The sequence below is a fragment of the Melozone crissalis genome, unplaced genomic scaffold (genome assembly GCF_028551555.1).
Source record: "Melozone crissalis strain CALT ecotype California unplaced genomic scaffold, PUWL_Pcris_2 ptg000004l_1, whole genome shotgun sequence".
NCBI classification, from domain to species: domain Eukaryota; kingdom Metazoa; phylum Chordata; class Aves; order Passeriformes; family Passerellidae; genus Melozone; species Melozone crissalis.
Window position 1 is genome coordinate 36,758,423 of NW_026535782.1, and position 71,645 is coordinate 36,830,067.

Here is a 71,645-nt window from a genome sequence, read left to right on the forward strand (position 1 = left end):
AAAAGTGGATCCCTTAACAGGAATCTCAATTTTTTTGAGTTTTGTGATGCTTAATATAATTGACCAATTGGCCATTTCCTTAACGGTAAGAGAAAGGATGAGTCAGTAATCTTTATGGCTTATTATTAAAATAGGGTTTAATCAGTGAGTGGCAGGGAGAAAATTGCAGTGGAAGCAGTGCTTAGCAGCTTGTGAGCCAGTAGGATAAACCCAGGGTGAGGGCTGTAGCACCTCTGGCTCCCAAGATGTGACCCTTACTGGCTCCCAGATGTCTGCATGCTCAGTGAGGGATCCCCCCTGCCCCAAGCCTACAAGAAGTGGACTTTGGTGGGCTCCAAAGCCACACTTTATGTTTTGTGACAGTTTTATGTGTGCTGGAAAACAGAATCACACAATAGTTTGGGGTTAGGAGGGACCTTAAGGATCATTTGGTTGCAGCCCCCCTGCCACGAGCAGGGAAACATCTCACTACACCAGACTGCTCTCAGTACCATCCACCTCGGCCTGGAACACTTCCAGGGATGTCAGGGTGGGTCGATACAAACCACAGAGTTTGAAGTGCCATGTACTGCTGGTTCTCAGCAGGCTTGCTCCATGGCAGCTGAGCTGTCACCAGCAGGCTGTGAGCTCGCACGTGTTCCCTGGCTCTGGGGTTCCTGCAGCCAGGCAGCGCCTTCTGCCTCCACCCTGTGGCATCTGCTGCTTGACAGTGGCCTGCTGGTGGAGGGGACGGGCTGCAAAGCCTCTGTTGGGACTGTGGAAAGTGGGAGGTGTGGTGGTCTTACCATGGGAGCATTGCCAGCCATGAAGGCCCAGCTCCACACTGCTCCCAAGTAATGCCAGGGAAGGAAAACATAATCCTCCAGAAAAGACAAAGGACACAACTCTTCTCCCCCAGAACTGGTCTCCCTGGAGCCCTCAGACACTGCAGTCTTTTGGGAGAAAACTTCTTTGGACAGCACTTAGTATAACCCAGCACCAGCATCCACCAACAGAGCGCAATTCTGCACCAGCTTGGGAGGGGAATTGGGAAGACATGTATCTCCATGAGCTACAGATCATTAAAAAGAAAATGTTTCTTCAGTTTATTGAAGAAACATTCATAACATTACAGAAATTGTACTAAAGTGATGGTAACACACATATTCCTTTGACAGCAAAGCAATAGGCTCTCTTTGCTACAATTCACTCAGAAAAAATCCTTCCTTAACATAACATGGAAGCAAAATCCTTGCTTCCCCAGGTGGGGGAAACTTGAGATTACCCATGTAGGTCTATTTTTCAGGATGCCTTCAGATAAGCTGTTCCTCAGAATAATCTGCACTGCTAACACACGGCAAGAAAAATAACAGTGCATGAAGTGTAACATGAAGCAAGAAGTTATCACAGTTGTGGGTTTGAGTTTGAAGCTGGCATCCAGCTGGCAGAGACCGGCTGACTATTAAATATGTCAACAGCCCCAGATGAATGCCAGGATAGCCTTGTGAACAGGAACTCCTGATGGTGTTTTTTCTTGTACCGTTGCTATTTTAGTTCTCTTTGATTTCTCTCTATTTTGGATGTTACATAGAGGATAAAAAAAGACTCTGCTAGAGAAATCAGAGTCCTGGAAGGAAAAGAATGACCAGCTGGTCACTCCTCCTTTGCCTCTGGCTAGTATAACTGCAGTGTATTTGATTTTTTCAAGTCACAGAGGGTTTAAATGACAGGTATAGTACGGCCTCAGTGTATGTCATCATCTGCTGAGTATTCAAGGATTTCTAAGGATTTAAGCTTGCCTGTTGTTTGAATACAGGATGAGCAGTGATTTCTGTTCTCTGGCATGTGTTGTGTTTCCCTGAGGGTGGAAAGGGAGACTGGAATTTAAAGCGATTCTCATTTACTTAGTATTTCCCTGTACAAAGCAGGGAGTTTTCCAAAGCTGACTGGAGTGCAGTCATTTGTGGAGAACAACCCGTGGCTGCTACCTGGGTTACGTCGGCATGTAACAATACCTGTCTGCCCCATGAATGTCAGACAAAGCTGTCATAAATCTTGAAGGTCAGGCAGTAAAATTAATAGGAATTACAGAGAGCAGGACCTTGTCAGCTTCATAATAGTGCTGTGGGTGGAAAAAAAAAAATCTCATGGTTTCCTTCAGGCTTTCGGCAACGCACCTACCGATGCTCAGTGGCCATTATCCAATTATAAATGCTTTTGGCTCAGAAGAATTCAGTGGTTACTGCTTTAACTGTGTGAAATAGGCACCGGCATGGAGCAGACCCCGCACGGATGGTGCCCTCCTGTTGCCGTCGGTGTGGAAGCTCCTTGCAGCACCGCTCCAATTGTGTCATTTGCAGTAATGCTTTGTCATTTCAGAGGTGACCGGGGCGCCGCGGGGCCCGGCCTCTTCCCTCTCCTGCCTTGTCCAGCTGATCGCTATCTGCCAGAGGTGGGGCGTCCTGTTTATGTCCCCGAGCAGGACCGGGAGTGCTGGCCCGTCCCACGGGCACCGCCACTGTCCCTGGTCCCTGGAGCGCTGCCGCCGGGGCTGCTCCTCGGGGCCGGGGCCGGGCTCTGTGCGGGCCGCCGGGCATTGTATTCACTGCGCCTTTCGGGGTTTCTGCCGGTCACCCGCCGCGACCAGGGAAATATTTTTATTCCCCCTCTGCTGCATAACTTGGCTTCTGTTTTCTTGTTGTTGTTTTTTTCCTCCTGCCTTTGTAGATGTTGGCGGCGGCTAAGGCCAAGTCACGGGGCAGGATGTGCTGCCTCTGCGGAGGTACAGGCATGGGAATAAATGACACAGTTCTCTGGAAATTCTCTGGGCACTGCAAGGTGAGAATCTGTACCCCAGAGTTGTCAGCTTGGCTCTTGGCACAGCTCTGCACCACTCCATCCTCTCCTGACCCCCCGGCCTGGGGGCTGCCCAGGGGCAGCATCCCTCCCAAAATGTCTGTGTCAGAGGTGTTTGATGGCAGAGACAGGGGTTTGCTGCACTGCAGAGTGGCTCTGGGCACGTTTATTTTGCACACACAGCTCCACATGAGCATTTTCAACCCCCTTAGGCAACTGCAGGCTGCATGTGTGGCCATGACCAGGTTAGACTCCCTTGAGTCAGCTTCCCTGTTCCAGTCACACCAGCAGCTCTGGGGGCCTTTTTGAGGACCTGCTCTGCAGGTCAAGGAATGGCTTCTTCTTGTAGCACTGTAATGTAAGAGACTGATCAGATCCAGGGAGCCATGTCCTGGCAGGGGGACAAGGGACAAGGCAGGGGGAAATGCTGAGGCTTCCTTGTCTCCTGTGGCTGGGGTCCCTTGTCACTGTATGTACCCACAGCTGCAGAGGTGACAGTGTCCCGGCTTGCACCTCTGTTCTGTTTAACTCCCCTTAAGCATTAGTTTAATCCTCTGCTTCTACGCCAAGAGCATCTTGCTGATGCTCCTTGAGTTGCACAAGAACCTGTGCATCTTCCTGCCCCTTCACCTGCCCCTGTGGGGCAGATGGGCAGCTCTAATACCCCTCAGGGTGCTCCTGGGTCTCTTCTGCAACCCTGGGGGGGCTGGGGGATCCTGTCCTGACCGCCATCTGCCACCAGCACCGCACGTTAGGTGAGGTGAATCTCTCCTTGGTTGTGTATCTGAAATAATGTTTTCTGATCTCTGAGTAACAGGTGTTACTCAGATAAAGCCCAAGCAGAGATTATGCAGCAGATGTGACCACACAGAGGCTTCACAAGTGCTCGAGGTCAAATGTGAGTTGCACCTGATGCAAATCAAGGAAAGCTCTGATAAACAGCAGAGACAGAGAGCAAACCTATTTTTAAATGTATAAATCTTAAGGTAATAATGTGAGAAATATCTCCTACTGATCCAGGCAGAGATCATGTGTGAATCTGCCACAGGAACTGCAGTGAGGAATGCCCTTTCCTCCAGGTTGATGCCGGCTGAATGGGTGGTTGTTTGGTTTTGATCTTTTTTCACCTGTTGGTGTACCTCAGGCATGTGTCCTGAGCCTAGAGCTGGGCTGCATTTTGCACCTGCTAGAAGGGGTGCATATCCATGTCCTCAGCAAATCAGTTGGGGGAAATTTCACTAATGTTTGCTTTAGGAAGCAACTTTATTCTTTTCAGCAATTTTCATACAGATCTGAGGGTCTTTCGCCAGCTCTCATTTCCAGATGTCTTAAAAGCCATGTCCTGTGCTAAATAACTCTATTTAATTTCCATGTATAAATCTGAGACAAGAGGCCAAAGAAAGAAATGCAGTCAGTATGAACAACCTGCCTGGTCAGGGGGAGCTCAGAGACATGAGCAGAGTAAACACCATCTGGGAAATGAAGTGAGCATGGGGATGCACATATGCACACCTTCATCCAGGCCCACAATCCCCCATGACCTTTAGTGGCCTGGGAAACTTCTTTTACATGTCTTCTACAGCTGAAAAAGTGTCCAGGTAGTACTTGGAGATATGTAGAACTGCACATGGCATTGCAACAAAGCTTGGGCATGATGACATTTTTCTGGGCTACAGGACTTGGCTGGGCTTAAGTGCCCACATGAGTGCATCACACCAGTGATACATCACCAAACAACCCAGCATTATTTTTGCTCAAAGGACCCCTAAGAGTGGTGGAGAAGTGAGGAGATGAGCAAGACACAGAGAGTGGCTCTCCCAATGCCTGCTGCAGCACTTTGGCCTCTTGGCCATGCTAACATTTTCAATATGCCTACAAGTTTCCCATATATAGTGTATTTCCCAGCCTTTGAGGTTTGCTGAGGCATCACTGCCTTCCCTTGAAGCAATACAAGGCATTCATGAAGTTTCTGTGCTGAACTGTGGGAAAAGAGCAGCAAGAAACTGTGACCCCTGGGTAAGAGCATGCTTTGGAAACACCATCATCAAAAAATCAACACATCAGCCTAGAAGGCCCACAGACAGCTGATCCCCGCCAGCCTTATCAGAGAGAGAGCTCCTGTGGATGCTGAGGCAGTAGCCACCGGACATTTTTGAGATGTTTATTCTATCCTGTGTTGATATTGAAGTCAATACAATAACTAAAAATAAAGATTAAAAAAAAAAGTACACTGCAGCTATTTGTTCCTGAATTGTTATGTTTACCCATACCAGCCCAGATTTCCATTTAGGCAGGCCTGTAGTCCCAGATGTTCAGGCATTTTCAGCAACATGGTCATATCCCAGAAGATTTGGCCTGCTGGAGCAACTATATAAAACATGCCTGTAATTTTCCATTGTGACTGGGAGATTGCATTCCTCAGGGGCGAGCAGTCACTGGCTGGGTGGCCCTATGCACATGCAGGCAGCACAACCCTGAGTCCTCTGCAGCTTCTCACCATGGCAGGGGGGCAGAGCACTTCTGTAGCCCAACAGGGCCTGGTCTGGCATGAGGAAGCTCCCATCAGTGGCACTTCCTAGGGGAGGGGGCCATGCTGCTGGGAGCCATGGCCAGCTGCTGCTGCAGGGATGGATGGATGGATGTGGCTGGGCCTGCAGGGGGCTGCTCTGCTGGCCCTCCTTGCACTCAGAGCCTGTGGGCATGGTTAGTGTCTGTTGAGGTGATCCAAAGAGAAAAATGGTCTTTAACTGAGTGAAAGAAGATGCTTCACTAATCACCTCCTGCTTCCTGATGAATGGGCAGAGGTACCCATCACAAAGGCCCTGCACAGCTGGGGAGACTCACCCTGCTTCCAGGTACTGGTGTAAGGCCACCTCTCAGGGAGGCTGTGGGATGTCTCTGAGTACAGCCTCCTCCAAAAACCCAGCTTCAGGTTAGGGAAAACCAATGGGCAGATCTGTGTGACTTACTCTGCTTTCTTCCACAGGTAGCAGTGGTGGCAGAGGACAGTGGAGAAAGACACAGTGGCTTAGTGCCAATTCCTGATAATTCTTTTGGCACAGGATTTGCCTCAGAGAGTGCAAGGAGGCATTGAAAACTTGCTGGAGCCAGCTGTTTCCTTCTCTGTGCCTCTCTGCTGGGAGCTCATGTGCCAGAGAGTGGAGTGCTCATGTCCTCCAAAAGAGTGGAAGAGGTGTCTTGTGAGTGCCTTGAAGGAGGACAGGTTTGGGTCAGGTGCTGGAGGGGCTGCATAGCTGTGGACAGCCAGGCTCAGTGCTGTGGTGGCAGCTGGCTCCAGCACACCTTACCTTGCCTTACCTCCTCCAGCAAGCCCAGGGTACCAACACCACTCACTCCTGCAGTGCTGACAGACAGCCAGGAGCACGGGGCTCTGGCAGGCAGCCCCAGCCCCCATCACTGATCCCTGGCCACTGCTGACATCTGGCCTCCAGCCTTGCAAAAAGGAGACTCCACCATGCTTCCCTCAGCAGCAGGGAGGTCCTTGTTCTTTAGGGGCAGGTGAGGCATAAGGACAGCATGAGGATGCCCTAGGGAGAACTGTGGCAATTCCCATCTCTGATTCCTGAAAATCCAGCACTCACCCCTTGACAGAAGCAGCACAATCCAGAAAGGGCAGCCTGGCCTCAGCTGCCAGCTTTGCCCGCGTCGGTGGGGCAGTTCTGGAAGAAAAGACCCTTCTGTGGGTGCTGTTGCCAACTTTGATTATGACTGGGTTGGTTTTCCTGCCACTGATTTTTGTCACACAGAAGGACTGGACAAGGCAATGCTATTCCTGGAATCATCAAACAACAGATCTAGTCTTCAGGTGGGCAGAGACAGACATCCTCTTCTCATACACATGACAGAGGGAAGTAATCAGATAAACCAGGCAGGCTGCTTCCATTAACTCACTGAGCTGCAAAGACAGTGTCCAAAGAAGCTTTTCTTGCTAAGGAGGGCCTGGTTGGCCATTTTGTGATGTCACATGAAAAGAGGGATAGAGTGAGGAGTGGCTGAGGGAGCTCGGCCTAGAGAGAAGGATGCTCAGGGGAGACCTCTCTCTCTACAACCACCTGCAAGGAGACAAGACAAGAGGACACAGTCCCAGGCTGTGCCAGGGGAGGTTCAGGTTGGACATCAGGAAGAATTCTTTCACAGGAAGGATGTTAAACACTGTAATGGGCAGCTCAGAGACCTGGTGGAGTCACCATCCCGGGAGGTGTTCAAAAAACATCTGGACATGGCACTTAGTGCCATGGTCTAGCTGAGCAGGTGGTGATTGGTCAAAGCTTGAATTCAATGATATCAGAGGTCTTTTCCAACCCAACTGATTCAGTGATTCTTTGATATCCAGCTCATCTGCTCCTTGCAATGGGACACTTCTTGCAGCCAAAATCCCCTGACAGAAATTTCTCAAGGGCAGATTTACCCCTCAGAAGTTAACCCCTTTCCTCCATAAAACCATCAGTGTCCAAGGCTAGGAGAGGAGTCAGACAAGATGCTGTAAGCAGCACTGCCAACAAAGCCATCCTGGTTTCCTACAGTGCTTGAGCTGGCTGGGACAGTGGGATCACACCTCCAGCTTTCACAAGGCCACATCAAATATATTTGAATCAACTGGTCACTGCAAATATATTTTCTGTGGCATTAAAATAAAATTAAGCTAACAATGCGTGAAGCAGGTAAACTCACAGTTTTAAATCAAAACAGAGCTATTGGAGGCTCTTGGTCTCTGAGTGCCTGTACAGGGAGCCTGTCCCTGCACTCTCCTGCAGCAGGGAGATGGGTGCTGCTGCAGTCACTGATTAACCACCCACCTGGGGAGCTGCTGCCCACACTGCGGATTATGGCTTGACCCCCTGGCCACTAATTTCTGATGCTTGACTTCACTCTGCAGTGTTTTTGTAGACCTTTTGCCACAGCACTTGTTTCCCACAGCCTTTTGTTTCCCCTTAGTAGTTTCAAATGTAGGGAACAAACCTTATTTCTGCCATCCTCAACTTGCTTCTTATAAGTACTTGCTCTGCAGCTCAGCCTTCAAGACTGTGTGGGGCCAAGGATCTGGCCAGCTTTGAAAATATTTAGGTACAATTCCCCTTCTTATGAGAAGAGCTTATAAACCTCCCAAAAACAAGAGGTGAAATGAGATTTTTGTGAGCCATCCATGCTGCTTTGCTTTCTACCATGTGTTGCATTTTACCCCCCAGCCAGAGAGGAAAATATCTCCTATGGTAGCCTCTCCTCACCCAGTGCAATCTTTGCTTGAGCTCTTTTGTGCAGGCATGCAGATCCTGCTGCCATTGGCATAAACAGTAACAGAAGAAGATGTTGAAATCATATTATATTTATTACATACATGAGATACAAAAACAAATTACCAAAATAGCATCTTTTTTCTGTGAGTCCACAGGACCTTGAAAGAAAAATACATACGTAAAGTGGATTGGTAGACAAGTGACTTTTCTGGTGTTGTATGTCTTCTTTCCCCTCACACTCATAAACAACATACACTCTATGCAATGTGGTTTAAGGATGCTTTACAGAAAGGATATATTTTAGTGCTGAAAACTGCAGTAAACTGTGCTGTATTTCATAATGGTGTTAATGAGGGAGTATAATGGCTGTATATATTGCAAACAATAACACAAACAGAAGAAAAAAATAAAGTGTTCAGTTTTAAATACTAACATAAAAATAAAATAAACTCCAGGCCCACCATGAATTGCTGGGTTGTGATATGTAAATGCAAGTCCTTTCTGTTCTCTACATCCACTCCTTTTCCTGCAGTCGGAGTTTTTCTCCTCCTGCAATTGCATTTTTATCTCAAAGTCTCTTCTCCCCACTCTGTTTGCAAAGTCTTGCTGGAGTCCTGCCCACGTGGTCCAAGTGCTGGTCTGAAGCTGGGACTTCAGTGCAAATACTTTATCTTTCAGATTGCATCCTCAGATACTCTGAGTGGCCAGTGCCAGGCTGGCCATTCCCTTTATACTGTTAATGCTGTCCAACTGGGGGGTCCTCAGGAGTGCTTCTGTTTCTGGGAGTTTTTTCTCATGTGCCACCTTCAAATTCTTCTTTCCCCAACACAATTAGACTCCCCACACCGTGAAGCGGCAGGTAGTAAAGTGCTTTATACAATGAAATATTTACACTAGGGCTAGGTTCATCTTTTAACACTTCAAGGACAAAAGCTCAGAGACACTGCACCCTCTGCAGCTGGCTCTTCTCTGCAGCCATGCAGTGGGTGGAGAGCTGGCCTCTGCCCTGCAACACGCCTGTGCCAAGGCAGAGGGGTTCAATTCACTCCAGCAGCTCTCTCCTCAGCAGCATCAGCAGAGAATCTAGCCCCTGAAACCTTCAGCAGGGCAAACAGGCTAAAAGCAAGTGGCATCCCATTCTCTTTGATGGGTGCCATGTCCTAACCTGTAAGGGGGTGTTTCTAAGGAGTGATTCTCATTGCCACGTGGGTGGCAGCACCTACCCATTGCCTTCCCCACAGCATCCTCTGGGAGCCCTGGAAGTCACTCAGGATGCACACAAGTGGCACTGGCAGTGTTTGCTTCTCAGCAGTAGCTCTTTGAGGGTGGCAGTTTAGTCTTGGGTGATCAGTGGCTTCATGGGAGTTGCTCCAACAGCACACTGGAGCGAGACAAGCATCCACCACCCTTCCTTTTTTTTCCCCTCAACATAACAATGAGCAGAGCTCAGGGTGAGGCCCTGACAAGGAAGCTATAGGCAAGTGAAAGAACATCGGCCAGAAAGGGTTAAATTAGACAGTGCCTACAACTCTGAATGCCTCACTACATGTTTTGGCACTATTTTCTTACATTCCAGTTTTCATGCTAGAGGTCTTCTCTTTGTGGAGGCTGTTGCATTTTGTGCATAAAGAAATGCCCCAGGCAGTTGCACACCTCTAGTTGCAGTCTCTTTTCAAAATCTCCAAGACCTTTCTTCCAAGAGCCGACTTCCACTGATGGACAAAACTTTTCATGTTGACAATGAGTCTGCCTGTTCGGACGTCCTCGTGTCCTGCCACAAGATACTCCAAGCCTGCAAAGCAGCAGAGCGGTCAGGGACTGCACAGTACCATGCTCAAGAGGCCTATTGAGCTGCAAAGTCAGCCTGGATATCTAGTCCCGTGCAAAAAAGCACTTACACAAAGAAATATTTATATATATTGGCTCTCATATATATCTGTATATCTATAGCTCTATCTGTGTCTTTGGCAAAATGACTCCTGTGGCTACCTGTCAGAGAGATGCAGCACACAAAATGTGACTTTGTGAGCTTCTAAATATAAACAAAAGATGGATGAACTCTGGGGGTGGCACAGCAAGTTTTTACACCTTTTCTGGGAACTGCTATTACCTTCATTTGGCAGCCATCTGCCTCACTTCTCCCTGAATAAATCTGGGCCTGGAGATCAGTTCAGCGAATTCAAGGAATGGAACAGTGCAGGACAGTCCAGTGCTCGGTATCTTGCTCGGAGTTGCCAGTGGCCCCTTGGAGACAAAGGCATGCCACACCCCAGTGAGAGGCAACACTAAATGTGCAGGAACCAGTACCCTAGAAGAGCCTGAAGGAGTGGCTGTCACACTGAAAAGAACTAATTTCTGCCTCTGCCAGATGTTTTAGAGACATGACAGCAGGATCTGACAAAGCTTCAGCTGGTTGTTCAGAACAGATAGAAAGGGCTGGAGTGTGTCCCTGTCGTGCCCTGCTGCAGGGCTTTCCTCAGGCATCCAGGTCTGTGCTTGGCTTTCAGGACACGACTCAAAAGACTGCTTGGAACCAGGTAACAGCTGCTAAACAGGAGGATAGAGCAAAGCCTTTGGCTTGAATTAGCTAAAGAAACACTGCCACAGATCCAAACAGCCTAAATGGGCCACAAATGTGCCATAAATGGGGATAATAATGAGTATAATCCCTTTCATGGCAGGAGGAGCTCCCTGCCAGGGTCAGCATGCCACTGCAGCACATTTAGGGTACAGCTAGCATTAGACCCCTCCTGTACCCACTGCTTCTTGCACCAGTCTGGGGAACACTGGTGCAACCCAGGTACGGGAGATGGGCCTTCCCTGGGTGCTCTCAGCCATCCCACTCCATCCTGGCTGCAGCTTGTGTTGTTTTGGGCTTCCATTTTGCAGTCCAGAATAAAGGGAGGATGCCTCCCAAGTTAAAGGTCAAGCAATACAATTTGTTTTCTACTTAATTTGAGTTTTTGGGCACACACATTCTCTCTTCTGACAAGTAAACACAGGATAGGTGTGTGGCAGCATACCCTTCAAAAGACATTCATTTTGGCCAAGTCAATCTTGCTGTTAAAAATATCACTTTTCAAGGGTTCCTAGATTTATTTCCCTTGAGAGAGAAATGTGGTATGCATACTCAGAGAGCAAGCAAATGTTGCCATCGTTGCTGACTGTGTAGGGCTTTCTAGATTTTCAACCTGATGCTACAGAACAGTAAAATTAAAATGAGTCAAATGACTGAGATGCCACTTGAGGCTGTGCAGTTTGTCCTGGCAAGCTGCTCTCTGCCTCTCTGCCTGTGCTTGGCAGAGCCAGGGAAGAGATGGGCTCCTGTTACCTTGCAAACAGGTGAGACCTTTAAATCTTTCAGCTCAGTGTCCCCCAGAAGCAGAATCTGCCTGTGTGTGTGTGTGTGTGTGGAGCAGAAGGTGTGCAAGGGTGGTGAAAGGGTTCCCCTTGTATGAACTTAAGCACATTCTTCATCTGAAAATAGCCCTCACAGATCTGATAAATGTTTGCAGGTTTTTTTGCCTTGTCAGAGCCTTTAAGTGCTTACTCTCCTTTTGGCATCCCTTTTCTTCTGTAAAATGGTATAAAAACACATCTGTCTTACTTTTACATTTATCTTTGATCTCCTCGAAGTTTTTGAAGATGTGATTTCCATTATAGCTGTATGTCAGAAAATTGTTTTATGTCAGCTTGACTTTTCATCCAGCTGGTTTTGGTTTATTCACCTGTAGGCCATAAGCTCTTACTGTGACAGAGGATTGAATCTGCTAATATTGCACTGCAAGCCACTCAGAAATGAATGTGGTAGCTAAAGAAAATAATGAATTAAAAAAAAATCAGGAATCTTTTTTTCCCTCTTCGACATCACTGAATCTTAAAGATTCACTCAACAGATGTTTTCAAGTTTCCTATTAGCAACAAACTTCTTTTCAACATGAAGGCAGAGATTAATTTATACTCATGGGACCAGCAGCTGCATTTCAAAACAATACCAAGCTTTGCAGTGTAAATCATGAGAGCTGGCAAGGAAGTAACAAGGGATTAACACCTGATGTGTCAGACACCTGGACTGTCACTAAGGACAGTTGCATCTCCCCCTTTCTGCTGTTTTCTAAGAGATCTCCACTGATTCTGTGATTAATGCTGTCTTTTCATCTGTTGGGGAAAATCAGTGAAGCTCTTCTGAAGTCAGTCGAGTGGCAAAGCTGGGTGTTAGGTGTGGAGCTGCCCTGCAGGCTCAGTTTTGGACAGCTTCCATTGCATTCCTTCAGGTTCATATTAAGGCAGCTGCATCTGGGCTTTCTTGCTTGAGTTTTCATTGCATATGGAAAAATACACCAGCTATGGCTATTTGATTAGTGATTTATGGTGTTCCAGCAATATCCAAAGTCTTACTGCACTTAAACAGTAGAGCCCTATCTAATGCTGCTGATTCCTCTGACCTTTGCAGCTGACAAGTCCTAGCTACAGCTGTGCTATCACAGCAGCTTGCCTTCAAAACCAGACAGTCACTGCTGAGGACATGAAAGAAGGCTGCAAACACCTCATCAGTGAATGACCTTTCTGCACAGCCCAGCCCCACAGACAGCCCTGTAGCCCCTAGTTCCTAGTGCTGCACATGAAAGGGATGTCTCAGCACCTACATCAATGCTTCCATTGCCAATTTCCCAGTGGTGTATACATCCCATGGAAAGAAAGCCCTTCATTTGAATTAGTTGGTAACTGCTCATTTATCTTGGAGCTGTAAAGAGAGGTATGTCAGCTGGAGAGGTATGTTAGCTTTGCTCTGTGGAAGAAACCCCTGTGCCTGCATGTCCTTATCCATACTGGAGACTGCATGCATTGTTTAGCCACCGTTGCTTATACTCCATTTCAGTGAAAGATGGGAAAAAACTGTGGAGCTCTTCCCTCACTGCATAAAAAAATGTCTTCCAAATCTTGTAGATCTAAATTTGTGTTACTTTCAAACAGAAATCTTCCCTTGAGTTTAGATTAGAACTTCAGTGCAGTATCCCAATTCAAATCAGATTTACATATGTTTTTATAGATTCAAATTAGCTTTAGCTTTGAAAGATGTATCATGCTATTGGGGCGTGATATGCACCTCCCTCCCTCTGGGAACAGAGACTGGTACAGCTGAAAGCCTGTTGCTATGCTATGTAAAGAGAACTGTGTGTTTCAAAGCCTATAGGATGAACCAAGTTTTTCTCTATGAAATTTCAATTTGATGGAGATTGCTGTTGGAATCCAAGTGATGTAACAGACAATAAGTTTTAATTAGCACTGGGCTGCAATCCCAGTTGGTATGCTCGTTGGTATGAGGAGACAGAGGGGCTGCAATGAAATCTGTGTATATATGTGGTGGGGATGTACTGTTCAGGGAGTCAAACTTACCAGGATTGAGGATGGGACAAGTGCAGCCTCTGTTAGTCCACGATTCAGGGTAGAGTGTCCTCTTGCCCCGGAGGATCTTCAGCTTTGTGGACTTCAAGACTTTCTTGATCTTCACACTGACTTCTGCATGGGAGCCTTTGTCATGAGCTGACAAGATCTTTGTCTTGATTACTGGGAACACAGGAATTTAAAACCAGGAATATACAAATTACTTACAGGGGTCTTTTTTTTATCTTGGTCTAGTGCTGGTGTCTGGGTGAAGCAGTGAGGACAAGTGCTTTGTTACAGGAGTTAGCCCAGTGCTCCTTGCTGGGGAGCCCAGGATCAGAGCAGCTGCTGGGAAGCATGTACATCCCCACACCCATGGGCAGAAATGATGCCAGTTGCTTTGGCCATGGCCTCTGGAACTGCCAGGAGAGTGTGAGGTCCCATTTTCCCCTGGAGTTCAACAAACCCTTTGTGTTGCTTATCTCTTTTGGAAATCAGTTGGATTTAGGGATGGACCTGGAGGCTTTGCTGGCCTCAGCCTCATCCCACCCAGTGCCAGTCCTGCTGCTTTGCAGAGCTGCCAAATCCAAATTCAGTGGAGGAGAGCGAGCCATTGGTGGGCACTGGGGCAAATCAGGGAGTGTTTTGAGCTCACTCATTTCTTCCACCTGGCATTCCACTGCTGAGCCCCTGTGTGGTGGAGGCTCAGGGCTCAGCTCCTCCCCTGACCTATACTGGTAGGTATCCCCATTTGCTGGTGCTTTTTTCAGCACCCACACTGGGAAGCCCAGGGGAGCCTCTCTCAGTGAGACCTCCTGGAGCTCATGATGAGCCCCATAATTCATGTCTCTCTAGTGTAGCTGACACATTCACATGTTGACTGATGAAAGTGGGGGCAGCCTGAGTGCACTTTAGATAAGATTTATGAACTTGGAGGTTTTGTGGCTTTCTTTTTTTTCCAGTTTCTTATCTTTTGCAAGACTAAACACAGTTACTATCGTGGCTGGGAAGCAAAACAGAGCAGAATCAAATTTTTTCCTAATATCACAAATCCAGGGCTACATCTCAACAACTGGCAACCCCTTGAACTCCACTTTGGGGGTTGCTCTGCAGCTTGCAGAGGTATGGGCTATCTCTCTGTGCATTTTCAACTTCAGTGTGAGATGAAACAGGTGCAGGAGACCCCTGCAAGAGATTCCTTGTGAAGGAAGGGAGTGCTGTACAGAACATTCCTTGCTCTGCCACAGTATGAAGGAGGCAGTTCATTGGCACACACCAGGGAGGTCTTGGGAAACAAAGAGCCTCTTCTCATTCATTTAAATCCAAGAGACACATAGACAATATATATCATCCCCTTGCAACAGCTGAACTTTGTTGACAGTGGGAGTTCTCAGTAGCTGCTGGAATTGTTTTATCCATGGAGTGGTGATCACAGTCCCTCCTTACATTCAGTATCATTCAGAAACAGTAACTTCTAGACTCTGATTAGGGCACCTTGTCTACAGACACTGTTTCAGTGACCCATTTTGGGTAACAGTGGTTTATAGTGTCTCTTGGACCTAGACAACCTCCCAGGGACATTTCCAGCTCTCGTCCTCCCATGATTTTTGTACAAGGGTGTTTTGATAGCAAGAGAGATGGGTAACAGAACAAGATGCTTCACCCTCCTTGACTTGGAAACATGATACCTGTACATTTTCGCTGAAGTTCTGCCTTTAGACTATGTATCCCGTGGGTTTGCCAGCATGGAGTGGTGCACACACAGCAACTCTCATGCTCTGTATACATTTTTGCACTGCCTTGCAGACCTCCCTTTGCAGTCCCCTCACCCACAACTCACCATAAGTGTACTTCATCCCGCAGAAGACCTTGGGATTCCCTAAAACTTGCTCTTTACATTCGCATTTACCTGGGGAAAAAGAAGGAGGCAAATGGTGGTGAATTGTGCTTAAAAGGCAGAAATATTGGCAGGCAGAGCCCAGGAAGAGCCAGAGGTTTTTCAAGTGGGCCACAAGACCTCAAAAAAAAAAAAAGGAATTTGCAAACTGTTTTCAGATTGAGAGTGAATACAGACTCTTGGTCCAAGGGCAATTACTCCTTGTTTACAATTAGAAAAGAAGGAAAACAAAGGCCTTATTATTTTGCCTTGGGATGCAAATAACATGCGTATCTTTCCCTGTGGTATTTTCCACACCGTAATGTACCAGACAAAATTTTAAAAGGAAATGTTGCAGAGGTTAAGGCAGATTAATGACTTCCGTGATCTTAGAACAAAGAACAACACGATATACTTATTTACGTTTAAAATGAAGTGGCCTAGACAAATGATGGAGCTTTCCCCTCAATTAACTCAATTACTGTATCTTCGAGATGTTATCAAGCCCCTCTCTGAAAACGGAGGAAATGACGCTTGCCTGCTTGCATGCAGCAGCTGCAAGGGAGGAGAGCCTGATGCTGCCCCACAGGGCCAGCCTGCCCTGCACCCACCTTCATGCAGCACCCACCTCCCCCAGGCTGAGAACACTGGAGGGAAATAACTTCTCCAGCTGCATGCTAGACCATCTCAAATCGCATCACAAGCTACAAGCGATGCCAAAATTGTTGTGGGTATCGGGGAAATAAATTCTGAGTTAGAAATTCCCTACCTGCCTGCCAGTGAAGTGGCAAACCCCACCCTTTAAATAAAGTTGCTGGTTTGTTGAGTTTGAGGGGATATAAGGATACTTTTAAAATGTGATGGTCAAGTAAAATATGAGGGCACTCAGCCTTGAAATTCAGAGCTAGGACTGCAAATTCTTACCTTACAACAGCTAAATGCTAGGAACAGGCATTCAGCATGGAGCATCTGTCTAATGGGTTTGCACATCCTTGCATTGATGGGATGAACCATAAGGCCTCTGAGGCTCTGGCTCTCAGAGGGGAAGGAGGTGGCCACAAGGACATTCCTCCACATGTTAGTGCAGGAATGTCCATTTCCCCCTGCAACTGCCAGGGAGCTAACTAAAAGTCAGCGCAGCAGACTAGGTCTGCAGTGGCTGCTGGTGGGAGGGATTGGGTGGGTGGAACACACGTAAAGCTGCAGTCCTACCAGAGTGCCGGAGTGCTGAGAAGCCCTGCTCATCCTCCCAGCCCCAGGTGGGCTCGCTCTCGTTGAGCACTGCCTGGAAAGGAGGGGCTTCATTGTGCCAGGGAACTTCTGAGCTGTTGAGAGAAAAGGGAGATGATCAACCTTCTTCCAAGGGCCATTGGAAAGCAGGGCCACTACCAGCCCATCCTCCAGACATAGCGTGACTGTGCGTCTTGATGGTGGTAAATGCAAGAGGCAGTTTTGGAAGGTGAACAGGTTGAGTGTTGTCAGAGAAGATCATGGATCCACTTTGCGTTTAAAATACGTTATAGAGATTTATACACCACAAATATTTTCAGTCTGGTAAAGAAAACAACCTGTCAGATTTAGAGAGTGGGGCATTATTAAAATGTGCTGTTTTCTAAAAGTCAGAGCTTGACTCCAAACCCCAGTCAATATAAGCTGAGTTAAAACAGCAAAATTAAGCCTTTGGTCTCCTCTCACTCAGATGTCCCTGAGGTCCACATTTTACACATTGTGGAGAGAAAACAACTGTGAAGGTTATGGAAAACACCTGGTACATTAACACCAGCACTGAGAGCAAAAACTCCAACATTGCTGGTGCCCTGCCATGGCGTGCCAGGCTCCCAAGGGATCCACAGTCTCAGCTCCCACTCTATCCCCACTTCTTGGCCATACCAAACCCATACCAAACTCCAAGTATTTGACACAATGGACACTTTCAGCCTGCTTGCCATGTGCAAACAGAGCCCTCCTGGGGGTGAGATCACAGAGTGAGACCCCCCAGCTCACCTGTGGCAGTCACCGGTGTGGGGGTCGCAGCTGCGGGCGCAGTCGCAGGGCCGGCAGCCGTAGGGCCCGAAGCCCCAGTAGCCGGGCAGGCAGTGGTCACAGCGGGGCCCTGCCACGCCGGGCTTGCAGGGACAGTCCCCGGTGCTGGGGTCACAGAAGGTGCCAGGGCCCAGGGGCAGCACGGCCGATCCCACGGGGTGGCAGGAGCAAGCTGCAGGGGAGGGACACCGTGAGGGACAGAGCATGTGTGAGTGCACAGCCTCTGCATCACAGAGGTGCAGGAGATGCCTGCAAAACCACCTCTCTGCCGAGGGACACCTCCGGGGCTTCTGGGCTTTTTTATCCCTCACCCAAACAAATCTGAGCAGAGACTCCCTTTGGAATCTGTAGAATTTTAAGTTTTGTGAGCTAGTTTTTAATTAGTCAGCCTAGCGTGGTGCTGTGTTATGTTTTGCCAAACAGGCCTTTATTACTTTCCTTGCAGCATCTGGATTCTAATCCGGCCGAGTACCCAGGGATGTGCTTGCCTCACTTGATGTTTGAGCAGCTGCGGGTGCTTCATTGAAAAATGAATCAGAGTATAATTGCCTTTTGAAATAATAACTACTGCCATGCATCCAGGAGGTTAAAAAACCCCTCTGAACAGTCATTTTAATCAAAGTGAAGGCTGACCAAAAAGTACCCCTCTGTCTCTGTCTCATTTTTAAAACCATCAATTAAAAACATTAGGAAAAAAGAATGAGGGAACTGACAGCTCAGAGATAGGGTTTTGCATATTCTCCAGGACACGGGTTTGCAGAGTGCACATCAGAAATGTCAGCTGCTCTCTTTTCTCCCTCACAGCTTCTTGCATTAGAACAATGCACTAGAACTGTGCTGGGACATACTGGGTTCTCAGAAAATATGCCCTAAAATAGGTGATGTGAAGTTTTCCTTATCTACTCCTTAGAGGGGTTTTTTTACATAAACATAATTTATGTCTGTTACAAAGCTACTTTCCCCCAAAGATGTTAATGTTTTCAAAGAACAGAAATGCAGCTATCAAAAGCATGAGCCAAACCTCTGACCATGTGGTCAGGTCAGCAGGTGATGCTGTGGCCTGCAGGACCAGCAACTGAGTGACTTGTGCTCTTCTTGCCTCAGTGTTTGTACCAGGACATGGTATGGTCAGCCTTACACTTTATGGCAAAAAATTCCCGCTGAAACACCTTTGCCCAAAGTGTCATTTACATAAAATTGAGTTTCCTGAGAAAATGATACCTGTAGGGAATATTTTCATTAAATTCTAATACCAATCTTTCTATTTTGCAACTCTGAAGGCAACAGAGCTGGAAAGCCATTACAGGCAACATATTTTTTTCTCTTAAAATACTTATTGCTGCACACATACATTTAATTTTGCTCTGACATTTTTGTGGTTTCAGGAATCTGACATACCTGGAGTATAGTTTCAGAATATTAAAAGATAGATTAATATTGGCAGTTAACTTAGAGGCGACTATGATTCCAACATCTTTGCCAAAGTAATCCCCAAATTTCCCCCACCCTTTCCACTCGCAAACAAATATAATTATATAAAATTAAAAGATTAGAAAGGCTCTCCACAAAATGTGTAAGTAGCTGCAGGCAGTGAACTCTGGTACCTTTAATAGCATAGTTTTCAACAGCGCCCACTGCGACTTGCATACCTTTCTCCTGAAGTCTGTGAAGTGTTTTACACCTGATACACACAGCCAAATGCTCTATTTTCCTACTAGATGAGGAGGGTATTTCTGGCATTCCTCAGGCCCTTCAGGGGAAATATCAGGCACTTAAGGCTCTTCTATTCTCCTCCAGTTAATGAGATAAACCCACTGCTCAGCCAGAGATTTGGTCCTGTTTTGGTCAGGTTTCAGCTGAATTTTACATACAACCCCATTGGGGTTGGAGCTTTTATGTTTTAGACAATTCTTTTACACACGTTTTTTTTTTTTTCCTAATATAAAATATAACATCAGTGGCAACACTAAAACATTACAGTGAAGCAAGAATATTAAATTTACAAAAGCTATTATGAAAAAGAGCAGCAAACTCATAAGTAATTAAAAAGACAACTAAAAATGAGAATGTAATTGGCTACACTTTTTAATAAAAGCCAGAAAGAGATGTGTGTGAAGGCTGGTAATTTCTAACAGGCCTGCATATCCACTTCCATGGATCTCATCCTTCCTGGCTACTCCTCCATGAGCCACCAAGGTAGCAGCTGGCAAATTGAAGGTTTTTGCTCTTGGATTGTGGATGAAGGCCCAAGATGACACTAAAGGGCATTAATTGGAATGGTTTGGAGGGCAAATTTTCAACCCAGTAAATGTTTGTGAAGGGCTGCAGCAGGAACTTGCTGAGCAATGCAGACATAAAGTGAAGCCCATCGCTATGCACCAAGCACAGAAATTAGGCTCTAGAGCTCAGATGTGGGAGTGTTATACCACATTTAAAAGAAATGCATGGAAAAATGATGGAGTATTTCCTTATTATGGCAAGGGCAGGAAGGAAAAGGTTGCAGGACTGATGCAGGATTTATACAATGTTTGAAATCTGGAGCTGTTGGTTCCTCATGGGCAGCCGTGCTGTGTTGGTTTTAGACCACATTTTCCTCTTTCCACACAATCTGCACCTCACTGTAGCACAGGTAATAGGAGTGCCCCATCCAGGAAGGTGAGAGGAGCAGCTGAGCAGCAGAGAAAGTAGCCACAGGCAGTGTTGGATGGCATTTCATTGTAGATACACAGGTACAGAGTGTAAGACTCTCAGGCTGAGGCTTCTGCACCGTGCCTGTCTCATGTGCCGTGGCCGCTTCACCAGAGGGGCTGGGAGTCTCCACAGCCAAGGGAGCTCCTGTGAGAGAAGGAATGGCTGGGCCCTAGCTTTGGATCAAGAGAAACTTTCCATAAGCTTGATCCTTTTCCTTTCTTTTTGATTTGTAAGCAGCATTGCTAAAAATCATGGCCATTTTACCAGCCAGAACTACATAGCAGTATTCTGCATGTGACTTCCATGCACAGATGAATTAACAGCTGCTTGTCCTGGCATTGCATGTGCTGACTGGGATGGAAAATCAGTAAGTGGGATGCCAGCAGAACTGGATTTCCCTGCCCTGGATTGGTGATACTGTTGTGGTTTCCTTGGAAACCAGCTAACCTTTGGAAATGACAAATATTTACCCTCAAAACCCTACAGTTGAAAAGCAAAATGAACTTCGCAATTATAAAACTCGATTTTATTGCCTGCAATTGTACTGTAGCTGAGGCTTAAAAACTCATGAGGATGGAAAGAAAAGAACTCATAGGTATGACAGGGGGAAAGAGTCATCAGATTGGTGTTTTAAACATCAGAATGTTTCATTTTATCAGGTACACTCCTACTCCTGAGCAAATATTATATACACTCTTTGCCTACAAGAATCTCTAAAGTATCCTTAAAGATTATGGCTTAACAACTCCTTTATTTACTTAGACCTAGGTATTTTTAAATTTTCAATGGTTGAACAATAATGGTGTCTTGGGCCAGAAACAAGCAGGCAGTGCCATGGCCTTCCCACGAAAGAATAATAGGGCTCCACGCATATCCCTTGTTATTGCAGACCATGGCATGGTGCCTGGAAATGTTCCAGGCATAGGCTGTAATTGATCTTATATAATTTAATTTAACAGTCATTAGTCATTTTCTACGGCCCTGCAGCTGCCATCTCCCCTGTGAGATGCTGAGTCCCTGGGTGCAGGGAGCATTCCTGGCAGCAGGAGACCAGAAGTGAAGAGGTGAAGGGGTCTTAGGGAGGAGTGCTTTTTTGAGGGTTTGAAAAGCCCAGAGAGAAATCATCTGGGAGTTTGTAGTAACAGGGTCTCTGAAAAGAAAGCATTCAGATAATCTCTATATTTGCGGAATTCAGTTCGTGCTAGGAAAAGTTGTCTTCCTCAGATACTTGAGGGACTATCATGCTCTGCAATTCATAAATGCAGGAAAAAAAAAAGTGATGAAGTAGATGTACTTAATGAAGAAGGTAAATAAATGTAAACTTTTTCTCACTATACTCAAGAGCACCTTTCAGTTCTTGTTAAGTATATGTTATCTTTGGCTTTTAAATACCAGAGTTCATGAGTATCTAGTGGTTCATAAAGCTGGATTGTTGCACTAAAGAGTAATGGAGGCACATGAGGCACGTATTTTTTTATGTGGAAAGTGGAATGCCATGGGCCAGAGATTCAGAGATGTATTCAGAAAGCCAAGAGAACCGAGCACTGGCATATGTCAACAAAAATACCCATTAATCATCTAATATCCACAGCTTCCTCTGGCTCATAAAGGTGAGGAGAAACTTTTTAATCAAGAACCCTAGAATTTGGCTAACACATAGTTAATGATGTGATGTACTGCCTGACTTAACAATGGTCTAACTTGCACACAGGCACATGCACAGGGTTGGCATTCTTCCCTCTGAGCTGGGGCTGCTTTGCAGCAATATGTCCTGAGACCTCTGGTTCCCATCTGGCTTTGCAAGGAAGGAAAAGCCACTCAGCACTGACCAGCCCAGGAAGTGCCATTTGACTTCTTCTTGGACACTGCAAACAGCCACAGATTATGGACTGGGCAGTCTGGCACAAGGACAAGCCTACAATGAGTCCCTCATGAAATCCCCTCCCTCAACGGACTGAACAAGGTGACAAAGGAGATAGAGCCACTACTGTAAATACAACACTTAAGCCTGTTTTTTTCCTAATGAGACTCCAAAATAAAAGTTCATTGCCTAAGTTCTGGCTATGATTAAGGAAGGAAAGTATCTGATATTACAGAGGAGACTTAGAACTTTGATGTGTACAAGTAGGTAATGAAACTTTTTTAAGTCATTAAATTCACTGTTTAAAAAAATCATTGTGTACATACTACAGCAGTGAAGTAATTATTTACACAAGCAATGAACTGTGGTCAATTCCATTTCCATAAAGAGAACTAGGGCTGTAAAACAGGCAGTTCAGCTGTTGCTGCCCCTCCTTGCAATGAGTGAAAGGTGGAGAGGAGGAGGACCTCTGCAACAGACTGCCAGGAATCTCATGAGGATTATATGCAGCAAGGGAGCAGGACAAAAGCAGCTGTTCCCCACCAGACCTCAATGAACAACTGAAACCTCACACATCCTCCCAGCCTGGGGTGCAGCTCCTCACTGCAGGAGGGTTCCCTCTTCCTTTACATGCAGGTACTTCTCCTTGAGGGGAGAGAGACGTGCTCAGCGTCTCCTCAAAAGACACAGGCAGGGTGTCAGTTGGATTACTTTCTGTCACTTATGAAGGTCCCCCCTCATAGTAAGTGAGTCAGTGACGAGAAATGTGGTGAAGCCAGTGGGTGGCTGTGGGATCAGAGAGGAGGGCATGCCTGCACCCTGGATTTAGCTGACCGGTAAAATGTTCTCAGCATAATTTGGGGATCTGGAGTCCCCCATGGTGAGTCACCATCCTCACAGTGGTCCTTGGGGAGTGTGGCTTTTGGATTGCTTCTTTGCTTGGGAAAGATTTAATTTCACACGTGCCTGAGTCATTGCTTTTAGTCTTGCCTCCTCAGTGTCCCACCTTCTGGAATATCAGTTAACTTGTGTTCCTGTCTGTCCTTCCATACCCACCTGCTGCTGCTGGGAACACGAACTGGTGGGCGATGCTATTTATCAGCTGCACCCCTGCTGGCTGAGGAACCCCATTCTGAGGTTGCAACAGCCACCAAACAAGGAGAACATGAAAACAAGATGCAGCTTTTCCTCTCCAAAAATAGCAATAGGAGAAAGTAAATTAATCATCTCTCTTCCCCTGCCCTCAGGCTACAGGGATCCTTGGGACAGATTTGTCAACAGCATCTGCAGACTTTCACCCACGCTGCTTTTTGCAAGTGGTATCACAGAGGATTCAAGTGAAGCAAGAAGATTGCTCCAAGGAGGGGGAAGAAGATCTCACCTTTGGTTTGACACTTTCCCCCCTGAGAAGCCCCTCAGTAGCACGTGGCTGCTGACTTACGTTTGCAGGCGTCTGGGGCAGAGAAGGGCCTCCTGAGGTCGCGGTAGAAGCCCAGCTTGCAGCGCTGGCAGTGCTGCCCTTCTGTGTTGTGCTGGCAGTTGTCACAGACGCCGCCGCTGCGATTGCCCGACGCCAGCCACGCAGCCATGTCAAAGTGACAAGTGTCGGCGTGCCCATTGCACTTGCACGCTGAGGCAAAGCCAAGGGAAGAGAAAAACTCATTAAGGCAGTGAAAGATACTGGTTTATAGAAAAGAGACACAAAAACTCAAACCATGTTTTGGAATGGGGACTTGACCTATGAACTTGTTATTCATTCAAATGCATGAAGTAGCACTACATTTTCATCTACACTTCCCAACCTCTGGAGATAACATTTAAGAAAAAGGATTTTTAAAAATTCTTTTATTTCCAATACAGGTTTTCCAGTACCAGGACAGCACAGGGGGTCAGGCCAGAACAGAGAGACCCACATTTACTGGTCCTGCTGAGGAAGGATCCTTCCCTCCCAGCTTTAGAAATCAGCACAGCCCTATACAACATCTGCCATGAGGGTGCTGTCAGGACATTCCCCCGCAGCTGAGGGAGGAAAGAGGCAGGTGGAGGATAGGTGTGTGAGAGAGTACAAGCATCCTCCTTACCCTGTGCTGGCAGTGGAGGAAGTTTGCATGCCCACATGACTGAAGTCAAGGGTCAAGTGAGACCTATTCCAATGCCTGCTCATCAAATGCTGCTGGTGTGAGTAGGAATTCACTGTCATTCCCTCAGGGATCATCCACACTGCAGTGAGCATGACCATAGCCCACACTGGCAGGCTGATGGTTGCTTATGTATGGATAGCATTGTAGCCAGGGCAGGATGGCACTCAGTAGGCCTGCAAGCCTTCCTGGGGTGGTGTGGGGAGTCCTCAGCACCCTTCTGCCTAGACTGCTGCTCTTACTGAAGCAGATGGCTCCATGACCTCTGCATTCCTCTGCTTGCAGCACTCTCCCTAGGCATCTCCCCTGGCACTGCAGAACTGATCTACAAACTTCCAGAGCCCATGGCTGCTCCTGCCCTGAGTGCCCAGGGGTGAGCAGAGCCCACACAGTGGTGTTCATGGAGAGGACAAATCTGGCCCCTTGTCAGCTCCAAGGTACCCTGGCAGGCTGCAGACTGCCCACAGCAGCAGACCTTATCCCCAGGAGATGTACTTGGGACCCAGAGAAAGGCCAAACCAACAGACATGGCGGTCTCGTGAGGATTGCCAAGTGAGGGGCTGTGCAAACAGGGCTGTCCTGGCCACACACACACATGGTGGGTGCTGGGCAGGGGTGTGGCAGTGCCTCTTCACTGCTGAGCTGCTTGGAAAACACCTCCCCACCACCTCAGGATGTGCTGCTCTCGGACACACGGGAGAAAGGCACGCGTGGAGGAAGCATTTCACTCTGGCAAGGATCTGGAGACACCATTCCTGACTGGCTACTTACACTGGCACTCCCTGGGGGCTCCGGTCTTGCCATCAGCAGCCTGCCAAGGCTGGTCGTTGTACAGCGGGGCGCAGTGCTGGCAGTGGGGCCCTGCAGTGTTGTGCTTGCACATGCATTTCCCATGGACCTGGTAGGGGAAAGAGAGCAAGGATCACCCACTGCAAAGGCCAGAGTCTCTGGGGCTCAAGCAATGCCCACACAGAGGAAAAAGTATGCCAGCTACATGCTGTTGCATTGACTAGAAGGAGGGATATAGCATAGTGTCCAGTTCAGCCAGGGGCAAATATTCTGTAGTTACACTTTCAGTTAGGTTAGTATGTGTAGATCTGCATGTCATGGTATTGTATACCATGACATATTACTTTTGGTAATTACTTTGCTAATTAATTCCTCATGGTATATTACTTTTTTTTTTTTTTTTTTTTTTTTTTTTTTTTTTTAAGATCTAAAAGCGTCTTTAGCCATTTCCAGATGCAGCATGAATTTCCAGGAGAGATTTAAAAAAATGCCAGGATTCAAAGCATCCTTGGTTGGGAAACAGTGTAAAACCTTTCTTTTTTTCTCTCTCATAAACATGAATACACCTTTGCAGTATTGCAGGAATAGCACCTACAATCTCAGAACTCAGCTCTGTGTGCCCAGCTATCTCCAGCACAAATAAGTATGAGAAAAATGAAAATCAACCCCCTGAAACATAAATATCTACTCATCCTAGGCAGAATTTTTGCCCCACAAAGGAAGAATCAAGGACAGCACAAGGCCTGTGACTGACTATACTCGGACATGTTCATGACAGATAATTTAACAGCTAGACAGCCCAGTGTAAGGGGGTAATTGGAGATGAAAAGCCAGCACAGCACACTTGGTGCCAGCTGCCCTGTCAGTCGCTGGCATTACTCACCCTGTTGGCAAATGCAAAGAAAACAGGATGTGGCCAGAGGGCACGAGCAGCCGGCAGTGCCTGGATGCAATAAGACCAAGCTCTGCAGCAGCATGGCTCTGCTGGCAAGAATGAAGGCCCTGCCTTTTCCCATGGAGCATAGCAGGTAGCTGCCTACTGTAGCTATTTTGATATGTGCCTGTGTTTGCAGCTTTACTCTGCTCCACATTTTGCTTTTAAATGCAGAGTTCAGCGTCTCCTGCTGCTGGTGATCGAGCCAGGAGCCCCAGTCTGTGCTGCCAGCGTGGCCCTGTGCTCATGCCACAAGCTGGCCATAAAACCAATGGAGCTGCACCAGCTGCTGCTGCTTTTGGCATTGAGGGGAGCACAGGGTGGCTGGGGCACCTGGTGATCCAGCCTGGAGCTGGGCATGGCTTTAACTGCTACTGGAAAATGCTGCCTTCCACAGAGTTTAACTTTGGTTTTACAAGTGTGCTGTCCCTAACTGCATCACTTGCTGTTGAGACTGCCACACAAAAAGGATTCTGTGAAAAGCCTGAAGAGTAAACAAAACAGAAGAGGACCTTGAACATGTTGTAAACAGCTCCTGCTTATTACATAGGTGCACACACACACACCACACACATTCCTGGCTTATGGTGACTTTCTGATTTATTAATTTGAATAGATTAATTAATTTATTTCAGCTGCTATCTTATAGAAGTCAAATGTAACCAGTACAGATAAAATTTCAAAACTGACCTGAAAAGTCCTTCCAAGAGTTTTAAGCAGAAATGAAAATAGCAAGATCTTTCAAAAACTTCTTGAATTCATTCCTGTCCCATTAAAATGTCAGATCATCAAAAAATACAAACAGCAGCTGTGCTTTGTAAGCAATGGATAGGTACGGATGGAGTCAGAATGCACAAGCATCTAAGCTAAAGTGAAAATACTAAGCTAACATTGTTTTCTGTGCTATCTTGCCTCATCACAGGAACTAGTTGGTTTCACTGCAGAGAGTACTTGGTCTGCCTAGTTTACTGTATTGATATAAGCTTAAATGTGTGCTAATGTCTGAAAAGAATGAGAAGTAAACATAGAAAAGAAACAACAAACTTGTGGAGGGTATATTTAGTTCTCAAAGTGTGTTTTGTGTTTTCATATTTTCATTTTTGCTACAACCAACAAAATGTTCTTCAAGCTTTCAGATACCTCCCTTTCCTAAATTACCACTTGCCGATAAATTTTTGCCGCTCATATTTTTTAGGCAAGGTGCACACACAAACCAATGTTACAGAATCTCTTCGCACACATTTAAAACCTGCATGGAAACAGAAAATAAGTGCACTTATACTGGTCATCTTCTGGTGGTTTTGATGGTATTCTAACTCTTTGATGCCACTTTTGGTAGGAGTTTCTTGCAAGACCCTTGGCCATTGAGTGGTTAGGGCTAGACATACTAGCCTGAACCACATCTGTGGCCAGAGACATCCTCCAGAAACCCTTCCTCACAGGACTGTCCCAGCTGTAAGGGTAGAGGGACCCACCAGACCCAGGACACACATGATCAAGAAGGGAATGTGACTGTAAGGAGTCAGAGGGTGCCATGGTCAAAACCAGAGGGTCCTTTGGTGCTTTTGCAATCATGATGCCAAAGTGAGAAGGACATGGGAGAAGAATTGCAATTGAAATTGTCTCAGACATGGGGACACTTGTGATTACTGTGGGGATGTGCGTCCCCTTTCTGTGCCCACAGCCTGTAGTCTCACCCTCCAAATTCAGTTTGCTCCTTGCCAAAGCCACACAAAGAATCAGTGGGCACTCAATCAATCATCCAGAGGCTGCTCAGCATTAATAATCCAAAAACTCATCTGAAACTCAGCATCACCTCAGAAACCTTCAAAGGATTAAGCACCCCAAGACACCAGCAGACAGCAAGGCAAAATGCCTCACCAAGGACTTTTCATGGCTCTAAAGAGCAAGAGCTTGGATTTTCTGAAAGTACTGTAGAATAGAACATTGCTGCATTGCTGAAATAAAGGAAGGTGGGTGAAAATAAAACAGAATAGGATGGGTATTCCAAGAATCTGCTGTGCCACCATTAATTTGGCATGCAGAGCTAATAAATAAACCACTGAATAGCTGTGCACGAACATATTAATATTAATCTGTATGTGAACTCTAAGGAAAGAAGTTGTACATAATTAAAAAACTGTTGCAGCAATGGAAGGCTTGTGGTCTCTCACGCTGCGGCAAGGACAGCTGCAAAAGAGCCAAGTTGGAGATGATGCAAATCAAGCAGGTGGTGTTTATCTAGATAGACTCAGAGGCAGAGCATGGCATGACACTCCTGGTATTGATTGCTTGTAAAGGTGCCATGCACTTGGGCAAAAGGAAACAAATGGTCTGTCTGGAAAGCTTAAAAAATAACAGAGTAGCACAATTCTGCTGTCTGTGCAGGCACAGGACCAGCACAGAGGCCCGTGGGCTTGGGCTCCTGCCTGACTCAGTGGGTGCTGTCCAGCTGGGCCAGGAGGAACCTGCTGCCCATTCTTATCCTAAGGGTGCTGCCTTGCAGTTTCCTCTCCTCAGGGTTTATCACAACCTGCCTCCATCAGCTGCTCCCTCCCAAGTGCAGATCCCTCTGTGGATCCCACATGCCCTCTGCTCACCTGGGCAGGGCCTGCCACGGCTGCTCAGTAGCCCAGCCTGCAATGCACCCTGCAAACCTGTGTCCCCCTGCTTGCTGCAGGGCTGGGCACCCATAATCTCAGTGGGAGTCCTGCTTGGGTGAACGCCTGCAGAGGCCTGGCAGATGAATGGCCTGGCTGACCCTGCTTCTGCATCAGAAGCAGCTACCCAGACCCCAGTCTTAGGGAGTAAGCTTTGGAAAAGGCAGCAGGTTTCCCAATTCTGACACTGCCGTGCCTTTGCAGCACTGCTACTTAAATGGGCTGAGAAAACTTTGCCTCTCCAAGGTCCCCTCATAGTGGGCCCAACCCCTCTCAGCCAGGTAGAGTGTGGGGTGCAGACCCAATAAGGAAGAAGCTAAAGGGGCAGTCAAACCGAGGGAGCAGAGGGCAACAGAGTCTTTAATAGCTTGCTTCTCAGTGCAACCATTTAGTAAGGACCTTCTTTTCCATATTCCTTTGTCACAGAAGTTTAACGAAAAGTCAGACCTAAGTGATTCAAAAACCTTGCCTCAGGCTGATGTATTTGTTCTCTTAAAATAGCATTACAATTACTACCACCCAAAACAGCTCTGCATTGAAATGTCTCTCCAATCTAGTTTTATCCCACTGAAGAAAATATCTTATTTCTTTTACATAATTCCAGCATGACAGCAAACACTTTTATGCATTGGAAACAACAAAAAAGATGGATGCTAGCAAGCCCTTTCTTGCAGCCCATAGGTAGACATGTATTTTTTTTAGTAATAAAGAAATCCTATGAGAGCTAGAAATATGAGAAAGGTCAAGAAGGGGTAATACAAGGAGAAGTGGCAGCAGGTGAAAAACAGCCAACAGACTGTCTGCACTGGACAAAATTAATGTCTGTGAGAGCTGTAGGAGGGCCACTTGTGAGACTGGTCTGCCATGCAAATGCCCTGTCATGGCACAGAGCAGCTGGGAGACGGGGCTGAGAAACCAGCCCAGCAGCTCTGCTGGGACACAAGGTAGATGGGAAAATGACATACCTGGCCTTCAGGATTTCTCCAGCATCTCAGCACCTTTCTGAAGGCAGAATCTCAGAGTCTGATCCCTGTGCATTGACAGGGGGAAAAGCACATATTTTCTTCCCTTTTCATTCACCTCAGCTTATAGCTAGCTGTAAGGCATACCCACTAGGGTCATTATGGAGCATCACTAAGTACACAAACACAATTGCCAGTACGTTTCACTCCTTTAAGCATTCACACGGCTCCTGACTCATTTAAGCAGCAAGGCCTTCCTATAACATTTTTCATTTTGTCATGGGGTCTTTATATCCCAGTTCACTTTCACACTGTTCCCCTTCTTAGCTTGACAGCCCAGTCGCAACGTCAGTCACTGGAGGGCACAATGCAAAGAGTGTTACAAAAGTTGCCTTCTGCAAGATAAACGAGTGACTGATTTCTCTATACAAAGACAGTTGCTAGGGCATGCTTCCTTCCAGAGCCTTTTGTTGCCAAATTATAACCTTCCAGCGCTCCCTTTCACATTGCAAATACATAGGGCTTTTTCTTCAGTTGAATCCTATAAAATCCTTTTCCCCATATTTATCATGTTCCAAAATGTTAGGCAGTGACAAAGACTGCTGCACTGAGGGAAAAATGCTTTCAGTCACCTGTTATAAATTGATTTATATTGTAAGAATTCACCCACTATATGGAGTCCAACACAAATGCACACTAAAAGAAAATCAATGTCCCAAAGACCTGATAGCGTAAACAGTCTAAATAGTTGGGAGGGGCAACTGCTTTGAATAGAATTTCCTTTTTGGAACTGGTAAAACTGTATTTTTTCTCTCTCTCTCTCTTGTTTTATTTATTTTTTAGCTTTCATGGAAAATGGGCATGATTCTAGCCTAAGTGAAAATGGCAGCATTCACACTGAGTCTCTAACCATAGCTTTTAAACTGTGTTGTGCTTCAACTGCTGTGCCAGTTTTAGAACCAATGCCTACTGGTGGCTGTCAGCACATGGAGAGGTATTCTTTTCCCAAAGCACCAGACAACCAAATTTATGCATGAGAAAATTCTCATATCCTATCTTGTTCTTGTGAAAGAATACAAAGCTTGTTGTCTAGGGTGTGGGGGCTGTGCAGTAGGGCTTTTTTTAATTCCTTGTACAATAGGCTTCTGTCAGCGTTGCTCTGGAAGACCTTGAACATCTTTTGATGTCAGTAGCATGATAACAATTTATAACAGCCACTGGGTTGGCCAAATGGGAAGTGGGGGGAAATATTCACCCTGCCTGACTACACAGAAGTGCTTTAGCAGAGTATCTTAGTCCACCCAGGATCCCAACCTTCATAACTATGGAAGAAGCTTGGAGAGATCAGCTGGCTAAGCTGCAGGAATCTGCATTCAGGGAGGGCCAAGGAGTCTCTGAGATGGATGAACTCCAGCTCTTACCTTGAGACAGAACTGCAGAGCCCAGGTGAGGTATCTCTGGGTTTGCTTTCCCCACTTTGGATTCCTAAATTGCAAGATCCTACTTATCCAGGCTTACACAACACTTGTCTCTCCTCTTGCGTGCTACTTGCCACTGCTGCAAGCAGGCCACGGGGATGCTTTGGCTGCTAAGAGGCATGCAGAGCAAGCATGCACTGCAATGGCTCCATGTGCAGAGGTACTGGCAAAGGGTGAGAAGCTCCTGTGCCACAGAACAGAGGAAAAAACAGTTTTCTTGTGTCCACTGAAGATCAGGAGGGATCTCCTATTTATGTAAACTCATTTGTTTGCTCATATTTGTGGTTTGCCATGTAATGCAACTCAAGAAGTGATCAGCTGCTTAGCATGGTATGGTAGGAGGTCTGTCTGTACATGCATATCTTTTCCTGGGTATGCACTGGGCTTGTGCCGGTGAGATTTGAGTAGTGACCTTTTGAATAAATTTGGGAGAAGTAGGGAAGAGAGAAAGTGTATCTGTATCAACCTGACAGTTGCCTGTTGCACACAAGTATCCAACAAGGGACATACAGGATCATACTACCCATGAGGAGCAGCCCTTGCCAACCCAGGCAGACAGGTCTTCTCTGGGGAGCTCATGGAAATACACCATCTGCTAGAGCAGAAGTTCCACCTGTATATTCAGAATTCACCTAAAGGCTGACATGGCATTTCTGGTGCTCAAACAAAACCAGAGTTTTCCTGCACAAATTCCATTCTCTTTTAGGAAAAGGGTAGGTGGGGGAATTGCCAGGAGGAGAGGAGCATCATGGAGAGTTTTGCAGCTAGACGGTGATGACGGGACAGAAATCTCCTACCAGACTCTGTCAAGTTGAACTTTGCTTTGACTTGGCTCAGACAGATTGCAGACAGAGGTTTCCCCACTGCAGAAAGGGAAGCTAGAGCTGCTTCTGCCAGGGTAGAAGGAGCCCCTCTTTGTTCCACCCTGTTTGCATCCAAAGCCCACATGCTGAGGGTGTTCCAGGTAAGTATTATCTCATGGTCAAGTGGACTTGTGGCCCCACTTCAGCCACTCACAATATTTACCTTCAAAACTGTCACTTTCTCAACAAAATTGCCAAGATCTCAAGAAAAAAATACATCCAATGGGAGGAATCCTATGGCAGCAAGCTGGGTCCATGTCCCAGGCTGACCATCCTGGCCCCTTGGGTGAGGATCCTGCATCAAACCTGCCAGAGCAGCAGCCCCCAGCATTCTCACATACCCACACTCTTTTGTCAGATTGTATCTGGGTGAGGTGGCTGAAATGCTTCTGCTCACTCTGAGAGATCTGACTGAGATCTGGCAGCTGTGCCCAGTGCTGCTGGGATTCCCCAGAGCAGCCCAAGAGAAAGATAAATATATCACATTTACTGCCCAGAGCAGCCCAAGAGAAAGATAAATATATCACATCTGTGTCTTCTGCTGGCCAGGCAGAGACTGAAACTAAGGCTGCAGTTAGGATCTTGCCTATAGGCTGAGAACAAGTGGGGGGTTAAGAAAACTGCCACAAAGATTTTTTGGAAAAGTTGTTCGGTTTTTTATTAAACGATCTTAAACATGCTTCAATTTCGATATTAACTCTAACTTAGGGCATATTCTTCAGGAGTGCTCTTGTCTAAACAAGCATGAAAACAGAGCCAGATTTTATAATCGTATTGTGAAATGATACTGTGCTTCTGTTGTCCTCAGTTTTACACTGATGGTTCTGATAAAACCCTTGGTAGGAAGAGGTTCATAAAGACTATACTGAAATCTCCATCAACTTCTTGAATGACTGGTCATAATTCTTCAGATTTATGTTTTCTGTGAGTTTTTTAGCTGAAATGGATAAAAATGCTCCCTCTCTGAAACCCTACTCTCTTTTCAGAAGTTTTTTCACTTCTACCACCTAAACAGCCATGGACATTGCAATCTTTTGTCCCTTTTCTGTTCATTCACATGTGTGATGAATTCTTCGTATCACCTTGGAAAGAGTTCTCTCTTCCAATCTTGATGCAATGCACTGGCAAACCCCAGGCTGGGTTGCAGGAGGTGGGTGCCACTGCAGTCCCCAAACAGCAGTAGCCTCATGCCACAGGAGCCAGGCACGGACTAGGCTCAGCCAAAACTGCCCCAGCTCTATGATGGAAAAGGTGGTATTGGGAGAGGAAAGCTCTTACCACACCTTGACCCTCCATGCAAACCACGGGGCATTGTCACCCTACACTGGCACAGCCTTCATGGGACATGCAGGATGGGGGGTAAGTAAAGCACAGTATGACACAGCAAAATGAATCAGCCTCACTGCAGAAACGTCACCTTTGGGACTCCTGCCACATAAGCATTTATAACCAGAGTTGAATTTCCCCCTCGGGGCCAGCACAGGGGTTTGTTGCTATTTCTTGCTCTGTTTTCAGTGTGATTTTGGCACTTGCTCCCTTCCCCCAGCCCTGCCTGTTACCTGCACACTATGGTTGCCACAGCCTGTAGCTGTACTGGAGGCCTATTTGGCTGCAGGCTCTGTTACAACTCTCAGTGGTGCTCCAGGGCACGCTCCCATGCAATTGTATCCCACCAAAATAATCCTGAGCAAACAGCTCCTTTCAAAGACTTTCACTCAGGGGACATCTGCAGAAAGCAGAGCACTGCTACTTGAAACACTCTTATCAATCACAGAGCTGCACGCTTTCAAACTGGTATATTTTCAAGATGTTGCAAGGCTAGCTCTAGTGGAAGGGAAACATCCTGTCTGCTTCATGTCTGAGACTGTAATTAAGTGAAATGAGAGCTCCCCAAAGAGCTGGGCTCCTTACCTAGACTAACTGCCTCTTTTTTTTAAATGATCTTTCTCTGTCTAACATTCAGTACAGTATGTTTGGCTGTTCTGTCTTTCCCTACTGCCCTTCCTTCAGCAAAGCCAGAGCTTTCAGAGCCAGCCTGGATGAGCAGAAAGGATAAGATGTGCTGGTGGCACCAAGTGTCCCTGGACTGGCTGCGTACAGGCATGCCATGCCACAGGCATCCAATGTGTTGGCCACTGCTGTGCCTGTCACCTGCCCTATGGGTTAGTGCCTCTTGCTTCCCAGGAGTTTAGGTCTTGGTGGGTCCTTAGGAATTGGAGCTCAGAGCTCTTGTGATGGGAGTCCCCTCAAAACCAGAGCACAGAGTTTTTATCCAGAGAAAGATATTGCAAAGTGCAATAGAAAGCCCATGAGTGAGAGTCAAAACCCATCTCTATCCCCTTGGTTCAAGACCCAACCCAATATCCTTGGACCCTCCAGAAGCAATGGTAGTTACGTGATGCCTCGTATCTTCAGAGAAGCTCTCCTCCTTCTTTGTTACCAAAATGCCTTGCATTTTTTATCCTTTAGATATTGTGTTATTGCAAGTCAGCATTTGGGGAAAGATGGATGTCAGCAATTTAATGATTTTTAAAGATTTACCTGAAATAAATAAACTACTGTGGAGCACCTTTGAAAAGGATGAGAGTCCCACACCAAGACACAAAGGAAGTTCAGCACTTCAGCCCCACATGGAGACCACCCCCTTTGTAAAGACCATTTCTGCTCACTGTGCTTCAAGCTCAGGGCATCAAATGTCAAATATTGCGTATTTGGACCTACACCATACTCCATACAGTCCCTTACTATTTTCAAAATCCTGCTTTCCTGCAGTGTGTTGTGTTGTGAGACTTTGTTGGGTGCACGTACGTACCACATGGAAAACGCCAGCCACCTTGGTGGGCCTGAATCCAGCGACAGGGACGCAGTGGTCGGCGTGGCCGTTGCAGAAGCAGCTGCCCTTGACGATGAAGTCGTAGATGGCGTAGTGCAGGGCTGGCGGGGGCTGCGGGGCCGGGCTGGCCGCCAGGCAGGGACAGCCCTGCCGCTGCAGCAGCCGCACCCGCAGGTTGGTGATCTTCAGCTGCGCCTGGGCCTCCGCGCTGTACGGGTCCTCCGCGGTGTAGGGCGGCGACAGCGCTCGGAAGATCACCTGGCAGAGAAACACAGCGGTGACGGGGCTGGGAATATCACCTGGCAGAGAAACACAGCGGTGACGGGGCTGGGAATATCACCTGGCAGAGAAACACAGCAGTGACAGGCTGGGAAGATCACCTGGCAGAGAAACACAGAAGTGACGGGGCTGAGAATATCACCTGGCAGAGAAACACAGTGGTGACGGGGCTGGGAAGATCACCTGGCAGAGAAACACAGCGGTGACGGGGCTGGGAAGATCACCTGGCAGAGAAACACAGCGGTGACAGGGCTGGGAATATCACCTGGCAGAGAAACACAGCGGTGACAGGGCTGGGAATATCACCTGGCAGAGAAACACGGGGGGTGAAGCAGAAAGAAGGATGTCAGCCAGCCCCAGGGTGGGCTGTGGGGTGAAATGGCAATGACAGCATCCTCTGGGAGTGTGCACCAGGCTCTCATGATGTTCTACCCTCTCTATAAGGAGTGGGAGCAGCAAATCCACTCCAAATCAGTGTGCACAGGGTGAGCCCCCATGATCCCTTACATTCCTCTCCACAAGAAGTAAGGACTTTATGGGTGTCAAGTGACATTTTGCCATTAACTCAAATCAGAGGTGGGTGCCCTGGCCTCGTGGCATGGCCCAGCAAAGGAACCAGCACCTTGCTGGGTGATGTGCATGTGAGGAACTCTTCATTAACATTCCCTCTCCCAGAATGGGTGTATTTTTTAACCAATATAGCTCATATTTCCAAATATTTGGTTCCTATCAGTCCCAGGCTGCTTCCCAGTGGAAAAACGATTAGATGTGGCAATTAGTGACAGCAAGCTGATAATCAAGAAAACCGAGATAAGAAAGAAAGGAAAGAGGGGGGCTTCCAAAGTTTAAACAAATACTTATCATTCATTCTTTATTTTAACTTCAGTCTGATTGAAATAGGTAAATATTAGCTCAAGCTGAATATTGAGAGCACTAGATAAAAATAACCAATTTACTTGAAAAGGCTTATTTTAAAGTTTTTAGTCTAGCTGCCTACAGTGAGGAATCAGAAACAGCATATACTTTATATGACTATCACAGATATTAAACAACATATCTCTGACATATATTAGCTATTGGTACACTCAACTTACAGTGACACTTTCAGAATAGCTAAGTAGTTTTTCACTGAACGGTCACCGACAGCTTGATGAACTACAATAATTATAAACAACATTTGATCAAATCACTTGAGCGCTTGAGGGTGTGACGCAGCTAATGTCTCCACGCACTACTCCCAGCAGTGAGTTAAAACCTCCCCAAACTACAGTGCTGCCCCACTGAAACCATTCATGCCACCCAAAATGCTGGCCAGCCTCTTGCAGGCGGCAAGGAGGCGACCATTGTTTCCTGCCCAGTGAGAGGCAAGGCACCAGCTTGCTGCTGTTGCTATCAGGGATCACAGCCTCCTGCCTCTGAATCCACTCCTTCCATAGAAAGCAGCTGATATGCTTTAGCTGATGAAGGCTTCCCTTTTATTCGACCAGGATCCACAGATCCTGGAAATAATGACCACAGTGCTGCCAGCTGGCTGCCCGCAGGCTTTGCCTACCAGCTGCTGCCTCCATCAGCCCCACCACTGCTGGCACTGCTCCTGGCTGGGACCTGGCTTTTCTCCAGGGCTGCCTGAACCCAGCCAGAGGAAGCTCTGTGTCAGCCTGGAAGGAGATTTAGCCTTGTTTTGGAGCTGGACGGCGGCAGCACGCTTTTGTGTGCCCTGCCAGCCTGCCAAGCACAGTTGCCACCAGCATGTTGGGGACAGCCCAGCTGGGCCGTGCTGGAGCTGGGCTTGCATGCTGGCAAACAATCAGAGCTGCAGTTCTGCACTGCCCTCCTGAAAACACTCCCTCCCTCCCAAAGGTGTCCGAGCATCCTCTGCCAGAAAGACACAGGTAAGGGAGAAGGTTAACTGGGAGAGGTGGTCAGAGGGCAAGGCTGGTGAGCATGCTCCTTGTGCAGAAGTGTTGAGTCCAATGACATCTATTAATAAACAGTAACACACTTCAAAAGAGGTCTTTTCTCCCCTCTCTTTCAGAGATAGACTGAGTTTTTTCTTCTTTCCTAAAATAAAAATATACACCAGATATCAATAGAAACCCAAGTGAACCCCAAATACAAGTCTTGCACCTCAACCCAAGGCTTGTTATTTACCCAAATTTAGATCAATGCCATTCTGATCACATTTACTTGCTAGTGGTTTTGTGAACACAAGATGCTTTCAGATATGGAGAGAAAATTCCTTGGGAAAAATCCAATCTGAAGACATTGATTTCCTTTTAATGAACATGACAGAAAATACTGGGTCAAGAACTTTCAGTAAAAACTAGAATTTTGGGTTTCTTGATATTACATAAATTGCATCTCAGAGAATTGTTTGTTTGTCCTAATTCAGATGAGAACAGGGGAGAAACTATATAAATGGGAACAATTTATGCTAGATGGAGCTGCATACTTTCCTCTCAGGTTTTCAGTTTTCCTTGTTTATCTATCCCTGTTTAATGCATGTGACTGATGTTTGTGGTTCTAGTAAAGACAATCATAGCAAGGAAATCAATAACCCTGAGTGCCTCTGCACTGACAGAGTTAAATCTTGTCTGTGTGGAATTCAGGGGGAGTTGTGCTGCTGATTTCAATGGAGCCAGTATTCCTGCTCAGACCCTAAAATGCTACAAACATTTCTTTTTATGGCTACATGAAAACAGTGATGCTAAACATGAACTCTATCTGTAATTCCCAAGGGGTGCAGGCTCCCAGCTGCTCCCCCCTGGCTGTCCTGTGCTGCTCTGGCTGGGCCCAGCAGCCCTGGCCTGAGGAGCTACACTGTGCCCTGCAGCCCTGTAACAGAGTGAGCCTGGTGTCAGTGCTGCCAGCACAGTAAACATCCCCATGCCTCCATCCCAGACCCCAGCAGCCCTGGTGTAATGAAATACTAACTGGTCATTATAATATGTAGGGCGTCATACAGACAGCAATTTTCTGCTCTGACACAGCAGACTCAGCTGGGATTCTACAAGCCCTCAGACACTGTGTAATAAGGATAAGGATCCCAGCAAGATTTTCCTGCTCAATCATTAACACCACTAATTTATCCCAGCTGGTCTCAGGAGTCTGCACATCACTGGGGCCACAGTGCTCTTACACAGCTATCATGGGTCTACACCCCTGTGCTTTCCAGCAGCCCAACCACAAATCCACACACAGGCAGTGCCAGATTTCCTGCTTTTACCTCTTCTAGGGCTTTTCCATGCAATTGCCCCATCAATAGGATGGGCACAGGGTTTCAGCATCCTCTTTGCTAATGAACCATGGTTTGCACAGCAGACTTGACCAGGTTTTCACACCTCTGGTTCTTCTGGCAACTCCCAGCTACAGCAATCTCCTCAACCAAAATATAATTCAGTTTTTAGCAGTGTAGAGGAAGTGTGTAGGAAAAATGGAAAAGAACACTTTGTCAACATGTGTGTGCATTTGATGATGTGGTTTTACAAGCCCATTGTCTCCCTAGGGCCACTGTCCAGCCAGGACTCTGTTGGGCAGTGGTCCCCAGACACTCTGCAGGCAGCAAGCCTCAACAGTAAGCACCCCAGGGTGACCAGGCTTCTGTCTTTCCCACTCAAGTCTCCATCTCTGTGTACAAGGCCTTCTATCAAAACATCAAAACCTGGCATCTCAACATTAGGCAGACAATGTGACTTATGCAGTATGATAGCCCCACCTATGATAGCAAAGTGAGGGAGGCCCTGATCTTTACACCAGTAGCTCTGAAATGTATGCACTAATTAAAATATTATATTTTGTAAAACAAGTCAGAAGTAATACATTGAAGCACCCCAGCATTTCTGTGCTTTACATCCATATTATATCCTATCAGAAAGATGTTTTTGTTCCCAGTGTTGCTGGCTCACCAAAAATCTTATGATATTTGGGATTCTTCTTAAATACAGTCCCAGGAACTGAATCTTTATCTCAGCTTCCACTTAAAATTAAGTATCTAGCAACAACTCGTGTCACAAACCAGGAGGCAAATAGAACTGCTAAGAAACAAAATATCTAGTCCTTGGGGTAATGTTCCTTCTGTGAGATGTGGAATGATGCAGTTGGATCCCATGTGCTATAAAAGCAACCTTTGCATGAAGCAACATCAATTGAGGAGTGATTTAGAAGATGCACAGAGATTTTTTGGCATGGTGGTAGTCTCTCTACATAGCCAAATAGGAGCTGAAGTCTATGGCCTCTGAGTGAGGAATGTCACTGCTGTGCCTCAAGAGGGTTGGGTTCACCTGACCCCCTTAGTGCCATGCATGCTGGTGGCAGGAGGGAGCCCACTCCAATCCCAAGGGAAGCCCACTCACTCTCAAAGGAAGGCCACTCCAATCCCAAGGGAAGCCCACTCACTCTCAAAGGAAGGTCACTCCACTCTCAGAGGAAGGCCACTCCAATCCCAAGGGAAGCCCACTCTACTCCAAGGGAGCAGGAGTGGCTAAGCTGTCCCACAGTACCTTGCACATGCCATGGAGTAAAAATACTTTGCTCTTCAGCCAGACCATTGCAGCTGTCTGCAGTTTGGTCACATCATTACATGGACAGCCTCTAATAAATTTCCACAGGGTTTCAATTTCCTCATGGGCTGTCATGAGCAATTCTTGCTCTGTTGATTATTTCACAAGTTCTAGTGGCAGAAGAAGCCTGAGCTCCTCCTGCAGCAATGTAGCCCTGAATATAAATAAAGCAGCAGCCATGGACGTGGTGCACTCAAGTAACCACTTGCACCACAATGACCTTGATATATAAATACATAAAGTCCCTTTGCAAGAAGTACCCTAATATGTTTATGTGTGAGAGGCAATAAAAGGACATATTTATATGTATCTCCACAGTGGGAAGGAAAATGCAAATGAATGATTTTGACAGCAGCAAAATAAACTGCGAAGTCAAAGTTGCCTGAGGAAGTCAACAAAACCAATGAGAGACTTGCCAGGAGCAAAGGTTTCTCAATGAGTCATGGGCCCACCTCCACTGAATGCAGCTGCAAGGGCCTGGACTTTTGTCAAGATGCAAGTGTCCAGAGCAATGGAATGGGACCCTGTGGGATACAAATGCCAGGGACATTGAAGAGATGTGGGTGATCCACAAAAGTTTCTTCCTCGTAGACCTTGAGAAACAGGCACAGTTACAGAGGCTTGCGCAGAGTCTTGCAGCTGCTGTGCATATGCCTTTCCCTGGGTCCCTGCACCTGGCCAAAGGTGCCATGCTCCAACCTCCAACTGAGAGCCTGCCCTCAGCCAGGAATGGATAAAGAATGGATAGAAGACAAATGGATAGAAGACTCAAAAAGCATATACACACGGGAACAAGCCAACAAACAGGAATATGGCAAAAATAAAAGCAATAAACAAATATTAAAAACATAACCACATTTTTACTCTGTTTTAAGTGAAAACCATGGTGGTAACATTGCATGAAGTGATGTGTGGTTTCTTTCCAAAAGAGACTGATGAACTCTACCCTGTATTGTCTGACCTGAATGCATGAAAATATGTCTATAATTACAACAATGACCATCCATATTGGTGATTCATGTAATTAGCTCAGGGGCATTAGATCAGTTCAGTACTGGCTTATTTGATTTTTGCTGGTAGATGTATCCCTTTCAATGCATTTTACAGCAACAAATGGAAAAAAATTATGAATAAAAAGAATGCAAAGTTTGTTGTCTTATCCAGATATACAGCAAAAGAAATGAGGGATGTGCACCACTTTACAAAAGGGTGTATGATGTCCACGTAAGTGTTTAACAGAAAAGTTAAGGTGTGCACTAGGAGTCTGCAGTGACTCTTGGTATGCAGGCACTAAATAAATGTGTTTAATTGGTCTGTATTCTGGGGCCCTGTGGAATCTCCATGTCACTAGAAGTGGTCTGATTTATTTAGTGCCTGGACAAGGTTCTGAAAATGTAGGCAGTAAATGCAGTGGTGGAGCTCTGCCAGCACATCAGGACCTCAGCCCTTTGCCTCCCGAAAAATTTCCCTCAAGCACAACAAGAACTGAGGTTAGGCACTACTTGCCTGGTGCTGGGGCTGAGGTGAAAGTGAGCCCTTATCTCTGACATCCTGGCCCTGGGATTCCCAGCTGTGTGCCCAGCATTGCCTCACATCTGCTTGTGCTCGCAGGCCTTGGCTTTCACTTCAAATGATGGCACAAGCTGAGGTAGTCCATGCTCTATCCACTCATGGTACATCTCTGCCATCCCCCAGCCACTGCTTGCCTGCACCTCCAGCCAGCCCAGCCATCCAACAGCCCAGGAACTCTCCTGAAGGCACTGCCCAAAGGTGGCAACTGCTTTCAGCCTTGGCTGCTCTTGTTCAGAGAAGCTCAGTAGGGAAATTGTATTGTGGCACTCTCCTGCTCACTAGATGTAAAAGTTATAAGTAGTCAATTCTCTTGGTAAACATTATGGAAAGATCCCAGGGAGCAATTTCATTTGTAGAAATGGGTAACTAAAAATATTATAATGATGCAATATGTGTGCCAACTGTCAATCTGCCACACTGTCTGCTTTCAACTTCCACCCAAGAAATGTACTAGAAGCAATAAGTTCATCATAACCACAGAGGCCTGACTGATGGAGCTGGATGTAAATTTAGCTGCAGAAACACAATGCCAGTGAAGTGCTCCCCCTTCAAAGAGAGCGTTCTCACACCTCTTTCCCACACCCCTGCTCAGTGACCTTCGTGCTGCAGAGGAACCTTGGAGCTAAGACTGTTCTGTGCTTGTTCCCCTGTGCCTTCCCAGGAAAGAGTAATTAAACTTCCCACACCATAACACGTGCAGGGAAGACTGATGTGAGACTGTCTCACTGCTCATATGAGGATGGCTTGACTTTGAAGGTTTGCTGTGCCATGCAGCAAGACACAAGCTGCAGCAATGAATCTGATTTGGTACCTTTGGGGAACATGGACAGTTCTACTTGCCCTGACACCTTTGAGGATCTTTTTTTTTTTTTACCGTGAGAAGCCTCAGACACAGGAGCTGCCTGGTTTACCAGGGCTCCCTCAGCAGGAGCAGCTCAGGCACACCTGCTGTCAGATGCACAGTTTAAACACCAGAGCTAGTGCAGGCAACAGCCAGCAGATTCTCTGCCTTCCTACACCTTCTGAGAGACACATACTCTGAAGGCAGCTGCTTCTGTCTCCCACTTTCAGTATTGAGGGTGCAGCTCTATGCTAGCATTTACCCTGCTGGTCAGTATTTTAATTTCTGGGATTTTCTGCATCAGTGTGGTCATAGTCTGCCAGGCTCTCCTTGGCTCTTCCTGGAGGGCACAGCTGTGTCTGCAGAGGAATATTTTGCTACAGAAATGGGCCCTGTGCCATTGCACTGCCTGTGTATCTGTGTCCCTGACCATCAGTCCACTCTAAAAACCTCTGAAACCACTATCTAACTTCAACCACGTTTTGGAGATACACTTTAAATCTTAAGCTCTTGAAAGCTTTAAGTAAACAAGCCTGTTGGATTAGTACCCCTGTGAAGAAGGTTGATAGGACCACAATGCTAGTACCTCCTACTGACAAAACAGATTTATTTCATATATTACCACACTGAGCAACAAGATTTTAGGAGAGAAACCAATGTGCATCTCTGTGCTATGTTCATTGCAATGACTCTAGGCTAAAAAAGGACACACTAGCTTTTGGCAGATGCTGCAAATAAATCACATGGCATGGAAAGTTCATCAGCCTAAGCTGGGCAGGTATTATCCACCAGCTCCTCTAAAACACTTCTTTGTTTTTCTGCCTGTCAGACCAGGTGGACTGCAGGAAAGAAGAGCCTCTTTTGCTTGTGGAGAGGTCAGACTGTCCCCATGGTGTGCACTTCAGCATCACCTGGATGAGGTGAAACAGCAACAGAAATTGGAAAACCTGCCTTGCCACTGCAGAGAGGAGACCATCAAAGACACTAAAATCACAGTGAGCACTGGAATCTTGCAGGCCACAGTCTTTGGCACTTGATCAACATCCCCAGGCAACCATGACAGTAAGCCACTGTGTAGCACCACCAGCAGTCCCTGAGCTCCTTGAGATGCTGGAGAAATGGCAGCAGCCTTAACAAGGCTCCTTCATATAATCTGACATAAGACAGCATTAGGCCCATGCCTCCAGTCCTTCTGCAGTCTTTTATAGCACATAAATCAAGGCAAATAATCCCTTGCGTTACAATCCAAAATTTATGCAATCTTACAAAGATTTCAGGACAAAAATACAACTATTTCAAATAATCATCCCTCCCAAATTAATTTATACCAAGGTAACTTTTGTCTTTTGGGAATCTCAAAGTATTCAGCCATTCTTAAAAGTGAGAAACTGTCCAGGAAGAGTTCCAACTCTCATGCAGCAGCTGACCAGTGAGGGGCTGGAAAAGGCACAAGGAGAGCTAGGGAAGACCCTTGAGATTTCTCCAGGATCCTTGAAATCTTTGGCAATAATCAGCCAGATGAGAGCCATCTTCCCAGCTGTTCTTCAACATTCAACTACACAATTTCATTAGATGAAAATGAAACACTGCTAGGTCATTCCTGTCCTCATGCAGTCAATGATCACAAAAGTAATGTTCTTATCAGGAAAATCTCACTACAGCTCAATCCTCTTGGATTTCTTCATCTCTGGTTAATAGTGCTTCTCCAATAATTCATCATTTATTCCACAATGGCTCCATTTTGCTTAAGCACTACTTTTGCTCATCAAAACTCAGTTTCTTGGCTCACAAAACCCTCCAGATGCATGATCTCATTGGCTATGGGCTATCAAGGAAAACAATTATTGCCTTTTTCTCATCTCTAGAATCACTGTTTCTAAAGTAAAGGCTGTGCTAGCCCAGTCAGGAAAATGAACCAGCACATTTCAGCTGATGGTATGAAGTCCTTTGACTCATCAGCAAGAAAGATGGTATTTAAATACTCATCCCTCCAGCAATTCCCCTCCTTCCCCCATCCCCATAAAAAATTTATGTTTTCAGCCTTGGCTGGCCAGCAGTACCTGTTGTGTTGATGGAGGACCAAAAAAAACCTGGAGCTACCTCCAAAGAGCCAGACAAAGGACTGGACTTGCTTCTTCATTGGCAGGGCTGTAAGAAAAGCTGGCTCACTCCCCAGAGCTGCAGAATAACCTCTTTAAGGGCTTCTGAGCACAACACACCACTGCAAAAGCCTGAAAGGCAGCAGGTTAGTGTGTCAGTAACTGCAATGGTACTGAGGATCAAGGGGATTTTCTTTTAGCCTAAGAGTAACACAATTCCATGAATATTTTTCAACTGCTCTTGTTTATAATGAAAAGGCTTTGTGTCGATAGGACTGTCTGCTTGAACTACCATGAGATACACTAAATTCTAGGAAAAAGAACACTTGTTGGAATTATATGTAACTGCACACTGCCAAAAAGGTCACAAGGAGCAGCAGCCCTCTTTCAACCCATAGTTATAGATTTTGATTACTGGAATGAGGGATGCTGCAGAGAGACTGGTGGTAAACAACTCACAGCATATACATCAAGTAAACTGGGTTCTGGACATTTAACTTCTTTTCTTCCTGTAAAATGTTATCCATGGAGAATTTGAGAACTTCACCATTTGTGTAGGATTTTGAATGTTGTTAGAGTGGGTATCTGACGCTGACACCCACTGTTGCATGGCAATTAATCTCAAATGAGCTTTTGATCCAAAACTTCTGAGACATGTCAATACACTGCTTTAGGTTACACGCTTCCCATGTAACCAGCTGCATCCAGGAATCCCAATGAGAAACATGGCAGTCCTACTCTCTAGCCGGAGAACTGGGAGCTGAATAAGTGAGCTAGCCTTCTCTTCATGCCAAAAAGGAGCTGTGAAATGAAGCAGTGGGGTGCAGTGCCTGAAGAGAGGCTCCGGAGGCACCGTTAAAATCCCGTGGCACTTTTCTCAGAGGAAGCAATAGTCCCGCTAGCAAGGCCAGATGCCAATTTAGAGAATTAAATTCTGCCTACCCAAACTCCCCTTGTTTCATGTGGGTACAGTGCTCTTCACATCCTACATAAGAAGTTTGGAAAGGGTCTCCTGGAGCCCTGGGACCCATTCCCTCCTGCTGTTGGCAGCCTACAATATCCCCCCTTTCACAGACTGGCCAAACTCCCTCCAAAGAATAATTTGTTTTAGCCATAATTGGAGGTTGATCCAGAAGCAGTTGTTAGAAACTTGCTGCTCCAAATGGGGGACTGTGATATGCACTGTTAAACACTGGCTATGCTCCATCCCAGAGGTGGCTGCATTTCAAGAGCTGGCCAAGCAGAGGGCCAACCTCTAAGTGCCAGAGCACTGGGAAATCCAGGAAGGAAAGGAGACGATCCTATGGGCTACTTGTAATGAGAGAAATCATGCAGAGGATCATGGGGCAGGTTGGAGAAGCATCTTGCTCTTCACATGCCCTTGTCCTTCAGAGATGCTGAGCAGCCAGGAGGCCTCATAAGGAGACATGTCACTCCTCTAGAATGGCCTGTGGGAGAGTGGGAGGGATTGTCACAACTAGGTGAAAACTAAGCTAAAGTTTCTCCTTTTCCCCTGATTCACTTCTTCCTGCACCATTATTTAAAGACAAAATCTCCCATCCTCTACTGCTGGAAACTTGCACCAGCTTGGAAACCCCCCACAGTGCTTGGGAAGATGGGCTTCCCTGCAGGAAGGAAAGCTTGAGGACCAAACCAAGGGATGCACTTCACCAGCAAGGAGGCTGGTGTGAGATGGTGTCCTGCTAGTGTGCAGCTACTGCCAGCTGCCACAGCCTGAGATTTCTAGGCTCCTATATAATTTTATTGACTCCAGCCTAGCCTCATTTACTTCATCTCATTAACTAATCCCCTATGAATCATTATTCTTGTGCTTATGAAACAACAGTTCCCATGTCTTCCTAGATTTAGTGATACAATGCAAAGAGCTGGACAGGATTTGGCCACCCCCCAACCACGCCTAGCTGAACATGGAATTTTGCACATGGCATTTCTGAACAGAGCCCAACAATTTGTGGTTTTCCAATGATAGGATGATCAGGAAGACACTCTTAAAGAGGTATTTTTCCTACAAAGTGCACTTCTACAAAGTGTAGAGATGGGACTTGAAAACATATATCCCTAGCTATGTCCTCACACATCCTGAACCCTTCTGAATGCCTGCCAGGATTCCTCTTTCCTTCTCATCAGTTTGGGCCTCTGTTTTCTCTCTGTGCAGATGTCAGTGGCACAGGACAATTAAAACACGTTTGCAATCCTCTAATGGGTTGACATCCCAGGCTGTTTTGAGGTAACTCTTGCATATTTGCCCAGGTTCTTTGTAGAGTCTGCAAGTAACTGAACTCAAATCTCCTGTTACCCACAAGACCCTTGAAGGACCTCAGCACAATTAAAATGTAGCTTTGGTTAGGGACAACAATGATAAACTTGAAAGCCAAGCTTATCCGGGCCAAAAAGAGAAAAAAGCCCAACCAGGCTGAAGCTTCTACAACCCAAAAGCAGGACTCAAATATAAAAATTACTGACCATCTTTAACTCCTATTTGTTTCAGCAGCCAGTGTTACAATCACTCACTGTCATGGTCAGACTTCTGAGTAGAAATACACATTTTTACTTCTGCTCTACACAGCTAATTTCAGGTAAAACCAGTAGGACTGGTGTCCAAATCCTCAAGGAAGAGAGGCAGGCTGCATGCAGTAACAGAAAGGCAGAACATATGAAGGATTTTCCGCTAGGGAAGGCACGAGATCAATAAAATGCTCAGTAAGACACGCATCCCACAGCAAAACGGTGGTAATGTGATGTTTCAAAAGTTAAAAGCATGTTGGAATTTGTTGCTGGAATATAATCAAACTGCAAATATGCCTCTTCTATAAATAGCAAACAGCAACAATAGCTGAGGTCTCCAAGTGATTTATTAGCAGTATTCTAAATAGATGAACACTAAAATAAGTTACTAATTTACTAAAATCTTGTCAAGGAGACTCTGCTTCAGTAAGCCCTTTTATCCTGGAGCTTGTCTAAATGGGGACACTCAGGCGAGCTAATCTGAATTGACCACAGATGGGAATGTAAAGCGAATGAGATAATTGCATTGCAGAGTGGACAGTCACTCTCACTCACAGTTAAAGAATTAACATCTGCTAAGGGCCCCTTGAGCCCTTAGCCAAGGATAATTTTAAGATTAGTGTGTTGAAAAGGAAATATTAATAAAATCTAAACTATGGGAGGGAAGATAGCCTTTTTTGCATACTAGTAAAATTAGTATTCCTGTCTGAGCATGAAGCTGAAAGAGTTTATTTCTGCATCTTGTTTACTCAGATCAGATTATGTTTGGCTGGTGGATCCAGTTCTGATTTCCCTTGCAATAAATTGGCTGAAGGGTTACACCCTGAAAAACAACGAAAATACTCAGCACTTGTAGCATTTTTGTATGATTCAGGCTAAAACTCGGCCACAGCCTTTCTCTTAAAACACTGGTGATACAAGGCTAACATTTAGAGGTTTCTGCCTATGCTTAACAAACTGCTGTTGTGAAACAATTAATTCACTGTATTAAGCATAGGGGAAGTCTATAATGACCTCTCTGCATGCAGCTGATCCGATATTATTCCCTGACATGGGAATGTGTCCCCTTCACAATGTTGCACATCCAACTCCTCAAAGGGGCAGACGCTTGAAGCTTGCTGGAAACCCAGGCTGGCTGTACCAAGGTTGGATGCCAGGGCAGGAGGTGGGCACCCACCATCTGCCTCCTTTCCTGTTCCCTGCTGAGGAGAGGCTCACTTGGTTTGTTTTGCTTCTGTATACCTTCAGAGAAATCACTGACCCCTTTGCTGGTTGTTGAAACAGTGGTTCTTGCTTGCATGGGGTCAGACTGCAGCCAGGGTGCCCTGGCATGGGGCTCAGCTCAGCAGAGCCCCTGAGGTCTCTGGGCACATGCTGACCTGTGAACACAGGTTTACTTCCACCAAGAAAACTATTTAGACCAAACCCAGGGCATTTTAGTGCAGTGTTCCTGACATCGGTACAGCCTTCAACCTCTTTGCTTGGCAGTTCTGCCCAGATTTGTCCCTTCCTTATTAATCCCACCCCTGGCCTGTTGATCCTCCATCTCTTGCCTGCCTCAGGCTGGAGCCACATCCACATCAGAGATAACCAGGTCTGGTGGACTTGCAGCATTAGGGACAGGCAGCAAGGAAGAGCAGGGACCTACCAAGCCCCTGATGAGGTGATTCTACCCATCAATAGACCATCCAAGTTCCACACATGGTGTGTGACACAATTACCTCTCTGGTTCCCAGTGCTGAGGTGGCATCCAGAGGAGGTGACTGCAGCCTTCCAAAAGCATCGCTCTCCCAGAGCTCTCCAGCACCCCAGTGCCATCACTGTGTGGGCAAGCCCAGAGTCACACTGCTACAGAAGGATGAAAGGCATCTCCCAGAGCCATTTCAGCATTTCTGAGAGCTGGGTCTTTCAAATGAACCCAGAGACCTGGCAACTTGTTTTCTACACTATCATAAATCTCCTCAAGGTCAACATCATGGCAAATTCTGATGAGGGACGGTTTTTGTCATAAGAGTTGAAGTAGGCATCTGAGGAATGACTCATGATGATGAGGGCAGAATGCATAAAGTATGATCTTTCTTTTTAAGAGAAAGTGAGGCAGATACACCTTTGACCCAAATTAAGATGGGTGATACATTGAAAAAAGGCCCTAAGCCCCTGAGTACTGTGGGGTTCTGCACACTGCTCCCTTGAACTGGGGCTTGCAGGTACTGTAACAGTGAGCAGAAATGCAGGTGGATCAGCACTGCCTGTTCTTTAGAGGGCAAAACCAGAAACCACCAGCCCAACAAGCTGCTGTCTCTGTGCCAAACTCAGTGATATCTGGGGTGAGTCACCACCACCTGAGGCCTCACCTGAGCCAAACTACTCATCCAAGGGGATAGACAGCAGTGAGTGAACTGCCAGCACCATGCAGAGAGACCCCAACATCCTGCAAAATCCTGCAAGCCCTTAACGCAGTGCCCAGAAATGCACATGTGGTGTTGAAATGTTTTGAAGTGTGAGAAAGCAGCACACAGACAGTGTGACACATGGCTTGGATCACAGGTTACAGCTGTTACATCCCAGTTAAAAAAAAATCTAAAAAGTTAAAAAAGAAACCCAGTGGCCCTCACAGAATTTGTAGTTGTGCTTTAAAGAAGATGAGTAATACCCTTCAGAGTAAGGAGAAATACCCTTCAGACATGGACATTTTGGATGACTGCATATTTGAAACCACTGTTTCAAGTGAAATTACTGTTTCCATATGTCTGAAATCAGGTGCTACCAAAGTGGGAGTAAAGCACAACATAACTCCAAACAGAACACAAAATTCTGATGTTTCTTTAGGTCAGATACATGTTGCTATTGGCAGCTACTAGTAATTGCTGGAATGCAGCACACTGTAATAAATTAAATGTGATATTTGCTAAGCACGCAGGCTTGCCATCTGGAGAGCTGCTGGTATTACTTTGCAGGTAAAAAGTGGTGTTTAAGTGCAGGAAACTGAAGTGTACCATGTCAGCAAAATCTTCTAAGCTCCAGCCCCTTGGATGGAGTATTTGTTTAAAACTTGGAACAATTAAATGCTCTTGACTTTTATAGCTTCTTTGCAATAACACAGACTAAAGCCATGCCAAAAGAAGAGGTCCCACAGGAGCAAGCTCAGTATGTAGCCTCTCTTTGCAGCATGCTACTGCAGATGCACCAAAGAGCACCAAGTTACTTTCCTTCTTCAGACAGGCACTGGTTTCTATACACAAGACCTTGATTCTGCTGTCCCCAGATCGCACCAGCCCAGAGACCAGCTAGCCTGAGGTTGGGATTTGTGCAGGCTCTCTCCAGGCACAGCTCCCATCCTGTGTGCATGGACAGCACCATGCTGGTGTGCAGTGACCACAGTGAAAAGTGCACCAGGATGCTAGCAACAGGGGACCCAGTACCAGCGAGGCAAATACTGCCCTGTAAGATGCCCTGGGTTTCTTGTCCCTGAGTAAAACCCCCTGGAAAGCTAAAAAGGGAGCATGCAAATCATATACCCAAGAGAAGTCCCACTGACTGTCCTAAAAGCTGTGGATTTCTCCATGCCTTCCATCACAGGCTGGCATAACTTCATGATTCAGGTGGGACACAGAGGCTGGCACAAGTACTGAGGGCCTGAGAAATTCCCAGTGGTGAACATACATCCTTCCTTTTGTGGGTCTTACTTTGTAGTTAGCTCTGATTCAGAACCACAGAATTGTTTGGCTGGGAAAAGACCTTCAAAGATAATTGAGTCCAACACCCCTGCCATGGGTAGAGACATATTTCAGTAGATCAGGTCACTCAAAGCTCCATCCAACCTGGCCTTGAACACTTCCAGGGATGAGCCATTCTCAGCTTCTCTGAGCAACCTGTTTCAGTGCCTCATGACCCGCATAATCAAAAAATGTCTTATGTCCAATCTAAATCAATTTCAGTATAAAACTGTTGCCCCTTGTTCTATCAGAAAAGGCCATGCTGAAAAGTCTTTTCCCACCTTTCTCCTAAGCCCCTTCATATATTGCACTCTGAAAGGAAGCTTAGGCAGCTTTTTGGGGGCACAAGCAAAGGGTGGCAAGAAAAGAAAGGTAGCACTTTTCTCTCACCATTTGATTTAAAATGTAATGGAATAGTCACCCTGAATTTTGTCTGAAAGGTCTGGAGATCCTTGTTTCTCAGCTGATGAGGGCATGGAATAGCTTCTCCCAGAGCAAGACATTGGCTGCCTCCTGGGACACAGCTAACAGATGCACTTCAGTGAAAAAACAGTTCCCAGAGAGTGCAGAGAGTGACTTCCTAGTCAGAGCATGGCTACAGGTGACCACAAGTGACTGCAAAGGGGCCTGAACACATGATTTTTCTCAACATGAATGCTGGTCTCCAAGAATCAGGCTTTCACCGCAAAACCAGTTCTCAGCAGAAACTGCAGTGATATAAGAGATCTCCTGATTCACCAGTCAGATTTTATCCTTTCTCTGTGTTAAGCCACTAAGAGGGAAGAGGGAAATTGTAAATTTGATTAAGTTTTCAGGCAAGTTCATTAAATTAGGCCACTAGAGGGAGCAGAGTGCAGGGCTGGTGACCGGGATGCGTCCCCGCGAGTGGGAGGACACAGGAGGGCGATCCCACGGCCGCGGCTCCCAGGGGATCTCCCCAGCACCGGGGCACGGAATTGCACACTGGTAAGAGAATTATTGGTAGCGCCTACAAAAGCATCACTCGTTATCTGCTGTTTCTGATATTGAAAATCGTCCCACTTTCACGCATAATTTTCTTCTTAGCAAATCTGATGTTTTTCTTCCTTTTTTTTTCCAAGTTCTTTTCACATAAGTGTGCACAGGAAAAAAGACAAGGTATTAGTTTTTAAGTTACCTGGCTAACCTGGTTTATGGGAACCATACTTCGGTGCGAGGTGAGTAGATACTTTGACTGGTTACGTGCCTGCTTCTCAGTGAAGGCAGACACTATTAGAAGTCAATCTGGTGATTGTTAATTTTAAGATAGTTGCATTTTGGTGAGACTGATTTGCATCACCTCAAAACCACACGGCTGCAAGATCTGGAGAAAGCTGTCCAGAGTTACACTCCCTTTGGCACTCCTGAGGAACCACGCGCCCAGGTCGCACTTGTGTAGCGGGGTTCGCCAAGGAAAGGAAAGGAATTGGTTTGAAAAGAGAGGGACTGCGAACACAGCAAAGCAAGAGGAAGGGTGGTGCCCGCATCACCTAGGAGTGAATTACGTTAATTCACCTTGTGAAATGACAAGAGATGCTGGTGAAATATAGTGAAATATGAAGCGTAAACACGGGTGCAGAGATTGCAGGGAGAAAGGGGGCTGGAGCAGGGGCTCTCCCGTCCCAGCCCACGCACACTTACCTCTCCTCCAGTGCAGGGGAAGGGGCTCGAATATCTGGAAGTGCAAATGGCTCCTCTCTGCCTCACGTCATCCTCCAGCCCGAAGGTGGCCGAGCAGTTAGCAGCAAAGTATTTGTAAGGCTTCCACGTCTCGCCGAAGTCCTGGGAGCGCTCCAGCACCATGGCAGCCGGCCTGGGCGACTTGAAGACCATGATCAGGTGAGTGAAGTAGAAGGCGGCCTCCAGGTCCAGGCGGATGGTCTCACGGAGGGCATCGTGGGCCGCCTGCCACCAGGTGCGGGGCAGGCGGAAAGGCGAGTCGGCCATGGCGGCGGGCGGGTGCGCCAGCCCGGCCTGGGCCCCGCTGCAGCGGCCGCACCGGGGCCGGCGGCAGCGCCGCTCCGAGTCCTCGCTGTAGCTGCAGAAGGGCTCGGCGTGGCGGCGGCCGCAGGACGTCTGGGTGCGCAGCGCCCGCCCGTGCGCCAGGTTGCCCATCCGAGGGTTGCAGGCCTTGTCGCAGGGACTGCTCGCCGCCGCCACGCCGCGCAGACCTGCGGAGGGGCAGAGAGAGAGCGGGGCTGCAGAGAGCAGGGCTGCAGGCGGCTCCTGAGCTGGAGCACCGCACCCCGTCAGAGCGGACACGTCCCGCTAGCGGGATGCTGCCCCCGCCGACACCGACACCGTGTGCCGCTGGTACCCACCGAGCCCGGGCGGGGCTGTGGGAGTGTGTCACTGCTGCTCAGCTCTCCCCTCTGTGGAGCTCAGTGTGCCTAAAAAAGGTTAAAAGCCACCCCAAAACCTTTCAGGGTTTCCCCGAACTTGGGAAGATGCCTGCCTATCAAGAGATGCAGAGCAGGCAGCAGACGGGGCGAGAGATGAGTACGCCCTGCCCTCCCGGCCCCGGGCACCAGAGCAGGGCTGAGGCTTCAGGGCCAGGCCACCCTTGTCTCGAGGCCTCCAAAGGGATCCAGGTGGCCCTGGGGAAGTGGAGAAGAGCAGAGGAAAGGCAAGCTGCATGCTGCCACCAGGCCAGGAGACTGCCTGCACTGCTGCAACCCAGCCCACTGTGCAGCACATCAGGGGTCGGGCTGTGAGAGCCCACAAGAATATCACCTGCCAGCAAGGGCCTCAAGCCTTCACCCCCTTTCCCACCATTCCGTCCCCACCCCAAGTTTTCCCACCATCAGAAACTGCTGCCGACACCAGTGTTTAATTGTAGCATGGCATAAGTTGGGAAAGGCTGTTGCTGGTGAGTGTAAATGGAAGAAAAAAAAGTTTTGGTTGAAATTATGCTGGCAAGCTGCCACACAGCTGAGGCTCTGTGGTTTTTGTTCAAGCTTTTCTGGAAGTCCTGTCAATTTTAAAATCCACAGTTATAGAGTCAAAGAAGAATAAAATCACCATGAAACCTATGTAACTCTCACATATAATCAATGTAACTCTTGGTGCAGCAATGCTTGATTAGGGGCTCTCCAACATTTTGTTAATTACTTTCAGAGTAGGTCAAAGCCGTATTTGGGGAATTGTTTAATATAAAAAAAATAATCTGTTGACTTGGATGTGTGGAGGTCAAAGCATCTGAGGTGCATAATGTCTTCTTTATCACCAGGCCAGTCATACACAGTCAGCTTTGTGCACCAATTAATGTCTTCTTCTTGGCATTTTTGTTATATCTGAAGGTCATTTCAGTTTAGCATCCAATAAATCCTTTATCTGGGGTTTATTCAGCTTTTGCCTACAGTGTCATAGCTGCAATTAAGCTATGTTATGCACTAGCAGTGCTAAGCCTTCCAAGACTGACAGAATCCCCCATTTCTCCCACTCTTCAAGAAGCACTCTGGATAAAAACCATTTTTACCACAAAAGTTCTATACGGGTTTTCTATAGCATTTCCTCAGAACAGCTGTGGAGCGCTGCTTGCTGTGCACCCAGTACAAGGCACTTCCGAAGCCAGTCTCTGGATTTCCCTGGGTGAGCAGTCTTGGGAAATTTTTAGCGAATAAGAAATGCTCAGTCAAGTTAGCTTCCTACAGTATGCTGGTAAAGCTGTGTTGGAGATGACCTACAGTAACTGTGCAGGACACATTTGCTCCAGAGAAGTAAACAAATAGAACTGTAAGGTCAATGTAATATCACCTACAACTCCTGAACATCCTTTTCAAAGCATTGTATAAACATTAACTAACCCACGTAGCTCTCCTGAGGGGTAGGTAAGTTAAGTGCTATTATCATATTATCAGTTAGGCCAGCCAGTAGTTGGCCTAATTTGTGTCTTTGGCTGCTTTCCTGGATTCTTTGGCTTACGTGTAACACAGAGCAGTTGGCCGCTACACAAATAGATGAACATTTACTGCGGTTCCCTCACTTGTGGGATTGCAAAGCAGATTTGGGAAGTGTAGGAAGAGCAGGGCTCAGTCAGCCTCATCAGACAGGTTGAGATTACTGTTTGTGTTCATCAGGTCCTTTTGTTTGTAGCACACCAGGCTGCTGCCTCCAGGAATGCAGTGGAGGAGGACCTGGTCAATGGGAGGTTTCCCCGCGACTGCAGTTGGTGTTAGGGCTGTCATAGATGGCCCCAGGGCAGGGACAAGGCTCAGCCTGAGCCCGGCTGGGAGGGGTTGGCTACAAAATCCCATGTCAGACCCCGGGAGCTGAGAGTATTTGATTGCTCCCAGCTCGGGGTATGCTGCAGCCCTGGTCATCCACGGTCACTGACTGCAGTTGTCTTCGGGCCAGGCATTGAGGGTCCCTTCCTCAGCCGGGATGAGATCTGGGGCAAGGGACCTTGGCTTCAGCAGGGTTTGAGAAATGATGCTGGCACATAGTCGTGGGTCCCAGGGGCAGAAAGGGGGGAGAGGAAACCCCCTTTGAAAGGGTGTTTGTTTTCACTTGAATTGGAAAAGAGTTGCATGACCGATGCAGAGCACTTCGTGTTATGAAAAGTGACAGCTTTCTAGTGTAACACTGGCTGCCACAGGGATTCAGTAAAAGGACAAACTGAGAGCAGAGGTTTCTATGCTGGCAGTCACAAATTCACAACTGGTCTGCCACAGCACTGGAAAAGGTGCTTTTCCCTATTGCACTTAATGCATCTGCCCAACTAAATCTTCCCATTCTATCTACTGTACATGCCACCGGACTGGGATCTTCAGTGATGAGTAAGAGCATGCAGCAAGTACCATGACTCACCTGGGAAAACATCCATGGAAAATCATATGCTTCCTGCTTAAGCATTTTAGCAACACATGCCTTGTGATGTTTCGTTTATATCTTGTGCCTCATTAAATGTTTGTTTCCCATCAGAGTTTTTTTCTTCTTTTTAAAAAAGAAATTTGGCACTCGGCTTGCACCCGGCCGAGGAAGCGTTACACAAACTGTTTATGCCCGAGTGTGTGTGCTGCGGGACCCCGCTGCGGGCAGCTCTGAGCGCGAAGTGTTTACGCTGCGGGAAGGGGCTTTGGAAACCCTGTCCGCGCTCCTCCGCACCCCGACGGCTCGGGGCACCGCCGCCCAAAGCGCCTGCGGAGCCCGCAGCGCCCCGCCGCTGCCACCCGCAGCGCTCCGCAGCCGCTCCGCGGCATCCCCCGAAGCCCCGGCCCGAGCCCACCCGGCCCCGCCGGCGGCTCCGCGGGCAGGGGCGGCTCCGCGGGCAGGGGCGGCCCCGCGCAGCACAGCGCGGTACGGCCGGACCCCTCTTTGTCTGCGGCGCGGGGCGCGGGGGGGACGCGCATCCCGGCCCCTGCCCTTCCACAGCCACCCGCGCACGCCGCGCACCGACACGCACCGCATGTGCGGACACGCGCGCACCCGGCCTGCGCGCACACATATGCATACGCGTGTATGTGCGCGTGTGCGGACACGTGCGGACAGAGACCGCACTGTGAGCACGGTGCGCGCACGCCCGTGCGGTTCCCCGTGCGTGCGCACACCCGCGCACACGGGCGCGGACGCTCCAGCACACGCGCGTTCCCGCACACGCACACGCGGCGCGCATCTACCTCGCACGCCCGCGGAGGACGGAGAGCGCCGAGCGCGGCCGGTCACGACCCACCTGCAGCGGCGGCGGCGGCGCCCAGCAGCAGCAGCAGCGCCAGCCGCATCCCGCGCCCCATGGCCGAGCGCCCCGTGGCCGCCCGCCCTGCGCGCCCCGCCGCCCCGCGGCGCGACCGGCCCCGCGCGGCATCAGCGCCCCGCGCGGCACCGCCGCCCGCCCGCCGCGCACCGCGCCGCCCCGCGCCGCCCGCCGCCCGCCGCGCAGCGCCCGCGCACCGCCCCGGCCCCGCCCCGCAGCCCGGCCCTCCCGCCCGCCCGCCGGGGCCGCCCGCCGCGGGGGGCTGTTGCCGGTGCGCGGCCGGGCGTGGTACTGCAGCGGAGAGCGCCCGTCCGCACGCACACGCACACCCCCGCCCGTCCCGCAGCACCGGCGGCCCGGGGCGGGCGGGCTGGTGCCCGCAGGCAGAGAGGGATCCGCGATCCCCCGGGACAGCGGGCTACCCCTCGCCAGTGCCCGGAGGCTTCGGCTTCCGAGCCCGGGCGCGCTGTCGAGGCACAGAGGGTGGAAGTGAAGCTGCAGAAGGCAGCCTTCCTCCGGCCCGGCTCGGTTTCTAACGAGGGACTTAATTTACCACAAGTAACCCTGCGCAGCTCAACTTTGAAGGCGTTACTTGTTTAATCGGCTTTTCTGGTAACTGAGCCATGGAACCATGTGAACGTGAGAGGTTTTCCCTTCTTTCCTGGGAATTGGCAATCTCTGGCTTAGCTCCCATATGGTTTGATGGGTTCGATAGCACCGGTCACCACAATGCAACAGCAGTTTTGGGCTCTGTAAGTAGGAAAAGGCACAGTTACATCCACTGCTCCCTACTAGACCATTACCTTTTTAGGTCTCAGCGAAGGACTATTAAGAGAGCAAGGGTGGAGCACTTCTGAGCAGTCATTTTTTTTTACTCACCTGAATCTAATCTGGGAGGTGAGCATGTTGCAAGAGCTACAAAATGCTACAAATATGTCATTCTCTGCACGTTGAACTTGGACAACTTAAGAACAATTCCGTTTTAAAAATCAGCATAACAGTGTCTTAAGACTACCACAGTGCCTCCTGTAATGCATTTCAAACACACATTTTGAGCTGCTAGGATTATGTCATCACCTAAATGCTCACTGAAAAGTATTTAGTGCACAATCATCTGACTGGACAGTGTTATCTCTATGTCTTTACCTTAAAAGGTAGAGGAAGGTTGATCTTTGCCATCTTTCAGTTACATGCCACAGGGAAGCATTTTGCTTGCCTTGCCACTGTCATTTTCTCTACCCCCCAGGTGAGAGCATCTAGACAGGGACTTCTAGTCCCCAGGCACCTGTTGAGTCCCCATGGCTACTTGTGAGCTGCTCAGGGGCTTTTCCTGCAGCCTGACTGTCATGGTGTGGGACGTTCCCACACATCTGAGCCTCCTTATAGCAGTGACCACAGAGGTAAAGGATGTTCCAGGGGCTTTCTGCCTTGCATCTTCAAAACGGTGATGTACTGCCAAGGAACCACACAGGGTTTGTGCTGTTACAGACAGGTTGCAGCAGTCACATTCTGCAGGGCTGGGAAATGAAAAGTGCAAGCCACAGGTGGGGAATTTATCTCCATTGCAACTCATAACTCATAGCTCCTTCTACGTCGACAGTGCTGGGTGATAAGTCTGCTGCAGGGTGATAGGTCTGGGTGGAGCTGTGCAAGAGCTCACACTGCTGTGTCAACCCATTTGGCATCGGGAGCAGAGGTTGAGGTCCATAAGCAGCAGGAGTAGTTTTCTTGATAGAGCAGAAAAGACAAGACCTGACAGGAGCAGAGGAGGCTCTGGAGAAATCCCTGAAGCAGGAGGGAGGGAGATGATCTGGACTGAAAAACTGCAGAAGAAAAATTTTGAAGGAGGTGAATGGTGCTATCACAAGCTGGAGAGAGAGAGAGAGTGCAAACAGGCACAGGCTTCAATTGGAAGAGGGAAGAGCAGAGTCCAGTGAATGGAAATGAGGAGAGAGGTTACACAGTGGGTGTGTAACTGTGGGGATAGGAGAGGGAGTGTGTGCTCAGGACAAACTCACAGCATTGTCAGAAGCAGGAGGTTGGGTATTGCTGAAACAGATTAATGGAATAGAAAACTGGAGAGAATAAAGGACAATTTCCAGATAACCTCAGAGATGACATCCCAAAGTCATCTTAGGTATCCGTACATCTGAGAGCTTGATAGTGTGATCCCACTCCTTTGAGGTGCTGCCTGGCTCATGTGTCTCAGTCCTCTTAAGCCAAATAACTCAGCTGCACTTTCTTGCCTATCAGCTCTGCTCTTCCTAGAGGAATTTGTTTTACTTGTTGGAGGCCTCACAGTCTGCAGCTTGGGCCACAGGGAACTCATACCCTCCTGCATCCTTTCCTGGCTCCTGGAGGCTCCATGGGACCTGCAGCCATGAGTGCACCCAAGCCAGTGGCTCAGGGAATGCATCCTGGGGAGCTGTGCATCACCACAAACTGTGGTGCTGCTGTCTGCTGCTTCACAGGGCTGCTGGGACTTCACCAGAAGGTTAGAAGGGCTCAGAGGTGCTCCAGCACAGTTTTATTTCGTTTGTCGGTCAGAGTTGCCTCTTGAGTTGCCAGAGGAAAAACAAAAATCCCATATTTGCGAGGAGGCGAATGTACACCTCTCACCAAATTTCTTCAGGATCATAAGCTTTGGGGTTCAAAGTGTACCACTAGTTAAAGAAGAGCAAGAGTTGTTTGCAGCTGTCATTTGATAGTTCATCATCACCTTTCACTGTGAGGGTGGTGAGGCACTGGAACAGAATGGCTCAGAGAAGCTGTGGATGCCCCATCATGGGAGGTGTTCAAGGCCAGGTTAGCTTTGAACAACCTGGGCTTGTGGAAGGTGTCCCTCCCCATGGCAGAAGGTAGATGCTAGATGATATTTGGCCCCTTCCAACCCAAACCATTCTGTGATTCCATGATTCCTGCAGTGTGGCTGTAGGTAGACAGGTAGATGGAAAGGCTCAGAATGTAAAGATCACTTGTCTGGTGTATGCATTTCTCAATTATACATAAAAAGTCTTTAAAGAGTAATGGTGTTCCCTCAACAGACTTGTCACGGTAAGTGTGAAGGAAATAATCAGGGATGACAGGCCTGGGAGCATGGCCTCTGCCTTTTCAGAGATGCTGAGGAGGTAACCTGAAGGAAGGAGCTGCTGCTTTGGCAGAGGTCCCCACAGGCATGATTCTAACTAACCCTGGGGAGTGGAAGCAGAAGCCTTTTCCCCTTATCTGTCAGTGTGAAATCCCAGCCCCTTAATCGTGTGAGGAGAGATGAGGAGTGAATCTCCTCCCCAAGCACCCTGCCAAGGGTAAGGATGAGCTGGGAGTAACACTTTCAAGTCACTGTACCAAGCTAAATTTAGAAGCAGACCATGGTGGGGAGGGGAGGGAGAAATACCTCACCCAGTTAGAACCACCTGGTTTAGACTTTTGTCATTAAAAAAATCTCAAAAATTCAAAAGATCAAACTTATTTTTAACTACAGGCTTGTTCAAAGATCAGCATTTTGTCTGCTGGCATCTGTGTAAGTATGCAGAACTGCTGTTACAATTTAACTGGAGGCCCTTGGGGTCGGTGCAGTCCTTCAGACGTGCCTGACTATTTAAAGTGGTGTGATGTGTGCTGTTTGAGCCTGCTGCTTCATTCACTGCTCCTCCACCAGCTGGGCATGCCCTGCTCCGTGCTGTGCATGGAGTGCTACCCAGAGCATCACAGTTTGGTGGGAAGGTGAGAGGCTGGATCGGAGCAGTCTCTGCCAAGCAGTCTAACTGCAGGGCAGCAACTCCAGCTGAACAATCACCTGTATTTTAGCTCCAGAGATGCTTATTTTTGTTAATTAGTTTTCATTGAGGGATCCTTTCAGTGTCCTCTGGGCAGGACTGGATGGATCACACTCTGCTCAGCAGTAGAACTTGTCCTTTACTGTGTCAGATTTGGTGATGTTACTATTTATATGAAGGACCTGCTGGATTAGCAGCCCTACTGATTTCAGAGAAAACTTGGCTGATCCAGGTCTTGTGGCTGTTGTAATTTTCAGGAGATGATTTGCTCCTCTAGCCATGAATGGAGGTTGATGTACCATGCACACATTTAAACATGTTAGAAGAGCTTTGTAGAAAGGAATAGAAATTTGTTTCAATAAAAAATATGGTTTTGATTCAAAGCCCATGGAAGTCAATGGAAATTGACAGCTGATAAGTAGATTTTGGATGGGGTCTGAAGTCACTACCCTCCTCTCTGTTGTGGCACTACATTTTTAATCATTCTTATTAAAACACCTTGTTAACTCTTGTATTTCTCTATATTTTTTTTGCAAATCACTGAAAATCTTCCAACCATCATCCAGTGAGCAGCAAAAACCTTTCACTGACTCATGAGATTTTGAAACAACTTGATTCCCAAGTCTTCTGTTTGAAAATAAACCAAAGGAAAACCCAAAGCAAACATTACTGATTAAATCTCCATATTCACAGTGTCACAGAATCACAGACTGGGTAAGACTGGAAGGGACCACAGTGGGTCATATGGCCCACCTTCCCTCAAGCAGGGTCATCCTAGAGCAGATTGCACAGGATTGAGTCCAGACAGTTCTTGAATGTCTCCAATGAGGCCAACTCCAAAGCCTCTCTGGGCAATCTGTTAATGTGCTCTGTGATATGCAAACTCCTGTTAAAGCTGAATTATGATACATAACAACACCCTACAAACAACTGGAGAAAATGAGGGAGCCAAAATGCCCTTACCTTGCCCTTTACCCAGTGACTCACTTAACTTTTTGCAGCCAAGTATTTTTTTATGCTGGACCAGTGTGCATATAAGAATGGGAGCACTTTCGTGGGATTTATGGAATTCAATGTAATTGGAAGTCAAGTCACAGAAGGATTATACAGTGATAGTGCTATTCTTGAGATGGAAGATGTAATGTGGATGGAAAACACACTATTTCTGCCCACCACAAGGAAAAAATGGAAAGGGTCAGTCAGGAACCTGAAAAAGAGAGGAAGAAGAAATCCTGGAGTTACTCACTGCGCTTCACATTTTATGAGACCATGACAGTATCTTGGGTAGACTTCTGCATCTGGCACATAATGCTAAACCCCTTCATTAGTCACAGGAAAACCTGTTTATTGTGTAGTCTGGTAAAGGTTTGAATCCCTGCCACTCTGTGTATAGCATTGGTCCTTTCAGTGTGGGAATGGGTCTGCCCACACCAGTGCTCCAGTAAGTGTTCATCACCTGGTCGTGAAAGCAGGAATTGCTTCTGCTCACAGTCCTCTCGTGGGGTTCAAGGGAGGGACGAGAGGGTTAAGGCAGTTTCAGATGTCCAGGAGGTCCAATAACTGCTACACTTCTCTGACTAGCAGCCCCAAAATGCCTTCTGACAGGGATTTGTTTTAGGAAGAAAGGTCAGTCCCAAGTCCACTGCTGCAGGGGATTGCTTGGCAGTGCACAAGGCTGGATCCAAGTGCATTAAATTATCTACATTCATTGCTATAAAAACCCAACCTCAATCCCTATTTTCAATAATAATTTTTAAAGGTTTTGCCATCTTTCTGGAAGGGTGAGTTGGTGTTTCATTCTCCAAGCCATTATAGCTCAAACCCCACATCAATTGTTTTTCATGTGCAGCTGGTATTTATCCACAAGCCATGGCTTCAGGCATTTTGAGTTTGGTTTTTTTTTTTTTTCCTTTCTCTCTCCTTCTCTTTTTACTGTCCATTTTGGACAAGCAGGAATGAAGGGGAACCAGCTAATCTGCCCATGCTCCATTTACAGGGGATTCAGGAGGAAAAAAAGCAAAGTAAAAGACAGAAAGAGATGGCAAGGACTTGCTAAAGAAAGAAAGTGTTGGTAGGCAGTCAGCATAATTTTTTGCAATAAGACCTGTGCTTGCTGGACTATTGCTCTGAGTGTTTTCTTAGCTCCCACATAACCTCTGCCCTTCCTCCTCCTCTTCTTTCCTGGGTAATTGATATGCAAATATCAAGACCAGGATGAAATTTAAATGCCATAGAAACCCACAGCATCAACGTTTTCTATGTCAGTTCTCTGTGTCCTTCAGGCTACAAATTATTAGGAGGATTAACCTGCTGGCTGCTTCCTGAATGCCACCTCTGCCAGCTCCAGCATTTAGTCAGCAGAAACCCTCCTGGCAGCCAGGAGAGCAGTGAGGTGGGGAGAGGGGCTGCCATGGTGAGACAGCCCCATGGCAGCAGGGATGGGGCTGGCGGTGGGACAGACTGGCACAGCCCTGCCAGGCCCTCACCCGGCCTTTGTTCCAGCCCTGGCACTCACTCCCAGAGCTGGGAGCAGAGCGCCAGAGGAATGCCCAGCAGCCAGCAGTAGCCACAGCAGTGGGATGTGGGGCTGGAGAAGTGGGCTGGGGATACAGAGGGAAAAGGATTAGCTGAGGAAATCTGCGGTCACCTCTCCACTACTCTCCAAGCCGCAACTTGGTCTGGACCTTTGCCTTGTGCTGGAAAACCATCAAGGGTTAGAGTTGGCACATCTTTCACCTCCAGGAAACACCTGGCTGGCCATGGAATTCCACAGCCTGTTTCTCAGATCCTGACGTAGGAAAGACTTTGGGCATTGCTCTACCTCACCACTGGTGTAAGGTGAGCCAAACCCCCAAATCTGGGTTCAGGGTGACTGAGGGAGGGATCCTCTGCCAGCAGATATTATGTGTGTGGACAGAGAACCCATCATGCTGTGCTTCCCTCTGTGCCCTTTCCAGTGGGAAAAGAGAGCAACACAGCTGTGTTTGCTCCCGCCTCTCCACCAGGATGTCTGTCAGAGGCACCCCTTTGTGGGACCTTGGATGTTTGGGATATGGATGTTGGTGAGGCCATGCCACCCTCTTTGTCATCTGCTCTTTAATTTTCACTTCAAGCCAATGGCATCATCCTTCTGTGATCCTTCTCAACTCCATGGTGCTGAGCAGTCCAGGCATCCTGGGGACTCTCAAAGCATCCAGCTCTTCCCTGGTGGCCTGATCAATGGGAATTTGGTACTGAAGTGCAGGAACAAGCCTTTTGCACTGCGCCTTACAGAAAGGTAATTTAGCAGAGACAGCTGCAGAGAGTTCCAGCTGCGAACACAGAATGAATTTAGAAAACCAGCTTAAAATCCAACTAAACAAGCCAGGAATGGGCACTGGAGGATCAGGGTTTCCTCCAGGACAGTGACTTGTTGCTGAACCTGCTTCCCCAGTGGGACTGTTGAAGAACAGCACTGCATTTGAATTAAATGAGGTTTAATAGCCTTCAGTTACAATCACTACTCATGCGGAGGAAAGATGGTATTAGTAGAAAGCAAGACAGGAAAAACATGCCTCTGTCTGCCTGATCAACAGGATGAGCAATGAAAATCCGACAAACTCAGTTTAGAAATGCTCAAACAAGCATTTGGCAGTGGTTTCATGGCAAACATAGGGAGGGTACAGTGGTTTTAAATCACCCCCTTCAGGCATTCCAGGTCAATTTAAATAATGACCACTTATCAAACATAGCAATAAAGGCAGCATTTGGGGAAAGCACATTGCTGTTTCATGATCCCATTGGACTCCATTGAAAAAGAAACCGAAATGACTGTCAGACAACATGTGAAAAAACATTGGTTAAATGATTTCACTTGATTGAATGAGCTGTTGGAGTAGAAAGTTCCTGCCGGGGTCCAAGAGGTACTGTGAGCACTGATCCCCTCTTGAGCCTGAGTCCCTCTGGGCAGCAGGGCAAGGGCTCCCAGCCTGCTTGCTGCAGGACATGCAGTGCAGCCCCCAAAGGCAGGCAGAGCCCCGTGCAGAAGTGATGGGGAGGTGTACTGATGAGCCAGCAGCAAAGATGGAAGGAGCCACAGTCCCAGATTGTGACAGCACAGCTGGGGAGGGCAGGGACATGACTGGCTGTCCTCCTCCTTCCCCTCTGTGTAGCAGAGACTCCACAAAAATATGACAGAAATTATGCCTGTCCTGTACTGATGGGAAAGCTCTCTTGACAAAGAGATGTGTTGCAGAAGGTCTATTTTCCCTCCTCTCTTTGGAAAAAAATGTACCTGCATTTAGGACATCAGGAATAACCCAAAGGAGCCACAGTCCTGGTCAGATGAAAATACTGGCCATACACCATGGGATGCAGTGGAAAGATCTAATGCTAGAAAGAGCTCATGCTAGTTGAGATACTCTCATTGCAGTCAGACTTCACAATGCAGGTTACTGGGTGTGGGCATCACTGAGTGCTGGCTGGTGGAAAATACACCTTCAAAAGAGAATTACTTCTGTATGACTAACACACACCCAGCAGATTATCTGGAGTATATCACATAGTCAAATGAATTAGCTTCGGTGGAAGTGGAAATGGAAGAGCCCTTCTCTCTTTAAACAGAAAGAGCTCCATAAATGTGGAACGTGCTGTGTCTGTACCATTGTAGCACCATCATGTAGCAGAGCTATGGATTCATGTAACTTGTGCATTTACTCTAGTCACCCTTTGGCTGTTTTCAAGCTTGGGTCACTAGGGAGCTTTTAAAGATCATTTTTTATGGGTAGTTAAATACAACAACCCTGGTTGTTCAGTGTGTCTGGACGTAGAACACGTACAGAGTGGGAAGATGGCCAGGGAACCAGCCTGAGTAACACTATTCCCAGCTGCCTTATTCCTGCATATGTTAAAGATGCCAGGGGCCTCATGACTTTTGCTCTGGTTGAAAATAGAGCAATTAAGCTAAATTAGACTGTATTAAGCTCTTGCTTACAGCTAGCTTGGGTACCTCTAAACCACGCTGCAGGCAGCAGTGAAGACATGAAATATCAGCATGGCCAGAACAAAGCATGATAATCTCAGAGAGAGTCCTCTGGGGATTCTCCATCCTCCTCAAAGCAGCTCAGATTTCCAAGCCCTGGTGTGTATGCCTCTGATCCCACAGCATGCAGCAGGAACCTGGGGATCTGGAGACATTTTGCAGTAGTAAAGTGACAGATTGTTACCCCAGGACATGCTAGCTGTGTACCTGTACCCAGGAGGTTTGGGAGGAGCTCTCACAGAAGAAAAAGAAGTGGAGGCAGCTTCAGTCTGCACAGCCTCTTCTCGCTGGCTGATTTGGTAAATTCACAGGAAGAACAGAAAATCCAGCTGCTATAGAGCTGTGAGGCCTCAAATGCCCAAAGCACTTCTGCAAGTGGGCTTTGGGCACGGGGAACTATGGGGCAGTGGAAGGGGCTGCTGTTCCTACATGCACCCAGATGTATTCATTAGCAAAGGCCTATGGACTCCTGTGAAAATTTCAGCAGGCAAGACTTCAGGTGATTGCTTTAAACTCCTGAAGGGTAACTTCAATATATGGTGGCTTAAAATCACTTTTGCTGGGCAACAGGGAACTCCTTCAAGTGCCATGAGTCAGTGCTGTGACTGTGCTTGGAAGGGGAGGAAAAAGCTCACAAACAGGGACAGATACCAGCCAGATGCTTAGTTTGTATGAATAAGACCATTCTATCAACAGCCCTGACCATCTTGCTCATAAGATGAGTATGCCAATTCAGTGGGGAATTGGAACTCTTTTGCAGTATTTTTGGAGGAGTTTGCATGCTTAGACTAGAATGTGCAAGGAATGAGGGGATTTGCTCTCTTTTTGCTGTTGCTCTTGACCTGGTTCCCTGCCCAGGTTTGCTATTAAGCCTTAGATGGGACCTCTGCTTGGGGTCAGCTGGCACAGCTGCTCCTTAAGGTTTGACTCCTTCTGATGCTTATATTGGGAAGATTCAGCTTGTTCATTGGAGATTGAGACTGCTGAAGTTCCCTGGCACACATTAGATGTCAATCCTCCTGGATTTCCAAACTGTCTCAGTGGTGGGCCCCTGAAACCACTGAGAGCTTGGGTGCTTCTGCAGCACTTCTAGGCCATGCAAGACCTTTTGTTTTAAAGAAAAACAAAACCACTACTGAGGACTGAATTAGTAGCTATTTTTTCAGTTCATCATCTGATCAGAAGTGTGATTGTTCTCTTTTTGGATGACCTCTCAGTAAACCAACACTAATCATATTGTTCTTATCCCTGAAATTAAACTCTGAACATCATTGATTTTTTGAGCAACTCTTCTTAGATGTTATTATTGACTATGGTGACTGAAAACTTTCCTATTTGCCATGTTCAACATGCTGAAATGCCAAGCTCCCAAAGGCGCTAAAGGAGTGAAAGAAGGCCTCACCAATCAACAGCAAAGTATTGGTTTGAGTCCCGAGCAGGGTTAAACCTCCTTCTTGGGAAAACACGTAACCAAAGAGCTCTTGCAGGCTGAATTATTCTCAGTGTTTTTTCTTGCTCATTGAGGTTTCTTTAGTGAGTTTCACAGGCTGCTGCTGCACAGAGATTGTGCAAGAGAGGATGGCTTTATCCCCTGCTGCTCTGGGCACCACTTAGGAGGAATGGCCCACCTTTACACTGACACATATCCAAGTGCCAAGTGAATGTGTATGCAAAGAGGTACAGTGTCAGCAGAAGCATTGAAAAGCAGCACATCCCAAAACACCCACCACAACCCAAAGCAGTGTGGCAGAAGACAGGGATCTAAATGTCCGCAGGTAGTGACAAGGCTTGAACTGATGCATCCTGGATGAGCTGGTATTTCAACTGGGATGACACCAGCAGCAGTCAGTGTTGATACCATTGCTGCTTGAATTTAAACTTTTGCTGCTAACACAAACGAGTCCTAAAAACTGCTGTGAACATTATGAAAAGGTTTATCCTAGCATTTCCAGATCATTATTTCTTGTTATAGCTAAACCTATGTCCTTAACCCAAAAATATTTTCTGCTACTCCAAACTGCACCTCTCAGTCAATGAAAGCTTTGACAGGGATGGTTTTTCCTCCTTGTCATGAACTTATCAGCTGAAACACATGCTGTATACTTCAAGGAGAAAAAATGGCCGATTTGGGCTGGAAAATAAAATTAAATGAGATTTCACTTCTCTTGTTTCTTTCTTGACCTTGTTGTTTTCTTCCTTACTCTAAGTTCTTCTTGAGTCTCAAACTTGCTCTGCTTTTCCATGTTGCAGCCTAGATCCATCCTTTATTTGCTGCCATCAGGACCTTTAATTCCCTCTGTTAAAAAACCAATCCTACCCTTGTAGTCTACACCTGATATCTGTCTTCCCTGATCTGTCATTCATACCCACCCACTTCTCTCATTCCCCTGCTGCTATTTTTTCTTTTTACAAAATTAGTATAAGATTGTGTGTAAGAAATTATCTCTAAAAAATACTAGACATTAAAGGAAATGCTTAAGCATGACAGACTCCACTCTTCCAGGTCATTATAGTACCCTTTTGTGCTAAAAAGCAGGAGTCCAAAAAGCCAAGTCATCCGCAGAATGAAAAAACATGAGACAATTACTCTTTGTGTTTCCTGCCTTTATAAAATAAGTCTAGACTTCTTAGAAAGTGTCCATTGAGAGCCTTGAAGCCCCTCCTTCACAGGGCAAGCACAGTGGCTGCAGTGACAAAGTGACCATTGTGTTAGCATCTGAAAACAACAAGGTCCAGCAGTGCAGTGGCATGTTTCCACTGTCATGGCCATAAAATCTCTGACAGACAAACATGGGAGTAGTCTTGGCTTTGTAGGAACAGTAGTGCAGTTTGTAAACAATTTCCCTGATAATCTCCACTTACCTCCAGTCTTGCTTACTGGTTGGATTTGCAGAGTGCTTCTGGCACTCTGAGAATGAGATTTCCTTCAGTGAGCACTAAACAGGAGCTGTGCCCCAGGTGAGCATCAGTAGCACTCCAGCACCCAGGGGCACGTGCAGGATCACACGAGTGACCTCTCCTTCAGGTCAGGCCATTAGGGTCCTATAAGCCATATGCATGCTAGGGACATTACAGGCCAAAGAAAACCCCTTGGACAGATATGGTAGATGCTGATTTGACATAGAGATCCATCCAGCATGATGAATTACCTACTCATGTCTTGGATCTCCAATGGCCTGACCTTTGTAGTCCCATTCCTGGGCACCCAGCTTTCTCCATCTCCTCACAGTGTGCAGAGACAGCTCACTCAGGAAAATATGGACAAGAAAGTGGCAGGATGCCTAAAAGGAAGATGACACGATACTTTGATTTGCAAAACTTCTGTCTGCTCATGGCTCCAGTCACAGTGGAAATTGCATTCCTACTTATTTAGGCACTGCTAAACCATGGTCAACCCTAGTCCTTTAGCTTGAGTTTTATGACACAGGGGAATTAGGCTGACTGCCCTCCAATAACCCAGGCAATGAATTAATGTTCCTCTTGCCCTACTACCTCTTCTGTAACAGAAAAACTCCTTAGAAAGGGCCTAGAGGTCTGTTCACCAACTTGGGAACCCCTCTGTTGGAAAGATGCTGACGTGCTGATGGGAGTCACACAGGAGCAGGAGGAAACAAAGAGGGAGGACAGACCTCTGCTAGAAGCACAGACAATGGAGCTGATCTGGCTGAACAAGGACTGGAGAGAAATACTGATAGTAAATGAGTCATGGTATGGTTGTTCAAGGCAGTATAGTGTGCAGCTGTGCACAGAAAAGAAAATCATAACTGAATGTCAGGAAAAATTAAATGAAATACAGCATGAAAGAACAAATTAAAGAAGTTTAGGGGATTTCCAACTCCATTAAAAATGTAATAATGGATAATGCAAGGATATCACAGTACTGTAAGAGTGAGACATGAGAGATTTCTTTTCCCATGTCCTATATCTTTACAGACCATAAAACAGAATGTGCTGCCCTGCAGAGCTAAGATTTTTAAGAGGAGCAAATAAACACATACATAGCTGCATATGAATGAAGAGTCTGTAGCAATAGACAGCACTAAAAACATTTTTAAGACACATAGCAGACACTAAGCTCTGGGGAATATCTCTAATTATGGTCAAATCATTTAATTTCATCATTTTCCATTCTGAGCTTACTTGGCTCTTTACCAGGTCTTGGCCATTCTCAGAGATGGGACATTGAATGATTGAATTATGACTGAGATAATGTTCTCCTTGGTTTGAAAGAAGAAATCACTGGAAAAGGATGAAGAGAGATAAGGAATGCTTAAGAGGAAATTTCAGAAAGATTCAGGAGTTATTAAGGATGGAAATATTTTTATACCTTTGTGATTTTGGCATTGGACAAAATTTTAAATACATTCCTGACAGATGAGATCCTGAAACATCTGGAGAGATATGAGCTGATACAAAGCCACTTACTCACATTTCATACAGGATAAATTTAGACATTTCTAACAGCTGGAGTGACTGTGAGACTTGGGCAGGGCCATGGATGCAAGCTCCCAGAAGTTCAGCAAGGAAACAGACTGACAGCCAGGCTGAGGACCAGGGCTTCACTTCATCATTAGCATGGGGAGGATTTTCCAAGTGCAAGGGGATTTGAGGAGGTAACAAAATTTTCCTTATGTCCTGAAAAGACCACTGCAGCTCTGGGTGGTGGGAATGAACTTCTACTGCTTCTGTAGGCCAGTGACACCCTCATCCCCCCTACAGATCCCTGGCTCAGAAATGTCCGACTGAAATCTGAAATGTGCGGTCTGAATCCCACCCATCCCAGTGCACCACAGAAGAATGCTGCTTTGGGCAGAGGGTTTCTAACAACACTGGCAGGGACATGGGGTGCCCCCAGGTGCCTTTGTCATGCCAGGGTCAGGCCATGGGCTGTAGCAGCCTTGTGTAACCAGAGCACTGCAGCACTGTGCCCTGCAACAGAGGGGACAGCCAGGACAAAGCTCAGACCACAAACTGGGAGGCATTTTGACACCTTGCTGCCCTAAATAACATATCTGAGCTTCTGGAGGCCAGGCAGGAGTGGGAACACTACAGGACAAATGGCTCAGATTTTTAATGGGTTTAAAATTGGTTTGAAATCAAAGAAGATGAGATCCATTGATCCAATGTCGACTGACGTTCTTGAGAGGCAGCCAAGAAAAACAAGCTGCCATTCAGAAAGTCCCTGAAGAACAAAGGACAGAAGTAGGAGATGAAAGGGGGAATGGAAAAAAACATGAAGCCACCAGCTCAATACATGTATCTAGCAGAGGTCTGCCATGTAAGCACAAGTGTCTAGTGAAGTCAGATAAAAAGGGATATCTCATTCCATAAAAACCTGTTGATGTGTTTGAAATGTCTCTTACTTCACTAAGAAATAATTTCTGATTTCTAAGCACATTTCAAGACACGAATTCTCTTTCCAGACTGGACAGATACAAAACAAGTTCTGGGATTTGATATGGTTTAAAATTAACCACAGGGGTCATTTTTCTTTCTCTACCCATCCTCCAATGTATAAAGCACTATTGCATTCATGTTTGCAGATCTAAACTGAAGTTTCTCCCTTATCCTGCGGTCTTTATTTCTCCTTTCTAGTGTAGAAAGGCCAGAGAAAAGAAAAATGCAAAAATATAAGTGGCTTGTTTTTTTTCCATCAGGGCTTAAATAAAAGAATTTTTATACTATTATGAAACCACTTTTTAAAAGTCATTCCATTAAAAATTCTGTTCTGAAATGTTCCACAGAAAGTAATACTCATTTTGGTCTCCTGCTTTATTCAACCTACAGTATGTTCCTCATTGCTGCAGCAACATACCACTAAATCTGAGCAAACTTCACTATTTTTTGAAAGGCAAGGAGATGCAGAACCCATTTTTTAATACATTTTTTGAATAGGAATAGAGATACAATGAAAGTGATCAAACTGTCCCAGCCTGCCAAGGAAGACAGAGACTGACCCAAAAGCAGAGGTTGAAAACGGAGCTTGGAGAAAAGCCAGCAGTGACTCAGATTGCAGTTCCAAAGGGACAGTGATCTATCTATATTTTCTATCTTGGGACAATGCTTTTTTTCGGTGAGTAATTGTGTGGGTTTGTTTGTGGCTGCCTATGCACAGAAACTCTGTATTTTGAGAAAAGCAATGTCCAGTGGGATTGACACTGAACTGTCTGAGGGCAGATTTTAGTGCTCAGTGAGCACTAATATTTAAAAAATATAAGGTTGCTTATATTTTTGAAAGTAAGAATGCATACAAATTTCAGGTTTCTTTCCCTCAGTTAATTTACAAGATTATTCTGAAACAGTAGACTAAAGGACAATCTTCCAAACCCAGCAACTGTTTTGTGTATGTCCACATAACAACCATAACATTCGTGGTGTTGCTGGGACACGTGCTGCCTTTATGGGCTCTTCATGTAAGAATTTTAATTTATCCAAAGTTGAAAGTTTAAAGCTTGTGCTAGCTTGTTCCAAAGACCTTTTGTAATATTAACTGAATTATGTCAAGTATTTTCTGTCAGCTATAAGATTTGTCATAAATCACAAAAAATCTTGTAATAATGTAGGTCTGAGCATTATGTCTCCAAAAAGCCCCTTTCATAATGGGAAATACTGTCTTATGCTTTTTAATGTCTTTTTTTCCTCCCTTCCCTTGGGCTGTGCTTTTTTCTTTCTTTTGTCCTTTCTAGGGAAATTAGAGCTTTCCTTTGGACTAACTGGAGAAAATCAACCATTTAGTTAAATTCTGTGTTTGTACCTTTATCTCCCTGTAATAGAGGCAATTTCCTTTCATCTGCACAAATATTTGGTACACTGGACTTTGCATTTACCTTTTAGTTTCTCCTCAGTAATTTTCCACTTGAGATCTTTTAGCAAAGATGGACATAAGTGAGCTTATGAGAAAGACTTCTAAATACTGGGAACATTTGGTTTAGAGCCAAACCCAT

General features: G+C 46.8%; 1 protein-coding gene across 2 annotated transcripts; it reads right to left on the reverse strand.

Annotated features, from left to right (window-relative positions):
• Positions 1-8,161: 8,161 nt before the first annotated feature.
• On the reverse strand, positions 8,162-55,921 carry NTN4 (netrin 4). 2 transcript variants are annotated; one of them, XM_054272024.1, is made up of 10 exons: positions 55,885-55,921; positions 51,855-52,384; positions 34,583-34,861; positions 24,856-24,982; positions 23,388-23,576; positions 17,356-17,566; positions 16,564-16,676; positions 15,316-15,384; positions 13,488-13,658; positions 8,162-9,882 (listed from the first exon to the last, which is right to left on the reverse strand). In XM_054272024.1, the coding sequence occupies exons 2-10, from the start codon at positions 52,326-52,328 to the stop codon at positions 9,746-9,748; spliced, it is 1,770 nt and encodes a 589-aa protein (XP_054127999.1). In that variant the 5' UTR covers positions 52,329-52,384; positions 55,885-55,921; the 3' UTR covers positions 8,162-9,745. The 2 variants fall into 2 exon arrangements, with proteins under 2 accessions (XP_054127999.1, XP_054128006.1); XM_054272031.1 differs by lacking the exon at positions 55,885-55,921 and adding an exon at positions 55,023-55,356.
• Between the last annotated feature and the right edge of the window lie 15,724 nt (positions 55,922-71,645).

Coding starts and splice junctions, on each gene's coding strand:
- NTN4 (XM_054272031.1), bottom strand. Junction 17,567..23,387: donor TGCCCCAGACGCCTGCAAAC/GTAAGTCAGCAG, acceptor CCTCCCCTGCAG/CTTGCTCCTGCCACCCCGTG. Junction 15,385..16,563: donor CTCAGCACTCCGGCACTCTG/GTAGGACTGCAG, acceptor CTTTTTCCCCAG/GTAAATGCGAATGTAAAGAG.